At 41.5% G+C, this 71720-nt stretch overlaps 5 protein-coding genes across 8 annotated transcripts in view; 3 read left to right on the top strand and 2 right to left on the bottom strand.

Moving 5' to 3' along the window:
• Positions 1 to 9949, top strand: part of LOC133553686 (hormonally up-regulated neu tumor-associated kinase homolog) — a 38095-nt gene extending 28146 nt beyond the window's left edge. The window contains exons 7-10 of the mRNA XM_061902163.1: positions 91 to 226; positions 7624 to 7801; positions 7876 to 8083; positions 9128 to 9949. Of these exons, the coding sequence (XP_061758147.1) occupies positions 91 to 226; positions 7624 to 7801; positions 7876 to 8083; positions 9128 to 9591 (986 nt within the window). The 3' untranslated portion in view covers positions 9592 to 9949. The remainder of the gene's footprint in view (positions 1 to 90; positions 227 to 7623; positions 7802 to 7875; positions 8084 to 9127) is intronic.
• Positions 9950 to 23829: 13880 nt separating this feature from the next.
• On the bottom strand, positions 23830 to 39666 carry selenoi (selenoprotein I). Its single transcript, XM_061900969.1, has 10 exons — positions 39409 to 39666; positions 33843 to 33911; positions 32121 to 32229; positions 31365 to 31439; positions 31026 to 31288; positions 30816 to 30924; positions 30689 to 30737; positions 25452 to 25632; positions 25188 to 25367; positions 23830 to 25066 (listed from the first exon to the last, which is right to left on the bottom strand). Exons 1-10 carry the CDS (start codon positions 39463 to 39465, stop codon positions 24959 to 24961), a joined length of 1200 nt encoding a protein of 399 aa, XP_061756953.1. The 5' UTR covers positions 39466 to 39666; the 3' UTR covers positions 23830 to 24958.
• Positions 39667 to 42222: 2556 nt separating this feature from the next.
• Positions 42223 to 53708, top strand: agbl5 (AGBL carboxypeptidase 5). Of its 2 annotated transcripts, none has more exons than XM_061900959.1 (15): positions 42223 to 43141; positions 44193 to 44364; positions 44436 to 44602; positions 44676 to 44853; positions 44924 to 45102; positions 45798 to 46302; positions 46395 to 46564; positions 46633 to 46768; positions 46851 to 47065; positions 47139 to 47329; positions 47462 to 47647; positions 51290 to 51426; positions 51501 to 51553; positions 52826 to 52920; positions 53071 to 53708. In XM_061900959.1, the coding sequence occupies exons 1-15, from the start codon at positions 42921 to 42923 to the stop codon at positions 53145 to 53147; spliced, it is 2682 nt and encodes an 893-aa protein (XP_061756943.1). In that variant the 5' UTR covers positions 42223 to 42920; the 3' UTR covers positions 53148 to 53708. The 2 variants fall into 2 exon arrangements, with proteins under 2 accessions (XP_061756943.1, XP_061756942.1); XM_061900958.1 differs by having other exon boundaries at positions 47441 to 47647.
• Positions 53189 to 55219, bottom strand: ost4 (oligosaccharyltransferase complex subunit 4 (non-catalytic)). Of its 3 annotated transcripts, XM_061900967.1 has the most exons (4): positions 55194 to 55219; positions 54884 to 55014; positions 54583 to 54610; positions 53189 to 53859 (listed from the first exon to the last, which is right to left on the bottom strand). In XM_061900967.1, the coding sequence occupies exon 2, from the start codon at positions 55011 to 55013 to the stop codon at positions 54900 to 54902; it is 114 nt and encodes a 37-aa protein (XP_061756951.1). In that variant the 5' UTR covers position 55014; positions 55194 to 55219; the 3' UTR covers positions 53189 to 53859; positions 54583 to 54610; positions 54884 to 54899. The 3 variants fall into 3 exon arrangements, with proteins under 3 accessions (XP_061756951.1, XP_061756952.1, XP_061756950.1); XM_061900966.1 differs by lacking the exon at positions 53189 to 53859 and having other exon boundaries at positions 54502 to 54610; positions 55194 to 55212; XM_061900968.1 differs by lacking the exons at positions 54583 to 54610; positions 55194 to 55219 and having other exon boundaries at positions 53189 to 53887.
• Positions 55220 to 55516: 297 nt separating this feature from the next.
• Positions 55517 to 64113, top strand: lg05h1orf198 (linkage group 05 C1orf198 homolog). Its single transcript, XM_061900960.1, has 6 exons — positions 55517 to 55871; positions 56228 to 56278; positions 57292 to 57417; positions 57539 to 57706; positions 57775 to 58128; positions 63064 to 64113. Exons 1-6 carry the CDS (start codon positions 55566 to 55568, stop codon positions 63118 to 63120), a joined length of 1062 nt encoding a protein of 353 aa, XP_061756944.1. The 5' UTR covers positions 55517 to 55565; the 3' UTR covers positions 63121 to 64113.
• Positions 64114 to 71720: the final 7607 nt, after the last annotated feature.

The following is a 71720-nucleotide window of genomic DNA, read 5'->3' as shown; positions in this document are numbered from 1 at the left end:
ACACCGAACAACGTTCTGGTTATCTCTCTGAAGTCAGCACAAAGTGTCCGCCAATATTCCTATCGTTAAATTACCGCTTCCCCCGCACAGGCGCCGTAACGTTTGTGATGTATCTCCTGGAGCCGGACCCGGAGAAGAGACCCAGCGTCCGAGCGGCCATGCAGAGGAGATGGATCAATGAGGGTTACGCCAAGAGGCCACTACACACACGCTCACACAATAACAGGTAGCCCACACACTAACATATCTTCTTTAGAGCAGAAAGACATGTGCGTCGCATTGAAGGCGTTATGAGTTTCCAGCACGTTTGCCACTTGAGACACTGCTGCCTGCTCTCCGGCCAGGAAATGAAGGCAAATGAAAAGTCTTGTAGTCGTTTTTTGTGTGTCAAAGTGCGACTTGGGAGCCTTTTATCCAGACTCGGGCAATTATTTTGACTCGGGGGGCCAAACTTAGAGAAAAAAATGTGTCTGGGGGCCGGTATATCTGATTTTTAGGAACACTAATACCAAACCTCACAATAATGTCTGGTTGAATGCTAAAAACGTTATGACAGACCGCCTTTAAAAATATTATGGAATTTTTTATTTTTCTATGAAGGATAGAACCCTGAATGTTGACAACACATACACGTCACACCCCCTTTCGATCGACATATTTTACAATGAAGTGAAACGCAACAAAAATGCAACCAATAGTGAAACATGAACGCAACGGGTACAAAATAAAACCACCTAAATTCTGATATATCTGACATTTGCTGAATTTCCCCAGGGATCAATAATTATTGTATATGTCACTAAGCTTTAGAACTTTGTTGTGAAAATCTCCTTCTGCGTCTGTGGAAACTAGAGATGCGCGGATAGGCAATTATATCATCCGCAACAACATCACTAAAGTCGTCATCCACCCGCAATCCACCTGAACCAACATTTCATCAAAGCCACACCCACCCGCCACCCGCCCGTTGTCATATATCTAATATAGACGATGCAATGCATTAGTGAGGTTAAAAAGTGTAACTCCCTCCAAATAGCACAGACACAATGGCTTTCTTGAACTGATTTATTTGAAGGCTTACTTTCCCTTCAAATTCACTGTGAAAACTGTAATAAATAAAGCAGGTTACAAACGTAAAAATGATAACATGCACAGCATGTGGATCAAACATTTTACCAAGTAAAATACCAACAAATGACAAATACCTCGTTGGCCATACTCGGAAGTAGCTTCCTTACATCCGTCGACAGACCAAACGAGACACTTCAAAATAAAAGTATGCCCACATACTCTTTCAAAGAGTGCTGCTCGTTTTTCGTATGTGGGTAACAACATTTAACTATTTATAAATGGTTGATTTCTATAGGCTAGTAAGGTAAAGTGTTGTACCTGACAAGTTTGGGCTACCTTGCTTCTGCAGCCTTCATCAGAGGTGTCACGTGATGTTAGCGTGACGTTGTCTGTGACGTGTTATATGGATTGTACCATCAAGTGTTGTCAGGTACAACACTTTACCTACTAGCCTATATAAATCAACCGTTTATAAAAAACACGTCAGTAGGCTAAATAAACCTCTTCAACATAACATTTAACTATGTATAATGTAGCGGCTGGCTACGGGGTGTTAGCCAATGACTTTGGCTGGGGGGCGGGACTTCTGGGAGAGATAGGGAAGTGACGTTATTGACAGGAAGTGAGAGTTCGAGTTGTCCCTGGAAAAGCGTTAGAGACATGAGAGCTGTTGTGTGGTTGTATTACATCTTGTGCAATAAAGACAAGACAAACGAAGAAGTTTTATGAGCCCACATTCCTGGGATTATTACAATATTTATTTCCGAATTGGTTCAACCGCTACCCGCCCGAAACTATTTAAAATCTATTTTTTCGTCATGTCACCCTCCCAACCCGCGGTTTATCCGCGGACTCCGCGGTTGTGTCCGCAAACCGCGCATCTCTAGTGGAAACGCTTCTCGCTCACACTGCTTGGTGCCTCGTCTGAGCTGCTGTGACGTAGATGACCATAGTAACTAATTAGATTACCATAGTAACTAGTATATCATACATAAGCGCAAATTCCAAGCATTGAAATACTTTGTATAGTTGAAGACTTACGGTCATTAGAAAACATGACTGCACATAATAATGGGAGCTACACTTTCCATCTTAAAGATCTAAAAAAATTATTTGGGAATGTCCGGCGGGCCGGATTGAAAAGCTCAACGGGCCGCATGTGGCCACCGGGCCTTACTTTGCCCAGGTCTTCTTTTATCAGACATTGTGGAAATGCGATCACAATTAAAAAGTGCACCTTTGATTCTCCGAAATTGCATTGACAGATTTGTTTTCCGATCCAAACCAATTACATTTCTCTTATTGACTTGTTTTGCCTGATTGTACTGAGCAGCCAGGACATTTTTTCTTGTATGGTTATCACACTCTTCTTCCTTGGCCTCACTGTGGAATGTGGAACGTTCACACACGCAGGGCCACAGCTAGGATTTAACAAATACCGAAGTAAAAGATTGGTGGTCCAAGAGGAGCTTTGAAAGGCTGACATCATGTGTACCCCAACCATAGTTGCCAACCCTTCAGATTTTCCCGGGAGACTCACGAATATCAGTGCCCCTCCCGAAAATCTCCCGGGGCAACCATTCTCACAAATTTCTCCCGTTTTCCACACGGACAACAATACTGGGGGCATGCCTTAAAGGCACTGCCTTTAGCGTCCTCTCTCACCTGAAAAGGAGACTATTAAATATGTCTCCATTATCCATAGGTTTATCTATAACCCATAAAGTAGGCAGGCACGGAGCTATTTCTCAGCATGTGTTTATTCCAGCCGGCACGTTATAATACACTGACACGCAACATCCGGATTCCCATCACGCACTGCTTCAAAACTACGGCAAGTAGTAAATAAAAAAATACTTGAAAATATACATACCCCCCGCTACTCCCCACCCCCCATCCCCCTAGCTCCTGAATTCGGAGGTCTCAAGGTTGGCAAGTATGACCCCAACACCAAATAAATAATATTACCTTGAGCAACACAATTAATTGAGGTCGAACTATCAGGTGTTATATCATCTAACATCTTTGACAATCAGCAGGATTTTGTAATAGTCCACTTTTTTTTTAATTAATATTCTGAAGTTTAGCGTAGTAAACAATTTTCACATCATAAAAACATCAATTTAAAAACTTTACCATGTCGGGGATTTGAAACCAAGACCTTGTGTATAGCAACACAACTATAAAAGACACCCGTCACAAGAGCTACCGGAAAATCCATGAGAGAAATTTGCTAGCGAGAAGGCCTTGCTAGCTCTGAGGGCACGCCACTGTTTGAACACACTCGCATTTGTTGCCGGAAGTCAGAATTGCGCTACTATGGAAACAAAAATAAATGCGCTGAGGAAAGAAGTTCTGGTGTTGCTTAAAATTACCAAAACATGGTAAATACTGTAATATTTCATATTGTTACGAACGTGTCTGTTGCTACATTATATATAGACTTGCAGTGTGTATACAAAATGTTGAAGGAGGATTTGGAAGTTATTTTAGAGCATATTTGCCAACCTTGAGACCTCCGAATTCGGTAGATGAGGGTTGGGGGGGGTTTGAGGTTGGGGGGCGGGGTTTGGTGGTAGCGGGGGTTGTATATTGTAGCGTCCCGGAAGACTTAGTGCTGCAAGGGGTTTTGGATCTCTGTTCTGTTGTGTTTATGTTGTGCCACGGTGCAGATGTTCTCCCGAAATGTGTTTGTCGTTCTTGTTTGATGTGGGTTCACAGTGTGGCGCATATTTGTAACATTGTTAAAGTTGTTTATACAGCTACCCTCAGTGTGACCTGTATGGCTGTTGGCCAAGTATGCATGCATTCACTTAAGTGTGTAATAAAACCACATGTATTGTGTGACCGGGTTGGCTCGCTGTTTGTACAGAGGAAAAGCGGACATGACAACAGGTTGTAGAGGGCGTAAAAGGCAGTGCCTTTAAGGCAAGCCCCCGATATTGTTGTCCGGGAGAATTTCGGAAGAATGGTTGCCCCCGGAGATTTTCGGGAGGGGCACTGAAATTCGGGAGTCTCCTGGGAAAGTCGGAAGGGTTGGCAAGTATGTTTTAGAGGGATTTGAAGGCTACTGTACAACTGTGACTCCCAATAGTCACATTTTGAAAGTACATTTGCATCATCTTGTCACTTAAAGAAAATACCAAGGACATGACCTCAATGGTAGTTACGGCCACACTCACACGTACTACAGCAGAGCTACACGAGTCAGGACTTTCAGGCTTCACGCAAATTCAACCAATCCCCACCAATTATGAGCGACCTTGCAATTTTATCCAAAAACCACAACTTCCCAAACTCCCGGCATGTTTTGCCCAATGTCGGCGTCATTACTAATATTAGTTGGACTAAATTAAAGGTCTACTGAAAAGAGATTTTCCTATTTAAACGGGGATAGCAGGTCCATTCTATGTGTCATACTTGATCATTTTGCGATATTTTAAGAGAGTAATTTGACACTGAGCGCCTAGTGTGTGCTTTTCCTGCCTTTTAGTGTACTCTTAAGTGTGTATGGTATAAAAGGAGTAAAACATTCATGCAATATTTGTTTTCCCATTTTTGGCTAAATTGTGTGGTTTTTGAGAATATTGTTCCATGGACCACTTAAAAGATTGACATCAAATTTCTGAAATAATTTGTTTCTTTCTTTCAAGGGCAGCACGGCGGCCCAGGGGTTAGTGCATGTGCCTCACAATACGAAGGTCCTGAGTAGTCCTGGGTTCAATCCCGGGCTCGGGATCTTTCTGTGTGCCGTTTGCATGTTCTCCCCGTGACTGCGTGGGTTCCCTCCGGGTACTCCGGCTTCCTCCCACTTCCAAAGACAAGCACCTGGGGATAGGTTGATTGGCAACACTAAATGGTCCCTAGTGTGTGATTGTGAGTGTGAATGTTGTCTGTCTATCTGTGTTGGCCCTGTGATGAGTTGGTGACTTGTCCAGGGTGTACCCTGCCTTCCGCCCAAATGCAGATGAGATAGGCTCCAGCACCCCCCGCGACCTCAAAAGGGACGAGGGGTAGAAAATGGATGGATGGAATTTCTTTCATGTTATTAAAAAAAAAATCCTTTAAAAACATTGCAAATTTTGACACAAGTCTCCGAAAAACCTGCTGTGATTTAGGGCATTTTAAGTGAATACAATTACACCAAAATCCTGGAAGGGGTGACTCGCAAGCATCTGTTATGATGGCATCGAGCAGAAAGCCAAAGAAAAAGTGACACAGCATCATCTTTAAAATGTCACTTATTGTGCAACAGTGACTATTTAATGATGCTAACCAGGGCCGCCCCTTCTTATACGGAGATCTCACAGTAGTAGGACCCCACGACCCAAGAAGAAGTGCTTGTAAAATGTCAATTAATGGATGAGTGTGCGTTTCATGTGACAAGTCACCGCAAATATATTCGTAGCCCCTTTCTGCTCCGTCACTGATAAGAATGTAAATCAATTTTCCATGGTTTTAATCACAGTCCTCCATGGCGCACAGCGTTAATCTAAGGCGGACATACTGCGTTCGTGGGAACTTTGGCTTGTTAAGTTACATTTTAATCATCAATCCAACCATTTTGTACCACTTGTCCCGTTGGGGGTCGCTTGGGGTGCTGGAGCCTATCTCAGCTGCATTAATCATGTTAAAGTTATTTTGCACTAAAAACTTGAATCATTGAAGAATTTGAATTCCATGCATATGTATTAGTCCACAGCATGTTTTAATATACACATTATTATACCTTAATAGGTAGGATTACTTATTCCTTTTCAGACATGTTATAAAACAATGGCAATATGTAAATTATATGATGTATCATACATATTGTGACTGCATACATGTTCTAAATAAATTCAAACCATAGCCATGATATCATTGTTAATTCAATTCAAGTTTGAGTCATATAGCATCTGTAGTTTCCTAATGAAGCCTTCATATGACGCTCCTCTACTTTTTCCTGCCCCCGCCTGCTGCGGCAACAACAACAACAAAAAAACTGACGTAGGATAAAAAGTTTGGCAAAATGAAGCGAGTGTGTTACAGTAAGAAAGAACAATAAAAAGTAAGCGTAAGGTCAAAAAACTAGGTAGCTTGATTCCTCCATACCTGACTGCCATTACCATACACTGTGTCCAAACCATACTTGCCAACCTTCCCAGATATTCCGGGAGACTCTTAAAATTCAGCGCCTCTCCTGAAAACCTCCCGGGACAAATTTTCTCCCGAAATTTAGGCAGAGCTGGAGGCCACGCCCCCTCGAGCTCTATGCGGACCTGAGTGAGGACAGCCTGTTTTCACGTCCGCTTTCCCACAATATAAACAGCGTGCCTGCCCAATGACGTTATAACTGTAGAATGATCGAGGGCGAGTTCTTGGCTTCTTATGTGGTTTTTTGTTAGGCAGTTTCATTAACGTCCTCCCAGCGCGGTAACAACACACAACAACAGTAGTCACGTTTTTGTCTACCATAGAGCAGTTTGTCTGCCGTAAACAGCAATGTTGTGACACTCTTAAACAGGACAATACTGCCATCTACTGTACATGCATATGGTTGAAAAAAAAGTGACAGAGAATACAACAAGGATGGACAATTCAACCCTTAACTCAACAATGAGTAGATGAGTGTTATGTGTGTGTATATGTGTAACTAAATGAACACTGAAATCCAAGTATTTCTTATATATATATATATATATATATATATATATATATATATATATATATACATACATATATATATATATATATATATATATATATATATATATACATACATATATATATATATATATATATATATAGCTAGAATTCACCGAAAGTCAAGTCTTTCATATATATATATATATATACATATATATATATATATATACATGTATGTGTGAAATACTTGACACTTAACCACGCCCCCAACAACGCCCCCCGCCCCAGCCCCGACCACGCCCCCCACCTACCGAAATCGTAGGTCTCAATGTTGACAAGTATGGTCCAAACCTAATTACCACACAGATCTTTCCGCGATACATGCAATTAAACGGTTACATATTCTTCACTGTATTAAAGCTGTAAAAAATAGTGCGTTAGCAAACTATTCACACAAATGTAAGGGTTACAAATAAAGTGCGTCTTATAATTACTCCAAGCATGCAATATATACATTTTCGTATTATCCAAATAAGGCAAATATTCCCCTTTTGGCTGAATAAACATAAAGCACCTGCCATCAAATGTAAATTAACTTAAATAGCATTTAGGCTCCTCCAGTATCAAAATGATTTCACACAAATAAAAAGTGTTGTAATATTGTGTGGGCTCGCAATAACATTCTGTTCAGGGCCCCAAATTCGCCAGGGTCAGCCCTGATGTTAACAGTAATACATGTTCTTACGCCCTCTCGTCCAAAAGTCATCCCTCATACTTAGCTACACATCTTAAAAAGAATGCACTGGCCTGTCAAATGTACATCAGTCACATCCGTACACATTAACTGTCCGACATCAAATCCACACATTGACCAAGTGCCAGCCTGGCAATGTTGCCTCATCTCGCCGCCACCTCCCCTCCCAGGTTGCAGGCGGAGGATCTCGACGCATCTGTGCTGGCGCACATGACTGACACGCTGGGTTACTCGCTTTTGGAAACGACGCACACGCTCACCGCCAACCGACCCTCCGCCATCATGGCCTCCTATCACCTCTTGCTTGCCAAACACAAGAGGAGCCTGGAAGTGGCGAAGATCAACAAGGTGAGTGCACGCATCAGTGAGGATGTGGTTAAAAAAAAAAAAAACATCCCTGTGCTCCTATACACCCTTTTTAGGGTGACAGCTCCAAGCCGCCAATCAGACGTCCAAAGGCTCGCCAAGTGGCGGAAAAGCGGCGTGTAAGGATAAGAGCAGAGCAAGAAGACGATGAGAAATGCCCCCCGTTGTCCTCTCTGCCCCCTCTGATCCCCACCGCCTCCCAGGAAGCCAATGATGAGGACACGGCTGCCATTTTGGACACCAGAGAGACTCTGCTTTTTGACGGTAACACAGAACTAAAGGCCTAATGACAACTTTGGGTTATTGTCAGAGTGTATTGTTGTGTACAGCAGTGTTTAACAACCCCTGTGCCGCGGCGAGATACAGTCTGGTGTGCCGTGGAAGATTATCTAATTTCACTTATTTGGGTTAAATATTTTTGCAAACTAGTAATTAGAGTCTGCAAATGATATGTTGTTGTTGAGTGTCTGTGCTGTCTAGAGCTGGGCAGATTAACCGTGTAATAGTCTTCCATATCAGTAGGTGGCAGCCGCTAGCTAATTGCTTTGTAGATGTCGGAAACAGCGGGAGGCAATGTGCAGGTAAAGAAGTTTTTAATGATTAAACAAAAGGTGAGTGCCCCTAAGAAGGCATTGACGCATAGGAAAGGTTATGCAGAATGAAACTAAAACTGAACTGGCTACAAAGTCAACAAAAACAGAATGCTGGATGACAGCAAAGACTTACTGCGGAGCAAAGACGGCGTCCACACTGTACATCCGAACACGACATGACAATCAACAATGTCCACACAAAGAAGGATTAAAAACAACTGAAATGTTCTTGATTGCTAAAACAAAGTAGATGCGGGAAATATTGCTCAAAGGAAGACATTTAAATGCTACAGGAAAATACCAAAAAAAGAGATAAAGCCACCAAAATAGGAGCGTAAGACAAGAACTAAAACACTACACACAGAAAAACAGCAAAAAAATCAAAAAAGGTCACGGAGTGATGTGACAGGTGGTGGCAGTACATCTACTTTGAGACAAGAGCTATAGTGATGCATGCTTGGTTATGGTTTAAAGTCATATCCAACAATTGCGACAATGACTTTTTACTGTCTACTGAGTTTCATTTTTTTTTAATGATTTCAGCTCGTGGTGTGCCTCTGGATTTTTTCCAATGAAAAATTTGCGCTTTGGCTCAAAAAAGGTTGAAAAACACTGGTGTACGGTGCTTATAACCAGTTTTTAAGGACACATTAGCGTAATGAGGAACTTTTAACAAATATAGAAACAATCTGTTTGTGCCGTCTCGTTTGGCCAGACAAGGAAGACTCTGCCCCTTCACCCGCCGAGCCAACCAGAGACTGCGGCCCATCAAGAGAAATCCGTCGTACGAACGGCGGCGGTGAGCGTACCGCAGTTCAGGGCCTCATCTGGTTGAACACGGTGGAGGAGAGCGCCGCTTCTCCGGAAATGCACAGAGCCCCGCCCACCACGCTGCCCCACCTCCGCCACCAAGCGCTGAAGGAAGGACGAGGCAGGAAGGTAGTATGGGTCTCTGGCGCCACTGGACTCCAGGTGAGCGGCTCCAAAACCCTTCCCTCGCCGAGACACCCTCAGGCGGGGAGGGGCGTGAGGGGGGAGACGGCGGCGGTCGGGTCCAAAAGGAACTCTGTCCAATCACGCTCGACTCTGTGCCGCTGTGCCGCTAACGCCAATCTGCCGCTACTTCCTGCCGCACTGCAGAGGAAGACAGACAGGAAGATGCAAAGCATAAACTATTGACGCTAACGGTCACGTGAATGGGACGAAGACACCTTAAAGGACGCGTAAAAAATGGTTAGCAAACAAACAATAAGTGAGTTTACAGTGGGCTGAAAAATGAAGGTAATGTGCTAATTAGTGCTTTACATTTGAAGTCAGCAGCGGGACAACATTTCTTGAGAGGCGCTAACTGCACGTTTACTGAATCGCAAAAGCACGTTACAGTATCATGACTCACTGGCGCCCCCAGAAACCACCAGCGGTATTACAATGCAACACTTGACATACTGTATATATTTTGTTATACTATAATTATCACCAATTTTTTCAAAAGTTGGGGTGCCAAATGCAATCATATAATGAAAAAAATTGAATACTGTAGCCAAATGTGTATGTGATAACATTATTCTTGTCAATAAAATATATAATTTCTACTTTTTAATCTCCCCAAAAAAATGTTTTCTAATATTCACAAGATAAAAACACATATAAATCTGATGTACTCAGTAGCAAAGAAAATACAAACATTAGGTCATCAAAAATGTGTGTAATTTGTTATTGTTATGTCCAGACTTGGGTGTTTACTTCAGTGCGTGACAGTTTCGGTTACAACTGTAGCCTTCCTCGGACCGAAAATGTCAAGTATGGAAGTAAACACACAGGTCTGGCCACAAGAATACGAATTTCAAAGAAAATACATTTCCTATTTTGCATGACATGTTTCATTGTTGCATGAAAGAACAAACTTCAGGTCTTCATCAGTGTTTAGCTGAGGCAGGGGTAGACAACCCAAACTCCCCTGCACCACTTCCCCGAAGACAGCTGGCACTCCATTCGGCGACAGAAAGTTCTGTGAGTATGGCTTCCTGCGCTTCGTGCACCTTACTCATGGATAGTTTGACTCTGCTAGAGAGCCGTGTCTGCCAGTTAGAGCAGTGTAATTTCGTAACTTTAGATGTTGTGGACATATCTGCTAGTGTTAGCTGTAGCGAGCTAACTAGCCCAGCTTGTAGCAGCCCTAAGCGGCCTATAAGCTACGGTGTACCGGTTGAGACGCATAACAGATTTAGCCCTTTAGCTAGTCCTACACCCCAGTCCACCGAGCACCACACTTTAGTCATAGGGGACTCCATCACCCGAAACATAAAGCTTAGCAAACCAGCCACAATTAAGTGTATTCCCAGGGCCAGAGCACCTGACATTGAAACTAATCTTAGGGAGCTAACTCGCAACAGGCCTAATAAACACATACGACAGGCTAACCGCACCACTAGTTATGCGAACATAGTTATACACGTTGGCTCCAATGACACTAGGATGAGACAGTCAGAGATTACAAAGAGAAACAGCCAGGACTTGTGATCTCGCTAGAAAGATGTTCAGACATCGAGTAATTGTCTCTGGCCCTTTGCCTGCGAGAGGCAATGATGAGAGATATAGCAGATTAGTCTCGCTTAATAAGTGGCTGGATAGCTTCTGTAGACAACAGGGACTAACGTATATAGATAATTGGCCCTCCTTCTGGGGCAAACCTGGCTTGCTGAGGAGAGACGGCCTTCACCCTAACCCGGAAGGCGCTATCATCTTGCCTAGGAACATAGGTTTCTTGTTGAGTCACATTTGACTAACTGCACTAGAGCAAGCCCGGTCACAGGCAATTACAGAGCCTGCTAGTCTGGGTGAGGAGTCAGTTAAATTAGAACTAGCCAGCGCCAGGCTGGATAATCCCTGCACACATAGCAATTTTCTTAGAATAATTCACAACTCACATAATGCTTTTTCTGCTATGACTGTGCCATTGTTGAACATGCGTTCTACTGAGGTGGCAAATTATGATGCGTTCAATTTATCGCAGCACCAAGCAAACAATCTGAAAATACCCGTCATATCAATTCCTAGATATGGTCGTAATTATTTTAAGTGCACTACGCATAATAAACGCAACATTATTAATATTGATACTATGGAATAATATGATCAAAAACTCCTTAAAACAGCCCACTACCTATAATATGGGCTTTTTAAACATAAGATCGTCTCCCTAAACGTTATTAGTTAATGAGGTCATTAGAGACAACAATTTTAACGTCATCGGTCTCAGCGAAACCTGACTTAAACCAGACAAGTTTTTTTGCTCTAAATGAGGCTTGTCCTCCTAACTATATGGATGCGCATATTGCCCGTCCCCTTAAAAGGGGTGGGGGGGTCGCACTAATATACAACGAAAACTTTAACCTTAGTCCTAACATAAATAATAAATATAAATCGTTTGATTTGCTCACTATGAGGTCTGTCACACCGCTGCCACTATACCTGGCTGTTATCTATTGCGACCCAGGGCCCTGTTGGACTTTATCAGTGATTTCTCAGAGTTTGTTGCTGATCTAGTGACGCACGCCGATAATAAAATTATAATGGGGGACTTTAATATCCATATTAATACCCCATCTGACCCACCGTGCGTGGCGCTCCAGACTATAATTTATAGCTGTGATCTTACACAAATAATAAATGAACCCACGCATCGCAACGGTAATACGATAGCCCTAGTGCTTGTCAGGGGTATCACCGTTTCCAAAGTTATGATACTCCCGTATACTAAAGTAATGTCCGATCATTACCTTATAAAATTCGAGGTTTAGACTCATGTTCGGCAAGCTAATAACAATAATAACTGCTATAGCAGCCGCAACATTAATGCTGCCAGAACGACGACTCTAGCTGCCCTATTGGCCTCGGTAATGGCACCATTCCCCAAGTATGTGGGCTCTATTGATAACCTCACTAACAATTTTAACTACGTCCTGCGCGAAACTATTGATAGTATAGCACCACTGAAGTTAAAAAAGGCTCCAAAAAGGCGTGCTTCATGGTTTACAGAAGAAACTAGAGCTCAGAAATTATCATGTAGAAAGCTGGAACGCAAATGGTGCACGACTAAACTTGAGGTGAACCATCAAGCATGGAGTGATAGTTTAATAACTTATAAACGCATGCTTACCTCAGCTAAAGCTAAATATTACTCAAATCTCATCCTCCTTAATAAAAACAATACTACATTTTTGTTTATTACAGTAGCATCGCTAACCCAAAGGTAACGATGGATTCTGATGCGTCATCTATGTTGCTGCTCCTCGATCTTAGCGCTGCTTTCGATACCGTCGATCATAATATTTTATTAGAGCGTATCAAAACACAAATTGGTATGTCAGACTTAGCCCTGTCTTGGTTTAACTCCTATCTTACTGACAGGATGCAGTGTGTCTCCCAAAACAATGTGATCTCAGACTATGTGAAGGTAACGTGTGGAGTTCTCCAGGGTTCGGTCCTTGGCCCTGCACTCTTCAGCATCTACATGCTGCCGCTAGGTGACATCATACGCAAATACGGTGTTAGCTTTCACTGTTATGCTGATGACACCCAACTCTACATGCCCCTAAAGCTGACCAACACGCCGGATTGTAGTCAGCTGGAGGTGTGTCTTAATGAAATTAAACAATGGATGTCCGCCAACTTTTTGCAACTCAACGCCAAAAAAACGGAATTGCTGATTATCGGTTCTGCAAGACATCGACCTCTATTTAATAATACAACTTTAACATTTGACAACCAAACAATTAAACAAGACGACTCGGTAAAGAATCTGGGTATTATCTTCGACCCAACTCTCTCCTTTGAGTCACACATTAAAAGCGTTACTAAAACGGCCTTCTTTCATCTCCGTAATATCGCTAAAATTCGCTCCATTTTGTCCACTAACGACGCTGAGATCATTATCCATGCGTTTGTTACGTCTAGCCTCGATTACTGGAACGTATTATTTTTGGGTCTCTCCATGTCCAGCATTAAACGATTACAGTTGGTACAAAATGTGGCTGCTAGACTTCTGACAAGAACAAGAAAGTTTGATCACATTACGCCTGTACTGGCTCACCTGCACTGGCTTCCTGTGCACTTAAGATGTGACTTTAAGGTTTTACTACTTACGTATAAAATACTACACGGTCTAGCTCCATCCTATCTTGCCAAATGTATTGTACCATATGTCCCAGCAAGAAATCTGCGTTCAAAGGACTTCGGCTTATTAGTGATTCCCAGAGCCCAAAAAAAGTCTGCGGGCTTTAGAGCGTTTTCCATTCAGGCTCCAGTACTCTGGAATGCCCTCCCGGTAAGAGTTTGAGATGTTACCTCAGTAGAAGCATTTACGTCTTATCTCAAAACTTGGTTGTATACTCTAGCCTTTAAATAGACCCCTTTTAGACCAGTTGATCTGCTGTTTCTTTTCTTTTTCTCCTATGTCCCCCACTCCCTTGTGGAGGGGGTCCGGTCGGGTGGCCATGGATGAAGTACTGGCTGTCCAGAGTCGGGACCCAAGATGGACCGCTCGTCCAGAGTCATGACCCAGGATGGACAGCTCGCCTGTGTATCGGTTGGGGACATCTCTGCGCTGCTGATCCGCCTCCACTTTGGATGGGACTCTCGCTACTATATTGGATCCACTTTGGACTTGATTTTCACAGTTACGTTAGATCCACTATGGATTGGACTTTCACAAAATCATGTTAGATCCGCTCGACATCCATTGCATTCGGTCCCCCTCATAGTCATCATTGTCGACGTCCCACTGGGGTGAGTTTTTCCTTGCCCTTATGTCGGCCCTACCGAGGATGTGGTTGTGGTTTGTGCAGCCCTTTGAGGCACTTGTGATTAAGGGCTATATAAATAAACATTGATTGATTGAAACGAGTGAAAGAGCCATATTGGACCGAAACATTTTTTTTAATGATTTCTCTGGAGCCACAAAAAAATCAAAAGCCTTATATAAGTATTATGATGAAGGCAACGCATGATGTAAGTGTCTATATCGTTATATAAGCTTACTATCAAAATGACTTTGTATCGCAGGCTGACTCAAATCTTCATTGATAGAATTGTTGAAATGTAATATTTATTCGACACTTTTTTATAACATAGGAAAACATTAGTAAAACGGAGGCTTCTCTTGGAAATGACTGGCTCAAAATGGCCAAAGGCATAGATGTGTGTGTCCAAGTTAAAGGAAACGTCTTCTAATGGATATTTTTACAATCTCTGCAAGCTGGGTAATGTTTGCTGTGGTCTGGAACAACATGACACACAACTATCAGAAATGCAGCCAATATTACATACAGATAATGTGTCATGAGACATACAAATATAAATCAAATACACAGAGGACATAAGTAAAGGAAATTATATTAGTTCAAATATACTTACAAACAAGGCATAATGATGCAATATGTACATACAACTAGCCTAAATTACGTGTTTGCATCGATAAGCTTGCAGTCATGCAGTGACCAAATATGCCCGATTAGCACGCCAACAACTCAATAACGTCAACAAAGCTCACCTTTCTGCATTCAGGCACAGCATAAAACATTTGGTGGACAAGATGAGACAAAGAAGGAGTGGCATAAATAACGTCTTTCTGTGGCAGCGTAGGAGAAAGTTGTGAATGTAAATACACTGCGGTGAGTTCAAGGACCGCTGAATTTAGGAGGACAAAATGGCGCACGCCAAATACTCTCATCATTGAAGCATGTTAAATATAAATAGTCTAACAATTAGGAAGGTTTGAGTCATGTTTGTCCTACAGAAACCATATTAAAACTAAGATTTATTTCCCCCCACAACTTTTTCCATTTTTGATAAAACTCAAAAGAGCCACTAAGCCGGCGCTATGCAGCTCCAAGGCCGCGGGTTGCTGACTCACGAGCTAAGACTTATTCAAGCAGGATTCAACCTCCATTCCCTACTCACAGGTGCGCCACCACAATTCTTTAGGGCCTCTTTTCTTTTTGAAGCTTGGGCGTTGTGCGGACATTACTGCTGCATTGTTGGCCCTGACCTTCCTACTCCTCATCCTCCTCAATTATTCAGCAGGCCACCAGATACGCTGTGTGAGCGATGTGTCAGGACACACTGACGACAGGTAGATATGAACCCCTCCCCCACACTCCTCTTACATCTCAGTCATACCAAGCACACACTGCTGGCTAAAGAAGGCTATAGAGTACTTATAGAGAATGTGCGTACTGCAAGCGGAAAATCTGTCAATAATGAATGAAGCAGCTAGTCGTGTGTCCGCCACATCACTGCTGAGAAGCACGTTCATGGTCACTATCTGACGCCATGTTCACACATAACTATCATTTTTCTTTAAAGGCCAACTGAAATGAGATTTTCTTATTTAAACGGGGATAGCAAGTCCATTTTATGTGTCATACTTGATCATTTCGCGATATTGCCATATTTTTGCTGAAAGGATTTAGTAGAGAACATCGACGATAAAGTTTGCAGCTTTTGGTGCTGCTAAAAAAGCCTCGCCTTTACCGGAAGTCGCAGACGATGACGTCACAGGGGTGAGGGCTCCTCACGTCCTCACATTGTTTTTAATGGGAGCCTCCAGCAGCAAGAGCTATTCAAACCAAGAAAACGACAATTCCCCCATTAATTTGAGCGAGGGTGAAAGATTTGTGGATGATGATATTGATAGGAAGGACTAGAAAAAAATAAAATAAATACAATTAAATAAAAAGCGACGGCTCCGGGCGGCGGCAGTGTGAGCGTTTCAGATGTAATTAGACACATTTAGTAGGATAATTCTGGAAGATCCCTTATTTGCTTATTGTTTTAATAGTGTTTTAGTGAGTTTGTAAAGACATACCTCGAGGTCGGATGGCTGCGGTGAACACGCAGTGTCTCAGAGAGATGCCGAGGAGCCAAGCTCACAGCTGCCTTTTAAAGAGCTACTGCAGGAGGATGAATAATCCAATGATGTCTCCGGTAAGATATATATCACAATTTTCCCATCCAAAAACATACTGGTTGACGTAGAGAAACATGTTCGCTTGACCGCTCTGTGGTAAAGCTTCACAACAAACAAAGAAACACCGGCTGTGTCTCAGTGCTAAAGACAGCTGCAATTCACCGCTTTCCACCAGCAGCATTGTTCTTTATAGTCTCCATTATTAATTGAACAAATTGCAAAAGATTCAGCAACACAGATGTCCAAATTACTGTGTAATTATGCGATGAAAAGAGACGACTTTTAGCTGTAACTGGTGCTGAGCTAATATTTCCTGACAGTCCGTGACATCACGCATACGCGTCATCATTCCACGACGTTTTCAACAGGATACTTCGCGGGAAATTTAAAATTGCAATTTAGTAAACTAAACCGGCGTATTGGCATGTGTTGCAATGTTAATATTTCATCATTGATATATAAACTATCAGACTGCGTGGTCGGTAGTAGTGGGTTTCAGTAGGCCTTTAATGCATGTCACGTCTCTAAAAATGTTGTAGTGTTTTTAAGACTCAAGCTTTCAAAAAGTCACAAATTTTTGTATCAACAATATTATACAATAAAATTATTTTTATTGCAGTCAAAAATATTACAATAAAGTGTTGTTTTGGGGGGATTTTTTTAAACATTCTACATATATATTTATAAAAATACAAGACTTTTTAATTTTACAAGAATTAATTTGTAAAATTAAGCGGGAAAATTTTAAATATCACAGGAGGGGGAAAAAAACTTACAAGACAAATTTACAAGAAAGTGAATAATTTCTCTTTTTATGAGAAAATATTTTTATTTCGTAAGTCTTTATTTTTAGTAAAAAAAAAAAATGGATTCATACTAGAATTAAGTTATCATTATACAAACCCCAAAACCAGTGAAGTTGGCACGTTGTGTAAATCTTAAATAAAAACAGAATACATTGATTTGCAAATCCTTTTCAACATATATTCAATTGAATAGACTGCAAAGACAAGATATTTAATGTTCAAACTGGAAAACGTTGTTATTTTTTGCAAATATTAGCTCATTTAGAATGTGATGCCTGCAACATGTTTTAAAAAAGCTTGCACAAGTGGCAAAAAAGTTTAGGAATGTTCATCAAACACTTATTTGGAACATCCCAAGGGTGAAGTGGTTAATTGGGAACAGGTGGGTGCCATGATTGGGTATAAAAGCCGCTAACCTGAAATTCTCAGGTATTCACAAACAAGGATGGGGCGAGGGTCACCACTTTGTGAACAAATGCGTGAGCAAATTGTCGAAGAGTTTAAGAACAACATTTCAATGAGCTATTCTAAGGAATTCAGGGATTTCACCATCTACGGTCCATAAAATCATCCAAAGCTTCAGAGAATCTGGAGAAATCACTCCACTTAAGGAATGATATTACAGATCTTTGATCCCTCAGGAATCAAAAACGTACGTTAGTGTGTAAAAGATATCACCACATGGGCTCAGGAACACTTCAGAAAACCACTGTCAGTAACTACAGATGGTCGCTACATCTGTATACAAAGCGAAAGCCATTTATCAACAACACCCAAAACACCGCTATCTTTGCTGGACCCAAGCTCATCTAAGATGGGCTGATGCAAAGTGGAAAAGTGTTCTCTGGTCTGACGATTCAATTGAATATGGGTTGAAAAGGATTTTAAAATCATTGTATTCTCTTTTTATTTACGATTTACACAACGTGCCAACTTCACTGGTTTTGGGTTCTGTACAAGAAATATTATTCCATTCCAAAATAGTTGAATCATTACAAAAATACTATTTTAATTTTCTGAAAAAAAGTCTTAACGATATGATAATACAATTGTAACAATAGAATACTAAAAAATATATATATATATATATATATATATATATATGTAGGTGTGGGGAAAAAAATTGCGCTCTACCACGGTATCGAGCACTATTCTCCGGATAATCCAATCAAGACATATATATATATATATATTATTAGGAGGGGGAAGTGTGTAATACCACGGAAGACTTAGAAATTTCAAAAAAATAAAATAAAAAATATTACAAAAATAAACATAAAGCTGCAGTAAAAAAAAAGTATCCCAGGGAAATGTATGAATTATTTAAAAAATTAAATTTTAGTTTCATACAAATCTTGACAATATGGTTAAAAAACAATAACACAATGAAAACTGCATCTCAAAAGAAATATGTGCTTGAGTTAATAATGACAATAAATTGCAACAATGAGAATAAAGTCGGAATATATGAGGAAAAAAGTATAATGTGTAAAAAAATATTGCAATAATAAAATTGGATTATCAAAAAAAGTTGTCATTTTAAAAGAAAAAAAAGTTCAAGAAGAATTTAAAGTTGAAATTTAGCTGAAATGACGAGATTAAAGTCATCATTTCCAGTGAGTAAATTAGTGATCGTGCAAGCAGGTGCATGTCTTTGGAGGTGGGAGGAAGCCGAAGTACCCGGAGGGAACCCGCGCAGTCACGGGGAGAACATGCAATTCCACACAGAAAGATCCCGAGCCCGGGTTTGAACTAGGACTTATCCAAGGAATTATCCAAATATTTATTGGACACGTAAAAGTTTTACAACATTTACACAAGGGATCTAGATATCTGGTCAGGACACTCCTCACTCTTTTGCCTTCACCTTCATTTGGCCATTCATTTTTTGTGACTTAATATATCTGGTCAGGACACTCACTCTTTTGCCTTCACCTTCATTGGCCATTCCTTTTTGGTGACTTAATATACTCTGGACCTAGACGTTGAGTCCACGACATACATGGCAGACAATGACTAATACAGTCTGCTTTGCCAGTCCAAATGCATTCGCCGTTTTCCGTAGTCTTCCCTTGTCGGCCAGGTAATACAAAGCATACACTACCCTTGTTATCACATCCACGGGAGCCGCATTCTCATTGTCTCTCTTTCGACAAATGGACAAAGTTTTTCCGTCTGAGAAATGCCGTCTGAGAAATGTTGTATCCCAAATAGCTAATATTCATATGTGATTTCCACAAGTGTCTGTACAAGTAGAAGACGGAGAAACACGGGCATGTCTGGTTGACTCGCCTCCGTATTTCCAGTGGTTACCTCCGAGTCACGAAAACGCTTTAATATGAACCTGGCTGTGGCGCATTCTTTCTAACATCACTTCCTGTGTGGGACACTGTCTTTCTGGCATCACTTCCTCTCAAAACTCAGTTTGTAAACGATCAATGAGTCCATACAAAGCTAAGAGCCGGAGATTCAAGAAATAGACGGCACATTTAGCCGTGTGACAAGTTGTCCGAGGAGGGGGGACCTTAAAGGCCTACTGAAACCCACTACTACCCACCACGCAGTCGGACAGTTTATACATCAATGATGAAATATTAACATTGCAACACATGCCAATACGGCTTTTTAGTGTACTAAATTGCAATTTTAAATTTCCCGGGAGTTTCGTCTTCGAAACGTCGTGTAATGATGACGTGTACGCAAGACGTCACAGGTTTTTAGGAAGTATGAGCGCTACGCACACACACAACTAAATGTTGTCTGCTTTAACGGCATAATTATACAGTTTTTTGGACATCTGTGTTGCTGAATCTTTTGCAATTTGTTCAATTAATATTGGAGAAGTCAAAGTAGAAAGATGGAGTTGGGAAGCTTTAGCCTTTAGCCACACAAACACACGGTGATTCCTTGTTTAAAATTCATGGAGGTGAAACTTTACTATGGATCAGAGCGCGGTCAAGAGACATGTCAACCAGCAGGTTTCGGTGAGAAAATTGTGGTTAAAAAGAAAAGCTGAGCTTGTGCCGTCCATAGCTGCCGTCGACTCCCCTGAGACACTGCGCGTCAAGACACCCGTGGGGACACCCTTCCGACTATCAGGTAATGTTAAACTCACTAAAACACTAGCAACACAATAAAACGATAAGGGATTTCCCAGAATTAACCTAGTAAATGTGTCTAAAAACATCGAAATCCGTCCCAATGCAATCGCGTTTTTATTTTTATTAACTTTTTTTATTTTTTTTTAGTCCGTTGCTATCAATATCCTGAAATACAAATCTTTCATCCTCGCTCAAATTAATGGGGAGATTGTCGTTTTCTCGGTCCGAATAGCACTTTTTGTTGGAGGCTCCCATTAAAAACAATGTGAATATCTGCAACTTCCGGTAGAGCCAGGGCATTTCTCTTAGCACCGAAAGTTGCGAACTTTATCGTGGATGTTCTCTACTAAATCCTTTCAGCAAAAATATGGCAATATCGCGAAATGATCAAGTATGACACATAGAATGGACCTGCTATCCCCGTTTAAATAAGAAAATCTCATTTCAGTAGGTCTTTAAACAATCGTTTAGTGTGGCTGAAACGGGGCTTAGGCTAAATAATTATTTGTTTAAGGAGTTATCCGGCTTTGTGTAAAATAGCGTCAGATTTACCACTCCTTCGAGCACCCACTGGCAGAAATGTACATTGCCGCCTATGCCTGACTGCAGGTGTGCTGCTTCTTTAATGAAGTGGATGATGTTACTGCAGAATAATTGCAGCGACCATCACAGTGTCTGCTTTCTAATGGCGGACATCCATAATTGAGGTATGATGGTGGGTATGGGGGGCTATCTTGGCGTGGCTGTGTTAAATCAAAGAGGGTCAGTGGTGCACAAAATGATGTATTTGTGTGCAGCAACCTGAGCCCAGTGTTGTTAGGCACAATCTGATCTGATTAACAGCCACAACAGCTGATTAGCTAAGAGAAGGTCATGACACGTCTTTGACTTCACTCGCTCGCCTTGACCTTGCGACCGCTCACCATTGCCACGCTCTTCTGAGAGTGCTTTTAACATGGCCCAACAACTCATTATAGTTTTTATTGCTAACAACACACATCTAAATATTAAACACTGCAAATGTTTAACAAAAAATATGAAAACATAGTTTGACTAAATCGTTCATGTAATTTAGACATAAGGTGTGCTGACTCAGCAAGCATCAATCAACAGGAGACATAAACGGTGCTTCTACCATGCCCTCTGCTGGTAATATTAGGTAATGCAGTTCCTTTTTTTTTTTTTTTTTTTTTTTTTTTTGTCCTGTCCAGCTACTCAGGCAAATCAGAAAAAAATTCAGAGTCACACCACCAGCAGAAATCATTACAAAATTAAGTTCATCCATCAATCCATCCATTTTCTACTGCTTGTCCCTTTTGGGGTCGCTGGAGCCTATCTCAGCTGCATTCGGGCGGAAGGCGGGTTACACCCTGGACAAGTCGCAACCTCATCGCAGGGCCAACACAGATAGACAACATTCACACACTAGGGCCAATTTAGTGTTGTCAAACAACCTATCCCCAGGTGCATGTCTTTGGAGGTGGAAGGAAGCCGGAGTACCCGGAGGGAACCCACGCAGTCGCGAGGAGAACATGTTGACAGTAAAAAGTCATTGTCACAATTGTTGGATATGACTTTGAACCATAACCAAGCAAATATCACTTTAGCTCTTGTCTCAAAGTAGGTGTACTGTCACGACTTATCACATCACGCCGTGACTTATTTTGAGTTTTTTGCTGTTTTCTTGTGTAGTGTTTTAGTTCTTGTCTTGCGCTCCTATTTTGGTGGCTTTTTCTTTTTTAGGTATTTTCCTGTCGCAGTTTCATGTCCTTCTTTGAGCGATATTTCCTGCATCTACTTTATTTTAGCAATCAAAAATATTTAAGTTGTTTTTATCCTTCTTTGTAGGGACATTGTAGATTGTCATGTCATGTTCGGATGTACAATGCAGACGCCGTCTTTGCTCCACAGTAAGTCTTCGCTGTCGTCCAGCATTCTATTTTTGTTGATTTTGTAGCCAGTTAAGTTTTAGTTTGGTTCTGCATAGCCTTCCCTAAACGTCAATGCCTTTTTTTTAAAGGCACTCACTTTTTAATTTTTGGTTTAAGCATTAGTGTGCCGCGGTACAATGGTTGAAAAATACTGGTATATACACATGCAACACACGTATGTGCTACACATACTGTATACAAATACATACATACATACTGTACATGTTACACACAGTATATATGCATTCATAAGTTACACACACTGTATACACATACACTGTGTTCATACATGCTACAGTACACACACTGTATACATGTATATATAGCAGACCTGGGCTAATTAAGGTCCAGGGGCCACGTGCGGCCCATTAAGCTTTTCAAACCGGCCCGCCGGACGTTTCCCAAATAAGTATTTTAGATCTTTAAGATGGAGACTGTAGCTGCCATTATGATCTACAATGATGTTTTCAAATGACTGCAAGTCTTGAACTATATAAAATTTATTTCAATGGTTAGAATCTGTGCTTTTGCGTGATATACTAGTTACTATGGTCATCTAATTAGTGACAATGGTAATCTAAGTCACAGCAGCTCAGACAAGGCACCAAGCAGTGTGGGTGGGGAGCGTTTCCACAGTGTTTCCAGAGCGGCCAGCCTGAAATGTGGGTGTCAGGGACAGACGCGGAAGGAGATTTTTACAACAAAGTTCTAAATCTTAGTGATGTGTCAGATACATCGGATTGTGGATGTTTTTTCATCTACCTTTCACATTCATATTTCGCTGTGTTTGTTGCATTTTTGTTGCTTGCTTGAACTGAACTCTCGCGTCTGTGTTGGAGCCACTATGGATTGAACTTTCACAGTATCATGTTAGAGCCGCTCAACATCCATTGCTTTCGGTCCCCTAGAGGGGGGGGTTGCCCACATTTGAGGTTCTCTCCAAGGTTTCTCATAGTCAGCATTGTCACTCCCTGCCCACTGGGTGTGAGTTTTCCTTGCCCTTATGTGGGTTCTTCTGAGGATGTCGTAGTCGTAGTGGTTTGTACAGTCCTTTGTGACATTTGTGATTTAGGGCTATATAAATAAACATTGATTGATTGATCGAAGTAATGTCAATTGAGAGGGCGTGTGATGTTCATATGTTGAAAAAAATCAGTGTTTTATTGTTCATAGTTAATATTGTAAATACCACATTCTTTATTTTCATGTACATTCTATCTGTGTTGGCCCTGCAATGAGGTGGCGACTTGTCCAGGGTGTTAACCCGCCTTCTGCCCGATTGTAGCTGAGATAGGCACCAGCGACCCCAAAGGGAATAAGCGGTAGAAATGGATGAATGGATGGATTCCGGGTGTCTTCCAGTAAAATAAATAAATAAATATAAATTCCATTCCTTTTTTTAAGGCGGTCTGTCATAATGTTTTTAGCCTTTTAGACATTGAGATTTTTTACTAGTGTTCCTAAAAATCAGATATACCGGCCCGCAGACGCATTTTTTCTCTAAATTCGGCCCCAAGTCAAAATAATTGCCCAGGTCTGATACATAGTATTTGCACACGCCACACAAATCCAAAGAAAATCCCTGATCTTATATAAAAATGGTGAAAGCATTGCTCGTAGTTATTTATTTCCATAGTTACCACGTTGTGCGCCAATCAACTTTTTCCTATAAATGTCTTTTGCTGCATGTATCAAACACAACCAAGACAAAGGGTCAGGCTCTGACCCACCTTGAGCGCAGAGGTGAGACAAGACACACACTTAAAAGAAAACAAAGATGACTTCTCTCTCTGTACAGTACCAACACTCGCTAGCAACACACACACACACACAATTAGTACACTTGCCTGCACAGCGCCCTCTACTGTTGATGTGCTTTAAACGCATGCAGGCTTCAACAAGCAGACATTGACTTTTTGTCAGTACACATTCTGGTCAGCGGGGTGCGCGCAGTCACTCTCTAACGACAAAATACAGTAAATATTACGTGTTAACATGACAATATTATAAAAAGGTCCAATAAAAAAAAAAAAACATAAGAGGCGAGAGGCGTTTTTTTTTTTTTTTTTTTTTTTTTTAAAAGTCCCGTGCATTGGCTTGTTCTGTCAGAATGAGTCCGCTCCGTCGTACGGCTTTTGGACGCACTCTTCATTAAAACGCTATCGCCTTGGCAACAGAACATGGACTCACAATAAAAAGAAAAGGAAGAACGAATCAGCATGAAGACACGACGCCTCAGAGGGGGAAGGAGGTCAAGTTGAAAAAAGTCCAAGGTCACACTGGTCAGGGTTTGTCACCAAAAAGAGTTGCAGAGAAGAAATGGCAAACATTATCTTTGTCATGTTTGCTTCCTACACAAATACTGTATCCACTAATGACTAAGTACATTTCAGTAAAATGTGTCTTGTTATACATTCTAATATGTTGTGTGTTTTATTAAACATTTCCCTAGGAAACAATGGCTCCCAATTGGCTGAACAACCAGCATTAATCGTCCAATGAGGGAAGCCTGAGCCGCTGAGCTCACCCAATCAAAAAAACAAGAGTTGAGTGGCTTGTGTGTGTGTATGTATGTATGTATGTATGTATGTATGAGTATGTATACAGGAGCAGGTAAAGGTGGTGGTGTGTGTGTGTGTGTGTGTGTGGGGGGGGGGGGGGTCATAGTTCATTCCACATGGTCAGTTTCCATGGTGACAAGAGTGGCGTGTCGCTGAGCAGAGATAAATAGGGAGGAGTCTAAACCTCTGCTTCTTTCAGGCTGATTCGTTCTTCATCCTGTCAGTCACTGCTGGGCTTCTTGAGAGAGAAGGCCAAGATGCCGAAGTGGCCGCTGAGCTGTTGAACCTGCAGATTGATAAGAAATAGGTAAGTCCTTGGCCATAGCCACAATGTATCCCGCCAGACAGCATCTTTTTTTTTTTTGCGACTACTTATTACCGCCAATAATGTAACCGTGCGTTCTTACCACTGATACGCCATAGTGTACGTGCGCTAGTACAACGGTGGCCGTCCACAGGTGCAACAGCAGTGTCTCATTGGACACCAAGCCGGACACGGCGAGGGCCACCACGGCAGCCATGGGCAGCAGCAGCCAGCTGAGCGCTTGACAACGCGTGTTACTCATCTGACACACAATCAGCTTACACTGCAACACAAGCACATTTTACATACAGGTTTTTTTCTCTAACGTTTTATCAAATCCTTAATTGTCGACGTGTAGGACACCCACCGTGACGTTGGCAAAGGCTGTTCCCACCATGAGGTAGAAGACCCTGGGCTGCAAGTCCAGGATGTTTGATGGAGAAAAAAGCACCCATGTGGTTGACAGGATGAAGAGAAGTACAGGGGAGAGGAAGGGCAGCAGGGCTTCGTACAAGCTGCTGTGCTTCAGCGAGTTACTGCGGTGAGCCCTGAACAAACAACACTGGTGCTAAGCTACATGCTAACATAAGCAAAGTCTCACTAGTGCTACAGCTACATGCAAACATAAGTAAAGTCTAACTCGTCGTAGAGCTATATGCTAACAAAGTCTCGTTAAAGCTACATGGTAGCATGAATAAAGTCTAACTAATGCTACAGCTACATGCTAACGTAAAAAAGGCCCACTATTACTTTACCTACATGCTAACATTAACATGCTGACACTAGTGCTACAACTACATTGTTAAAGAGGACCTATGATGAATTTCGTCTTTTCTGATAATTTTGGATACTCGTGTTAATAAGTGCAAAAGCGTCAAATTATATGGTTCATGCATTTTGGCGCGAGCTTGCACGCGGTTTTGGATGAATTTCGTCTTCTCTGACAATTTTGGATACTCGTGTTAAATAGTGCAAAAGCGTCAAATCATATGGTTCATGCATTTTGGCGCAAGCTTGCACGCCGTTTTGGATGCCTCTGGTCGCTGGGTTTTGCAGTCTGGCTGCGTTGTGATGTCACCAGAAGTTGGATGTACTTATTTAGACATTAAGTCAATCTTTCAGCCAGGCTTCAGGCTGTGAGGAAACGGGAAAAAAAAGGTAAGATGAAATAATACTTTCATCTAATCTTGGCATCCACATCATACAGTGACATAAATGTTGGTAAAGTCAGCTTTAGTATCAATTGGTTTACAGGTGTACTTATTATTGTGACCAATAAGCTGGACTGGACTGTTAACACGGACCACCAGTACAAGAAAGGACAGAGCAGGCTGTACTTCCTCAGGAGACTGCACTCCTTCAACATTTGTAGAAAACTCCTGTGGATGTACTACCAGTCTGTGGTTGCCAGTGTTCTGTTCTACATGGTAGTGTGCTGGGGGGGCAGTACATCTAAGAAGGACAGCTCCAGACTTGAGAAACTGATCAGGCGGGCCGGTTCTACAATCGGAATGAAACTGGACTCACTGGTGACGGTGGCAGAGAAGAGGACTGTTGACAAACTAGTGAGCATCCTGGATGATGCCAGTCACCCTCTGCATAGCGTTATCAGTAGCCAGAGGAGCCTGTTCAGTGCTAGACTGCTTCATCCCAAGTGCAGGACTAATAGACTCAAGAACTCCTTTGTCCCACACGCCATTAGACTGTACAACTCCTCTCTGGGACGGGGGGCGGGGGGTACTAGGATGACAGGGGATGCAAAACATTAACAGTGCAATACGTTTACATAACATGGTCACTACTGCCTACTTTGTCTTGTTATATTCTTATTTTACTGTTATATTGTTATTCTCATAGTTTTTATTCTTTTTGTAATATTTCTCTATTTTGTTTCCTTTTAAACCCCCATTATTTACTTTTAACTTTTTTTATTTTTTTTTTTAAATTGATCTCAACTCTGTACACTGCTGCTGGAATTTTAATTTTCCTGAAGGAACTCTCCTGAAGGAATCAATAAAGTACTATCTATCTATCTATCTATCAAATGAATCTATATAATGTTTATGAAGTTGAAAGGTGGAATAACTGAAAATATGTTTTATATTGTAGTGTCTTCAAAATAGCCACCCTTTGCTCTGATTACTTTATCGCACACTTTTGGCATTCTCTCGGAGAGCTTCAAGAGGTAGTCAGCTGAAATGGTTTTCACTTCACAGGTGTCATAGTTTGGTTTTGTTAGTTGTGCTTGAAGCTCATCAAGAGAATGCCAAGAGTGTGCAAAGCAGTAATCACAGCAAAGGGTGGCTATTTTCCGTGCCATGGATGAAGGAAAGAACTCACGGTACGTAACTTTTTCAGTCCAGTCCATAGTCGGAGTACATTGATCCGTTGTGTCCGTCTTTGTGTGTTTTTAATATTTTGTTAACGAGGAGATTTTTTTCAGGAAGCGCAACAACAACTGTTGTGTATTAACTTTCAGAGTGTTACGAACGTTTTGGAGAGTGTGACGTCTTCATAACTTGCCACTCACAGCGTTTTAGTGAGTAATGTGAACGTTATGTCTTTGTTAATGGGTCTCCGGCACATTTGACTCCGTTTTGAGTGAGAAAACGCACGGTTACCAATTTGGAAATAAACATAATGTACAGAAATATCTCATGTAGGTGTCATAATGGATCAATGTAGCAGTACCCAATAAAGCTATATAACTGTATTTAGATTTGAGTGACGCACTAACCCCTCTGCCAACGGTGGAAGAGGGGTTAGTGCGTCTGCCTCACAATACGAAGGTCCTGAGTAGTCAGGGTTCAATCCCGGACTCGGGATATTTCTGTGTGGAGTTTGCATGTACTCCCCGTGAATGCGTGGGTTCCCTCAGAGTAGTTCTGCTTCCTCCCACTTCCAAAGACATGCACCTGGGGATAGGTTGATTGGCAACACTAAATTGGCCCGAGTGTGTGAATGTGAGTGTGAATGTTGTCTGTCTATCTGTGTTGGCCCTGCGATGAGGTGGCGACTTGTCCAGGGTGTACACCGCCTTCCGCCCGATTGTAGCTGAGATAGGCACCAGCGCTCCCCGCGACCCCAAAGAGAATAAGCGGTAGAAAATGAATGGATGGATGGATGGATTGAGTGACGCTTTAGTATAACTAAACGTTTTGAAGGTGCTGGACTATTCCATGCTATTATTTACAGGCAGCCTAAATTAATCATTTATTATTCACAACAGAAACGTGTAAAATATCTGATCCAGTTCTGATCTGATGAGTTACATTTCTGTGTTGTTATTGGTGTATTCTGCAACTCCAATGTCCATTTATTTAATTTAGCTGTTTTTTTTAATGTGGTGGCACATTTGTCTTTTATGTCAGAAATTATTAATAAAATTAACTGGGTATGTATTAAGTTACATGTAAATGATGCTACTATGTACGTTCATAATAAGGTTTCTCTCATTTCAGAAAGAAACAAGTCAGTATTAGAGACTTGGTACAAAGGAAGATGTCCACACCACAGCAAGCAGCTGCATTAACTGATGCTATCCTGAATATGTTAGTAACTGACATGAGGCCACAATCAATGGTGGAGGATGAGGGTTTAGGACAAATGATTCACGTCCTCAACCTTGGTTACACTCTTCCCTCGAGGACCAATTTTACCAAACTGATGGAAAGGAACTACGAGCAGACATTCCATGCAGTGGAGACTGACATAAAAGCCACCCAGAGCAAAAATGCTCTCACTATTGATGTGTGGACAAGTGCAGCCACAGAAGCCTACCTTGGCAATACATGCCACTACATTGGAGACGAATGGAGCATGAAGTCAATCTGCCTTACGACCATGCCACTAGAGGAAAGACATTCAGCATCTAACATTGCCGAGTGGTTGAAATAGGTAGTAGTAAGGTTTGAAATTCCCCTAAGCAAAATTATTGCTACTGTGCATGACAATGGTGCACTTTATAAAAATAAAAACATTTTTGTAACACTTGCCTTGTTTTATTTGGCAAGTGGAAAGGACATGGTGCTAGTATTCTGTTTTTTTAAAAAAAGCATTGGAAAGGATAGAAATGTAGTTCGTCTCTTTTATCCGATTATTAATCGATTAATCGAAGCAATAATCTACAGATTAATCGATTATCAAATTAATCGTTAGTTGCAGCCCTAACATATATATATATATATATATATATGTGAAGCAAAATGTACACACATTTTACACCAAAGCATATCCAACACATTATCGAAACCACCAGGAAGTATTAAAAATGTAGATTAAAATCATCGTAGGTCCTCTTTAACATAAGCAAATGCTTTAGCTAAAGAAAAAGTAAAAGTAGTACAAAGCTACATACTAATCCAAACAAAGGTACACCAAATCTCAAGTGACATAGATGGGATATTTTTTGCCAATCTAGATGCTCTAAAGTGCTTCACATCTGATATTTTCGCATCAGATTTGAGTCACATCAGGAGGTAGTCTGAATTTGATTGGAATCTGATCTTTTCAAAGTGACTACAGTCTAGACGGAAACGTGACCTGATTGCAACTTTTACGTCATCATTGGGCGAGCTATTTCATTTGTGTGCGCAGCACGATCACTTTCCTACTCAGTGGCCTAGTGGCTCGAGTGTCCGCCCTGAGAGCGGTAGGTTGTGAGTTCAAACCAAAGACTATAAAAAGGGGACCATAACCTCTCTGCTTGGCACTCAGCATCAAGGGTTGGAATTGGAGGTTACATCACCAAAAATGATTCCCGAGCGCGGCTACCGCTGCTGCTCATTGCTCCCCTCACGTCCCAGGGGGTGATCAAGTGTGATGGGTCAAAAGCAGAGGATAATTTTCCCACACCTAGTGTGTGTGGGGGGGGGACAATCATTGGTACTTTATGCTATTTTTTTCTTCCTCCTCCTGCAGTTGTTTTCCATCAATTCCCTACGTCGTCCACACAATAGCCATGGCACAAACCCACTTAACACGCTGTTCTGTGGCATCCATGTATTCTCGTGTAGTACAACTTCCTCATTTACAGAATCTGGTGTCGGAATGAGCCGCTTAGTCAAAAAAAGCTACCAGTCATGTTTATGCCGCGTCAAAATATGCTACTGTAAGTTTGCCGATTTAGATATCAGATAGTATATATTACAAAATAATCAATTACTTGTAGGACCACTGACTTCATCGACAAGATGTAGCTCATTTCAACGGATCAACTTCCGGTCAACTTTGTTTGTTTGCACTTTATCGAACTGTGCATCCAAGTGACATATGGTTTATACTTAAATTCGATGAAGATCACATTTTACTTGTAAAGTAAACAGTCAGCTGGAAAATAGGATTGCGAAAAAAAATCTGATTTGGGCCGCTTCAGCCTGCTTTGTAAACAAAGTCAAAGTCACAATACTGCAAACAAAGTCTAATTACTGCAAAGCTACATGCTAAAGTAAAAAAAAGTCACATTAGTACAAAGCTACATTTTAAAGTAACTGTAGTGTTCTAACTAAATGTTTACACAAATAAAATAAAACTAATGGCTGTATGCTAACATAAGTAAAGTCGCACAAATGCCATAAGCCAATTAGCGACAGGTGAAAAACATACCTGAGGACGTTGTAAAGGCTCATGGGTAAGGTCACAGTGAAGGAACAGGCTGAAAAGGAGACAGGAGACTTAAAGAGCTAGTGTGCTACATGTGACATGTGCAGTGTGTTTGACCCTCAAACCTCACCAATGATCATGAAGGTGAAGAGGTCTCTGTACAGGAAGTCGAACAGGACAGGCTGGTACCACGTTTCAACGCCGACCATTGAGGTGACCACATAGACCAGGGAGATGGTCTGGAAGGAGACGGTAAGTGGTGGCAGGCGTGCACAGGATGACTTTGACCGTTACATCGGTGGTGAGTGAGATTGGGTGAGTTAGTGGCGAGCGAGCGTACCACTTGGCTCATGTCGTATCCCCAAGGCAGAAACAAGATGCCCGTGTTGTATTTCTCCCAGTGGGACAGGATAAAGGAGAACAGCACCACCCACAGGATGTAGTAGAGTGTGGTCACGCTCACACCGCTCTCCCCGCGCCCAAATATGGAGTAAACTGTGGCCACGAAGAAGATGCACGCCCAGCTATCCAGCCCGTGGTCAAACAGCTCCCCAAGTGGCGTGGAGGAGTTAGTGCGTCGGGCCTGTTTGCCATCCACGCCGTCTGTGCAACACAAAGAGGCGGCGTCACGTAGGGGGAGGTCACAGAACATGGGAACAGGACGTGTGACGCTCCTCACCAAGTGTGTAGGCCAAGAAGTTGAAGAATCCCGCCGTGACCCAAACCAAGCTAGGCACGTGTTGGTGGCCAAGGGCTGCGACACATTTGAAATATAAATCACACACGTTCTTTGTAATATTGCACATTCCTGACATGTTTGCCAATATTGTGTAAGATTGAATATTTATCATTTTTGTGTTTTACATAAGTGGTCCCCAAACTTCTTGTAGCTGCGGACCGGTCAACGCTTGATCATTTGTCCCGCAGCCCGGTGGGGTGTGGGGTGTGGGGTGTGGGGGGGGGGGGGGGGTTCTTTGTAATGAAAAAGGGAGGTTTTTGGTCATGAAAAATTGAGTTTTTTTGGGTGGGTGCACTAATTGTAAGTGTATCTTGTGTTTTTTATGTTGTTTTAATAAAAAAAAAATATATTTTTTTTTATTAAAAAATAATTAAAATTAATAAAAAATTCTTCTGCGGCCCGGTACCAATCGAGCCACGGCCCGGTGTTTGGGGATCACTGTTTTACATTACATAAGTCTACCAATTGCTTCACTAGAAAAATGACATGTGCCATTACAGCGTCACAGGTGTATAACACTGAGTGTGTGTAGCTTGTCTGAGGTTAGTGATTACCCTGAGCTAGCACATGCAGTTGTAGATGTCAAAGAGTGATAACCGTCTGTTATCTTTGATACCGATCACGTGAACCACTGTTAATGGTGTCACTGGTGTTAGTGGTGTCATTGGTGTTAGTGGTGTCAGTGTTGGAGCGTACCCGAGGCATTGAAGTCAAAGTCATAAAAGGCCAACATGAGGAAGTTTACCACGAGGAACATGAAGCCAGTGAAGGTGATGAGGTTTGGAGCCAACCATGTTGGCAGAAACTGAACAAAGAAACAAGACAGATGACTTTAACCCTCAAATAATAATAAAGTTTAAATAATTATTAAGCTCACTTAGATGATACAACATTGTTAACGGGGAACAGCACTTTTTGGGAATTCTGCCTATCGTTTACAATCATTATGAGAAACATGACGTTGGATGCGACACAAGCGTCTCCTTGTGTCCTTCTCGCCATCTCCGGGCCCTAAATGGCTGTCGAAGTGTACCAGCTTGTCGGAATACTTCCTCAAACTTCTTCTGTCCAGGTGAGATGCATGATTTATGATCTACGATAAACTTCTAGCTAGCAAGGAAGCGAGGAAACACCTATGCAGTCGATCATGTCAAAATTGTACACAGGCTTGTGATCACGGCCCCGCTTTAAAATAATTTGTGGAGCTTATAATAAGAATATCACTAATTCTTTAATAATATTCAGATCACTGAAATGCAAATAGAGTATTGTCGGCAGTTTTTGAATGGTTATTTATTTGACCTTATGGGCAAAATAGAGAAGCTCCGATTGGCTCCGCTGTAGGCAGACTTTTATTTATGTTTATTTAATATTAAGAATTAGGGCTGGGCGATATTGCTTTTTTTAATACCGCAATATTTTTAGGCCATATCGCGATATACGATATATTTCTCAGTATTTTTCCTTAGCCTTGAATGAACGCTGGATACATATAATCACAGCAGTATGGTGATTCTATGTGTCTACATTAAAACATTCTTGTTCATACAGCACTAATATATGCTACTTTTAAACTTTCATGCAGAGAAGGAAATCACAACTAAGTCAATTTACCAAAACTGTATTTATTGAAGTTATTAGTAGGTGACTTTTCAAATGATGCTACATATTAGAAGTAATGCTACTTTTGGTAGCAACGCTTGTGCCCCACACATGACAAATTAAAGTTGTCTATTCAACATATTCCCGCTTCCAGCCGAACCACCACCAGACGATGGACCCTGTGCTGTTTTTTTGGGAATTAATTCTTCCTTCATTTGTTACGAGATTCGCACCTTCTTTCTCTCGCAACAACCCGCTAGCATCACAGCTAACGTTAGCCACGCTGCTACCTCTTTGCTGGGCGAGGGCGTATACGTATGTGACGTATGCCGTGACAGTATGGGACGTATGTAAGAATGTGCGCTTGCTTGTCTGTGAAGAGACACAGGAAAGAGCCAGGAGAACCTGTAGTGTGATGCCCGCAGCTAAAAACAACTGCGAGAGAACGTTTACTCGAATATTACGATAGTCATTTTCTATATCGCAGAGACAAAACCGCGATATATCGCATATATCGCCCAGCCCTATTAAGAATGTATTAACAAAATCCATACATCGTCATGTCTTTCATAATGACAGTGCAGTTCCCCTTTAAGTGGAGAAGATCCCTAAAATATATTACAATTGGTAAATACAGTAAGTCAGATCATGTATACAGTATATAACTGGCAGAATTTAATTTATGTTATGTAGTTGTTTGTGGGGTTTGTGTGTGTCTTGGATAGTTGTAGGATTTATCTTCTGCATGCATTTGTAATCCAGCAGCGTTTATGGGATTGGAGCATTTTCGCTGTCAGACCCCCTTGGGTTTCTCACCTTGACCACAAAGTTCCAGAAAGGGTGCATTATGTAAACAGACAGCGGATTGGAGTCCACGGCGCTGTACTGCAAACACAAAATAAGGTATGTGTGATTGACTGTCATACAACTCCCTCACTCACACAAGCTGCCAACCAACAATAACACAGTGGCGCAACAAGTTACCATTTTACTACTGGGAAAACTTGAAGTGCAATGACACTATGTACATTATGAAAAACAGCAGGAAGGAAGGATGACAAACCAATACACCACCAGCACAGCAGTGCATAATGCGGTCACATGTTTACAAACTGCTGCTTTGTGCACTGAAATATCTTCTGTTTTTTTTCTTTTTTTTTTTTAAAAGAGTCCTTCATTGACTCTTATTAAACACACTTGTTTCTTACTTCTTCCTTTGCCTGCAGGCGTTGTGGGAAATGATCAGTGAGGATATTAAAAAGCAGCAAGCATTGTGAACTACATTAAGACCTTACTGGCCTACCATTGAGCTAATTGGACATACTCTATAGCAGTGGTCCCCAACCACCGGTCCAGGGACCGGTACCAGTCCGTGAAGCATTTGCTACCGGGCCGCAGGGAAACAAATAATTCATAAACATGTACATTAATGAACATATAAAATATAAATGTGACAGATTGTAGCCAAAGGCTGATTTCCATCTGCAGTCTCATTGCACAGAAACAAGCCCGGTGCTCCCACCAATTCAGCGTTATAGTTAGTTGTATTTTTTTTATGCACTTATTTTTGCAGTATTTATCTGGAACAAGTGGAAAGACAGTCCCTGAAAATAATGTCTACATTAACTCGGTCTGTGGAGCCAAAAAAGTTGGGGACCACTGCTCTATAGCACTAGCAAAATACTGCTGGAGGTGCATGAGCAGCAGATGATCTCGGCAAATAGGACTTCCATCCATCCATCCATTTTCTACCGCTTATTCCCTTCGGGGTCGCGGGAGCGCAAAAGCCTATGTCAGCTGCATTCGGGCGGAAGTCGGGGTACACCCTAGACAAGTCATCACCTCATACCAGGGCCAACACAAATAGACAGACACAGTGACGTGCAGTCAGGGTAGGCAGGTGAGGCGGGGCCTCACGTGCCATCATGGAAAGAAAAAAAATGTAAAAATAAAAAATAATTATTAAATTGTTATATGTATCCAGTGGTTATACTATAAAGTTATTTTCCATTTAACTTCACCAGTTTTAGATTTTTTTTTATTCAAAATCGCCTAATTTTCACATTTGCCGTTTAAATACTGAGCAGAGACTTGCGGTGAGTGAGCTGAGCCTCCCCGTCACCATGGATTGTGCAATGACTCGGCTAACTGCTGGCCTGCTGTGCAGTGAGACCGTAGTGCTATATGAATTATATCATACATTTCCATAGTTTAGTTAGCTGAGGTATATAATCTACAGTGTATTTTGTCAACAACTGTATGTGTGTAACGTATTTCTTGTGCTGGGCAATCATAAAACGGCTCCGAAGACGGACTATGTGAGGCACCTGTTCTCCGGCCTCCTCGTGGTAGAGGGCGCTAGTGATCCCAGAGATCATTCTTGCACTACTCGGCTAGGCTTGGGACATCTGAAGCCGGTATGTTTTAAAGTTGTCGTTTGCCTGCATATCGTAAAAACAACCGTCCAACATTTTACAACTAATTGTAAACTTATAGGTGCCGACCATCAGGGCCGAGTTGCTACGAAAGAGTGTGTCGATGTTGGTAAGTGAATTTCTTTGCTAATAGTAGCTACTAACCGTACCCATGTATTCCCTATGGGCGGTTAGCATCGGGTTTTAATCCCTTTTCCTCCAATGTTTCTGATCCGATTGAAATTATATTTATGTCGAGTTTTTATTTTGGGTACTTAAATATTGTGACTGAGTATTGTGGCGTTTTAAGGCCATCTGCATTTTTTATGCTACAGTACAACCTGCCAATAAACTGTACTTTCACTAAAAACTGCCATATCCACAACGCCAACCCGTGTGGCTGTAAGAACAGCGAATGAACGTATGGACTGCGATCAGTCTCATATGGCTCCTATAAACTTGAAGAACTTTTGATATTACTTTTTATGAATTACCTGAACTAATCCAACATTGTTTGTTGAGATTCCTTTCTGCTTTTTTCTTTTGTTTTGAATGGCCATTCCTATTAATGTATGTCTACTAGTTGTTGCACTGCACATGTTTAAATAACACCAGTATCATTTAAAGTATTTAATTGTGTCTGTCCTACTCTCTCCGAGTCGTAATCTAGACTTCTGATTAGCCCAAATATTGAGAACTTCTACTACAGGTGCTGGTCATATTATTAGAATATCATGAAAAAGTTGATTTATTTCATTAATTCCATTTAGAAAGTCAGACTTGTAGAATGTATACATTCATTCCAAACAGACTGATACATGTCAAGTGTTTTTTTGCCAAAAAAGAGATGATTATAGCTGACAACCAATGAAAACCCTAAATTCAACATCTCAGAAAATTAGAATATGGTGAAAAGGTCAGATATTGAAGACACCTGGTGCCACACTCTAATTAGCTAACTAACTCAAAACACCTGGAAAAGCCTTTAAATGGTCTCTCGTTTTGATTCTGTATGACACATAATCATGGGGAAGACTGCTGACTTGACAAGTGTCCAAAAGATGACCATTGATACTTTAAAGAAGGAGGGCAAGACACAAAAGGTCATTGCCAAAGAGGTTGGATGTTCCCAGAGCTCTGTGTCCAAGCACATTAATAGAGAGGCGAAGGGAAAACAAAGATGTGGTAGAAAAAAGTGTACAAGCAAGAGGGATAACCGCGCCCTGGAGAGGATTGTCAAACAAAACCGATTCAAAAATGTGGGGGAGATCCACAAAGAGTGGACTGCAGCTGGAGTCAGTGCTTCAAGAACCATCACGCACCGACGTATTCAAGATATGGGCTTCAGCTGTCGCATTCCTTGTGTAAAGCCACTCTTGAATAAGAGACAACGTCAAAAGCGTCTCGCCTGGGCTCAAAACAAAAAGGACTGGACTGCTGCTGAGTGGTCCAAAGTTATGTTTTCAGATGAAAGTAAATTTTGTATCTCCTTTGGAAATCAAGGTCCCAGAGTCTGGAGGAAGACAGGAGAGGCACAGAATCCACATTGCCTGAAGTCCAGTGTCAAATTTCCACAATCGGTAATGGTCTGGGGTGCCATGTCATCTGATGGTGTTGGTCCACTGTGTTTCCTAAGGTCTAGGGTCAATGCAGCAGTCTACCAGGAAGTTTTAGAACACTTTATGCTGCCTGCCGCGGACCAATTTTATGGAGGTGAAGATTTCATTTTCCAACATGACTTGGCACCTGCACACAGTGCCAAATCTACCAGTACCTGGTTTAAGGACCATGGTATCCCTGTTCTTGATTGGCCTGCAAACTCACCTGACCTTAACCCCATAGAAAACCTATGGGGTATTGTGAAGCGGAAATTGCGAGATGCCAGACCCAACAATGCTGAAGAGCTGAAGGAGTGCAACAGACGGGTCGACTCCATGCCACGCCTTATCGCTGCAGCAATTCAGGCAAAAGGAGCTGCAACTAAGTATTGATTGCCGTATATGTTCATACTTTTCAGTTGGCCCACATTTCTAAAAAATATTATTTGGTACTAGTCGTAACTAATATTCTAATTTTCTGAGATACTGAATTTGGGATTTTCAGTAATTGTCAGTACTAATCATCAAAATTTAAAGAAATAAACATTTCAAATATATCACTGTGTGTAATGAATTGATATAATATGTAATTTTCACGTTCTGAATATAATTACTGAAATAAATCAACTTTTTCATGATATTCTAATAATATGAACAGCACCTGTATACTAGCTAAAGTACCTGCTACATTAAGTTAAAGTACCAATGTTTGTCACACACACACTAGGTGTGGTGAAATTTGTCCTCTGCATTCGACCCATCCCCTTGTTCACCCCCTGGGAGGTGAGGGGAGCAGTGAGCAGTAGCGGCCGGGAATCATTTTTGGTGATTTAACCCCCAATTCCTCCTTGATGCTGAGTGCCCAGCAGGGAAGAATGCTGGTATGAGCTTTTAAACATAACCCGTTAACTGCTGCCAATCAGATCAAATCAAATCAAATCAGGTTCGAATGTATATCAATCTGACTGTGATGAAGTCAGTGCCTCACCAGCCATGAACCTCACCGCACATCACTGGACAGACAACATTCACACCCACATTCACACACTAGGGACAATTTAGTGTTGACAATTAACCTATCCCCAGGTGCATGTCTTTGGAAGTGGGAGGAAGCCTGACTACCCAGAGGGAACATGCAAACTCCACACAGAAAGATCCCAAGCCCGGGATTGAATTTGGGACTACTCAGGACCTTCGTACTGTGAGGCAGACGCACTAACCCCTCTTCCACCGCGACTTACACAAATATATACATGAAAAAACACAAATGGCACTTTTACATTTCTCAACCAGTGCCACTCTTACAGGAAACAAAACAATGTGAAGATTCTAAAATAATTAAAAAAGAATATTGAGTTTCACTGCTGCTGTCAGCACGGAAAACATTACATTTACCAGGTTCCATTAACTGGACATGATATTGTTGTAAGCACAATACCAATGGTGCGCAATTTGCAAAATGCGTAACCGCAATTTGCAAATTTAATGTCAAATCAAATCAAATCAAATGTTTATTGGATTCATCACTATACAGTCATCCACGACAGAACTACTGACTATACTACTAGCACAATTTGGTTTACTATTTATAAAATAAAGTTACCTGGAACTTGAAATAGGCCACCCGGCCTGAATCCACACTTGGTGGTAGTTTAGTCAATAGTTTAGTCGTGGATGTACACTGTATAGTGATGAATCCAATAAACATTTGATTTGATTTGACATTAAATAAGGGTTGGAATTGGGGGTTAAATCACCATAAATGAATCCCGGGCTCGGCACCGCTGCTGCCCACTGCTTCCCTCACCTCCCAGGGGGTGATCAAGGGTCATATGCAGAGAATATTTTCACATCTAGTATGTGTGTGACAATCATTGGTACTTTAACTTTAACTTTAAATTCGGGGGGCATTGCGCACCATTGGCATTGTGCTTACAACAATATTACACTTCCTGGAGACGCCTGCAAAATAAAACTACATACAAACGCATGTTTAGCTAAAAAATGATATATCACTTCCTGGAGACGCCTGAAAAATAAAATGACATACGAACGCATGTTTAGCTAAAAAAATTATGTATTATTTCCTGGAAACGCCAGCAAAATAAAACTACATAAAAACGCATGTTTAGCTAAAAAAAACCTAACGGCGGTCGTTCATGGAAGTAATCATTACATACATTGGTAACTCAGGAGGTAATGACTTTCAATAACGTATTATATAACACAATACGATTTGAAAACATCATAATGTCCGGTATGACGGTAGCTAATGGTGTTTATTTCACAGAGTCGACGTGGAGATAGAGAGACCGCAAACACCTCTATACAGGACATATGCACGGCTAGCTGCGCAGCTAAGTCACACACCTTGTATTTGTCGAAGCCTGCAAGCTGCTCCTGGGTGACATACTCGTACAGAGCCATCGCGGAGCAGTCCGGCGCCCCGACGCGAGAATCAGTGAAAGGTACCAATTGTTCCTTCCCCGGTGAGAAGGTTAAATATTTCGTCACCTACGCGATGTTAAGTTATCATGGAGTCACACCAGTCGACGGCAGACCGAACACCGACTGTGGCCGCTCCTCTGATGCTCCTGCTGCTGACAGAGAGCGCGACATCGGTATGCAGGTCACTAGCGCCACCTATGGCATGGAGGACCACGATCCCAATTCATGTTACCGCACGCTTCTTCTTCTTCTACTTTCTGTTTATCGGGGTTTTGGCAAGCAACCTTCTGGTGTTCATTACCGCCACCTACTGAAATGGAGTGGGAACGAGGTCGAACCTTACTCTATATTATTTTATATTACCCTGTCGTTTTTGAATATGTGGTCGTGTTCTGAGTGCAGTCCTAAAATATAGTCCACTACAAACCTAACCTTCTCTTTCACTAACTTTTTTCCCAGTATTTCCCGTTCTCTATTGTATTTCCTAATTGTGTTAAAACATGTCCTACGTACACTTTCTATCTGATGGAAAAAGTCGCACAGCCCTGTATTATCCATCCATCCATTTTCTACCGCTTATTCCCTTTCGGGGTCGCGGGGTTGATTGACAACACTAAATTGGCCCTAGTGTGTGAATGTGAGTGTGAATGTTGTCTGTCTATCTGTGTTGGCCCTGCGATGAGGTGGCGACTTGTCCAGGGTGTACCCCGCCTTCCGCCCGATTGTAGCTGAGATAGGCGCCAGCGCCCTGTATTATGTTACCCTATAAATTTCAATGAACTATTTCGATATGTATGTCCATAATCTCATTGTAGATATTCTTCCTTCCTATTTCTATTCCCTCCCCTTGTTACATCTACTCTCATCTACATTTACTTTTAGACCTCCACCCCAGATCACACGTCACTCCAACCCACTTCTCCAAAGTGGGCTGGCTCAGGGTGGAGGACAGAGTAAAACATCTTGCACTGAGCCTAGTCTATAAAATCCGCTACACTCCCTGATACCGAAAGTCAAACTACTTCCTTATGACCGCCATAACCACAACACCAGGGGGGGCTCCACAAACCACGTTAAACCACCCAGATTCCGATCTACCAACAGTCTTAACTCATTCTCTTTCTATGCCACATCAATGTGGAATGCACTCCCAACAGGTATAAAAGTAAGTGCATCTCTGTATTCCTTTAAAACTGCTCTAAAATAACACCTCCAGGCAACTTCAACCCTTTGCTAGTACCCTCCTCCATTCACATCCCATCTCCCTGGATTATAAATAACCTAATGTAAATAATCAAATGTACTTCTAATGTATATACTTGATCTTATGCTATCTGAACTCACTATGTTCTCTGCTGGCTGTACATATCCTACTAAGTAAGACCTACACTGTTTCAATGTCCATTTCTCTGTTGATGCAATTGTTGATGACTGAAGTGCTGATATCAACCAAAGCTCTTCATCCCACCCTCCGGAGTGTAAATAATGTAAATAATTCGATGTATATACTATGATGATTAACTTGTGTGATGACTGTATTATGCTGATAGTATATATTTGTACCATGAATTGATTAACGTGGACCCCGACTTAAACAAGTTGAAAAACTTATTTGGGTGTTACCATTTAGTGGTCAATTGTCCGGAATATGTACTGAACTGTGCAATCTACTAATACAAGTATCAATCAATCAATCAATCAAAAAAACTATTTCGATATGTATGTCCATAATCTCATTCTAGTAATAATATCCTTCCTTCCTATTTGTAATCCCTCCCCTTGTTACATCTACTCTCATCTGGACCTTGTAATACTCCCTACCTTTTGTTTACTTATTCCAATTATCTTGCCAATTTGTATTGTGTTCTATCTTAAGTATGTTCTTCCCTTCTTCTCTACTGTGCTTTATCTCCATGTTTACTTCTGTTTCCCCACAACTCTTACATGTGCAGGGACCCAACCGCCACCTCTGGTCACATCCACTTTTTTTCCAATGTTTTTCTTATTTATCTATTTGTATATTTATTTTTGACAAAAAAGAGACAAATAATGTCAAAATAAATGCAATTTCCTTTAAAAAAAAAGCCTAATAATCACAGAAAGAGTAGTTTCCCACCCAAAAAGTCTTAAATAATATACAAAAAGATGTGAGCCTTTTGAATTCAAGGTGCATTTCATTATTTGACTAAAATGCCAATTATATGACATAATGAAAAATGTATATAGTATCGCTAGACTAGACATAATTTCACCCAAAAAAGCTTTGACATTCCAAGACGCAATTTTAACTGAAAAAACAATTATATTCATATTTTAAGAACGGTAAATACAATTGAATTGAAAATCCACCGCCTCAGTGTTCATATAAAAATAGTTGAAATTGATTTCAGTCTCCATGAATTGTAATTATGTTCGATGAACTATGCAAATTAATGCTGATAGGGGGGCGGAGTTGTCTCATAAAGCATCACCTTGTTGCTACGGTAACTAGCATGCCCTGCTGTACGTGCAGGGTTGCGCACGACAGAAGGACGTTTTTTGACATGTAGCGTTTATAAATCATATGCGTACGACACCACATCACGCCAAGCGGTGTAAATGTAGGCTTCTTGTCAGGAGACGTCTCTCCACTCTGTTTCCGGATAGGACGAAGGTAAATTTAACATTTAAAATGCGTTCGAAAGCCAGTACCCCTTTGACTAGTTGTGCGTCCGAACGCCAGAGCGCAGAGTCGTGCTTTTTACAGGATGTCCGTGAACGCAGCAGGAGGCGCGACCAAGTGAAGAGTTAAAACAAGGACGACGACAACAAACACAAGAATTTCGATTGGTAGAGATTGACGGCACAGCCGTGAAAACGCACAATTGGTCGTCGAATTTAGGAATGATTTGCTCTTCAACCCAGCAGCGAAGCGACGAGGACAGGACGTATATTGTTGTCCCTTTTCCGAGCAGCGACCGCTAGCTGTACGGCTGTAAACAGTGACGTCATGTAAACTTGAACAAGCCATCATCGCAGCAAGCATCGATGTAGATTATTTTGATTATTAATTTCCAAACCGAGCCTCCAGTCCGGTGAATGTGACAAAGAAGCGGATGTCTGCGCCTGTTTCCTGGGTCAGCTGTTTGTACTGCCATTGTTGTTTCCTGTGGGCCAACAATTTGAACATGATCGATCACGCACGTTGCAATTATATATGTGTGATGATTGACAGCTCTGAAAATGCATTGATGTGAATGTACGTTTGGTTGTTTGTCATTGTGTCTCAGTGGGTCGATGTTGTATGTGTTCTGCAGCTGAGTGTTCAGGTTTGCTGTGACCTCTGACCTCTACTCATGCCGTTGTGTTCATGTAGGGTCTATGAGACGCCACAGCGAAACGCTGAGTAAGCGCCTCTGAAGGCTGGGTGGGGGTGGCAAAGAGGAATCATTGCCATGGAGGTTCGCTTCGGCAGCATTATCTTCAGCTCCAAGTTTGACTCGGGCAACCTGGCCCGTGTGGAGAGGGTGACCAAGACCACCCCCAGCCCCACTCCTGATGCCACCACCGCGGCTGCCCCTGGGGGGCCTGCGTCAGCGTCAAACATCCCGGACTTTGAGTTCAACGTTTGGACACAGCCGGACTGTGGTGGCACAGAACACGAGAACGGCAACAGGTGATGAACACTATTTGATTCTTTTGTACGACACACGGCCATACTGAAAGTAAACACATGTAATTTAGTAAAAAAAAAACCGGAATCTTACACCTAAACCTTGCATATTTAATCACTGAGCTACAGTATACAGACTCTTTGTAAAACATGGTTGGTTTCATTATGAGTTTGTTTGGTGGTCCAAATGGAGGTGGGTTAGGATCGGTGTTGGGTATTTTTTTAGGTCAGGGGTAACCCCAGTCCCAAATCCCAGCTCATTGTTTCTTATACAATATTTCCAACTACTGTATATTACTAACTAACTGGTGTCTTTAACCAGAGAGCTAAACAGCAATGTCTCTATTAAACTGAATTATTCCATATTTGTGTGATGTTTGGTGAGTCAATACCAACCCAGTCTTAAACACCCCCTATCATAAACTGTAGCCCAAACATATTTCTCACACGACTTCCTACTATATTGGGATTATCCAATAGTAATATCAGGGTGTAAAATATTAATAGTATTTTACAAGAATAAAACCGTCATTTTATATAGACAAGTCATTTCATAATGGAAAAACATCTTTTGAGTGGGAACAAGCATCAATTTTTAAAGAAATGTTGTACTGGTCAGCATAAAAATACAGAGCCCCTACAGGGACATGGAGGGGAAAAATGTTTTACGAGATCTCGCAAAAGGTTTTTTTCCTATGTCAGTGAACCGGAAGTAAAACAGACAGCGATGGTGAACCGGAAGTGAAACAGACAAAGCGATGGAGGAGCCTACCCGTCATCCGTGGGAGAAGTTTATTGATTTCTATTTTAGTATTGACCTAACATATAAACACATCAAATCATATTATGGTCCCACAACAGAGCACAGATGATGGGTAGGCTCCCGCATCCATCGCTGTGTCTGTTTCACTTCCGGTTCACTGACATATGAAAAAAAAACCTTTTGCGAGATCTTGCAAAAAGTATTGCGAAATCTCGCAAAACATCCATGTCCCTTTAGGGGCTCCGTAAAAAATAAGAGCAAATTAGCTAAAAAAAAAAAATTATGTTTCAGGTCCTGGTTTCACTTCAGCATTCAAGGTGTTGCACCTCTCAAGCTGCTGAAGATCAACGTGATGAACATGAACAATCAGAGGAAGCTCTACAGTCAAGGCATGGCTCCCCTGGTACGCACTTTACCTGGTAAGAACAGGTGGGAGAGGGTCCGCGACAGACCGACCACTGAGGTATGCAAACGTTCAATGGCTCCACCAATACTTTGACCTGCACTGTGCTCTAACAACTTTTTGCTTCTCAGATTGTCCGTAACCAGTTCATGTTGTCCTTCGTGCACCGGCTGCCGGATGTGCGAGGAGCCACCACTTTCTTCTCCTTCTGCTTCCCGTTCTCATACACAGAGTGCCAGGAGATGCTGCAGCATTTGGATACAAGCTACCAGAACACCGCTGAGCTCTGCCCCAGTAGGTAAGATGACCGCAGCGCAGTGGTTTGGTTGTTAGTCGCCCTCGTCGCCCTGATCACTGGCTATCACCCTCAGCCCCGCCGACAACGTGTACTACCATAGAGAGTTGCTGTGCCGCTCCCTGGATGGCAACAGGGTGGACCTGCTCACTGTGACCAACTGCAGCGGGATGCAGGACGAGCGAGAGCCTCGTCTGCCTCAGCTGTTCCCAGACAACGACTGCCCGCGGCCTCATCGCTTTTCTGACAAAAAAGTAAATTTTCACACATTTTCCTACAGTCTCAGCCAAAGAGAGCACTATATGTGACACGGCGCCTTTGCAGGTGTTCTTCCTGAGCAGTCGCGTGCACCCGGGTGAGACCCCCGCCTCGTTTGTCTTCAACGGCTTCCTCAGCTTCATCCTACGGAAAGACGATCCACGAGCCCACGCGTTGCGTAACATGTTTGTCTTCAAACTCATCCCCATGCTCAACCCCGACGGTGTCGTGAGAGGACACTACAGGTCAGTCTGGAATCCTAATCTTACCAAAAAGTTCCCGTATTTTGTTAAAAGGGTGCATTTTAATTTTTATTTCACAAGAATAAAAAAATACATTTATACAACAAGTTGAGTTAAATTACACAGAAATAGGTAATTTCACCAAGAAAGTCATAATATTACAGAAAAATTTGCATGTTTAGAATTTTACGACAAAGCCATACTTCATACAGTTTTAGTTTTTATGAAAAGTATATTGTTTTACCTGGAAAAAAAACAGTACTATCAAAAGATAGCTCCAAACACACATCAGCTCGAAACAAAATTTAAAAAATTTGAGTTTACACCCCACAAAAATGTATACTAGTTATTTTAGATTTTTTTTTTTTAGATATCAGACAATTTTAATTTTACACTAACTTCAATTTTACAGGTATACAATTATGCAATTTAATAGGAGAAAAGATTGTCATAAAAAATGACAAAAGTGATCATTCTAAAAATAATTAAAAAAAAATACTTCTTGTTTTTTATATTTTTTTCTTAAATGTTATTGTTTCAAATTATTTAAGAGATTATACAGGTTTTTATAAAAGTAAAAAAGTAAATTTAGTTAGGCGGACACAGACACTATTTGAGGTACAGCATCTATTAGAGCAGAGACCACTGTTCGCATAAAATGTTTAAGTGTATGCACATTTTTTGCTCCTAATGTGTAGGACGGACTCTCGGGGTGTGAACCTGAATAGACAGTACTTGAATCCCAGCCCTGAGCTGCACCCGTCAATCTACGCCGCCAAAACGCTGCTGCTGTACTATCACGTACACAACCGTGTGTCCAGCACACAGTCCAGCACCCCCCCTGGCCAGGCCCCGCCCATCCACAGCGAGGTTGCGGCCCAGTCCCAAACTCCTCCTCCTCTCACCGCCCTAGAAGTCAACCTGAACCAGCGCAACACAGAGAAGGACGCGAATGCGGCTGAGCCTGAGGTTGCCATGGCAACGGAGGAAAACAGTTGGCCGGCCAGCTCGTCCGGCTCTTCTGAGACGGTCGCCGCTCCACCACCAGAACGACCGGCGCCACTGCAGCCACAGGACAATGAGGAGCAGGAATTTATTCCACCGGAGCAGGGGGGCGTGGCCTACTATGTGGACTTGCATGGCCACGCCTCCAAGCGGGGCTGCTTCATGTATGGAAACAATCTTCCTGATGAGAGTCAGCAGGTGAAGCCATGTTTGTATGCAGTAGCGCTGTTACCAATAGGGGCGGTTCTTCCCAAGGAGGAAGTGAAACGTTATGCTTCCTGTGCGTCTAGGTGGAGAACATGTTGTACCCGAAGCTGATTGCCATCAATTCGCCGCATTTTGACTTTGTTGGTTGCAACTTTTCGGAGAAAAACATGTACGCACGGGACAAACGTGACGGTCAGTCAAAGGAAGGTAGCGGGCGGGTGGCCGTCCACAAAGCCATCGGACTTCTTCACAGGTGAGAGGCAGTCACTGGACACAAGATCATCATTAAATCGCTCATTATGTTTTCTTGCTCGCCACTAGCTACACCTTGGAGTGCAACTACAACACAGGGAAGGCTCTGACCGCCATCCCAGCAGCTTGCCATGACAACGGGAGGGCCACGCCCCCGCCCACGCCCACATTCCCTCCCAAATACACGCCAGAAATATTCGAACAGGTCAGAAAAGTTTTTTTCATTTTCTTGAAGTTTCCATGCATTGAGGCGGGTGAGAGGTCTGAAAACTGGTCGATGGTACCAGGTTGGACGCGCCGTGGCAATCTCGGCATTGGACATGGCCGAGTGCAACCCGTGGCCGCGTCTGGTTCTGTCTGAGCACAGCTGCCTCGGGAACCTGCGGGCGTGGGTCCTAAGGCATGTTCGCAGCACCAATGTCCAGACCGCCAACCCACCTTCGCAACCGGCGCCAAAGACCAACCCCAACAGTAAAGTGTCTCCGCCAAAGACCTTCAACAAGTGAGTTGACCCCAAAAAAACTATGCGTGCGTTATAGCACATTTTTCACTTCTGTGTTGGTGATGGCGGTCAGCGGTCTGAGCGCCTCGACACCTGAGGGTACCTTCAGTCGCGTTCGCTGCAACAGCCAGAGCAGCAGCAGCCTGACGCCCTCCCCGAAGACGCACAACTCGCCCAGCTTTACTTTCAGGTGCCCCCCACCTAGGGCGAACACTCAGAACCACAGCATGCATGGCAGCCACAAGTCCCACGGGTCTGTGCGGGGTGAGTTGCTGTTTTGTCTCTTCCTGTTGCGTGAATAACCCTACAAGCATGGCCTGGCCTGCTCTAGCATGACCACGCCACCCTTAAATATGAGTTCTGCATGTTTCTTAGCAGGTGTATCTATTTCCGTAGATGCTAAACCTCCAGAAAAGCGACGCCCGCCTCACCAACGTCCTGTCCTGCGTTCCCCAAGCAACAGTCACACACCTACCCTCGCTCATCCTCCACCTTCTTCACCCCATTCCTCCACCTTGTCTTCGTCGTCGTCGGCGTGCGTAGCGAGCTCCTGTCCTCTCCCGGCCTCAATCAGTATGGCAGGTGTGTACTCCCTCCAGCCCACCAGCCTGTCCGCCCTCCTCCCCTCCTTACAGGCACTCCCTCGCTCCAGTCTGCTCTCCAGGTTTAGCCCACGGCTCATCCAGGGGGCACCACTGCCTGCTGCTGATGCCCATGCTGGGGAGAAGCAGGACTGACCTGACTTGGGGTTGTTTTAGTTTTATCGGGAACCAATGCACTGGTGTGTGCGTGCGTGTGTACTTGAATCCAAGTGATCCATTAATTCTGCTAACTTCAGTAGATCACCGCTATTCGTAGGGGGTACTTTCCAAGACCACCCGCAAAGGTCGAATTGATGCACCCTTACCTCTTTTAATACTCTAACCACAAGAATATGACTTTCACACTTATTTAACCACAACAATGTGACTTTCACACTTATTAAACACATTTTAAATTCAGCAAATAGTGATGTACTTACAAAACATGCGGTTATGCAATATCACATCTTGAGCATCTTCCTGCTGATAAACTTTGAGGGAATTGACTTGTCAGACAGCATCCTCTGCTGGATACATTGCTGGTCCTCCAATAAACACACAAGGTTGGTCTTTTGTTGTTTAGTCAAGTCAGTTACCAAATGTAAACATGTTAGGCTATAGACTACTATAAGCGAGCAGCTACACGACAGCCAAGAACACAATAGCACACAGGCGAGACATACAGTAGGTGTCCTTAACTGAATACTATTGCAGTCCAAAACAGTTAACAAGTATCAAGTTATTACAGGTGGAGAAATTCATTCTCAGATGCATCACGATTAGAATGTGGGTGATTCATAAATCGATAGAAAAAGGTCTAAAAATCAATTTACATATGTTAAATAAAGCAATACAGACAGTTTTAAAATGCAGCATTGATGCTTGTGTTTTCTTAGTGTTCATTGTAGGTTTGGGTTTAACCATGGGAGAAACATTAGCTCACATTCTTTTAAAGTTTGTGGGGTTAATGCGGACACACACGGAGGAGAGAATAAGCTATGCTAGCCGTGGCGCTAAACTAGTTTGTTTAAATGTGAAGTAGGGAAATAAGAAAATAATAAATGCTTTGTACACCTCAACAGTAGGCTATTAGGAACCGTGTTACAATAGAGTAACCAGCGAAGAAGAGGAAATTAGCAGATGGATTATTAAGTCAGAAGAGACAATAATATATCCACACATAATGGCAACACGTCTGACAGCCACAGATGTGAAAGAGCACAGACACAACACACGTCTTTAAGCTGCATGTTTATGGCAACTGGGGCCAAAGTGTCTGAACAGGTTTTGGTTTTAGAAGGCATACAAATTAAATCAAGGATGTCTGTTTGCCAAGTGGGGTCTTTTATTTATTTTTTCACTTAGCAGGCTACTACAGTTCTCGCGTATCTAGTCTTCCATACATATACATTCATGCGCGCAGCTGTGCACTAACATCCAAAAACAGAAAATTACGCATTGCTTGCATACGTCAGGAGCCGTGTAGACAAATTATTTATAATAATTAAATGTAAAACATTGAGGATATATAATATGATATATTAACAGTATAATACTATACAATTTAATAATTATATATGTATAAATAAGTGGATGCATAATCAAATCAAAGCCCCTGTATCGCAATCATATTGTGAGGGGTCCTAAGATTCCCACCTTTCTTCCTTACACAAGTCTCCAAAACAGAAGCGTACTAAAAAGTATCCTGTAACAAATGTGTCCGCATCATTACATTTTTTGCATCATGACAGCTTAAGTCCATTTCATGTGGTCAATAATAAGTTATATTTTTATACCTACCATTGTTCACAATACGAAGTTCCTGCAGTCCTGGGTTCAAATCCAGGCTCGGGATCTTTCTGTGTGGAGTTTGCTTGTTCTCCCCGTGAATGCGTGGGTTCCCTCCGGGTACTCCGGCTTCCTCCCACTTCCAAAGACAAGCACCTGGGGATAGGTTGATTGGCAACACTAAATTGGCCCTAGTGTGTGAATGTGAGTGTGAATGTTGTCTGTCTATCTGTGTTGGCCCTGCGATGAGATGGCGACTTGTCCAGGGTGTACCCCGCCTTCCGCCCGATTGTAGCTGAGATAGGCGCCAGCGCCCCCCCGCGACCCCAAAAGGGAATAAGCGGTAGAAAATGGATGGATGGATGTTCTTTGAGTAATTTCACTTTATCCAACCATTTCTAACATTCCACACTACAAAATAATAGGTGTATAATTCTTGTTAATATTTTGTCGGATAATATATTTGTCTCGGCCAACAAAGGCTCTGATATAGTTGTATCGGTATCCCCCTAGATCTATTATTGTAGTAGGACAATAACCATGGATGGATGGATGGATGGATGGACTTAGCAGCTAACTAGCACACGGCAATAAGTACAAGCTTTTATGACGAAGCAGCTGTTGTCTTTTAAATGCTGGATTGAAATTACCGTAGACTAGTCAGTTTAATAGGCGCACGTGCATAATGATTTTAAAAATCTGCCTTTACAAAAGATAATATAATTATCAGTTTTGATTGACACTGTCAGGTGTTCAATTTTAATAGAATGTGGGCTTCACGGTGGCAGAGGGGTTAGTGCGTCTGCCTCACAGTACAAAGGCCCTGCAGTCCTGGGTTCAATACCAGGCTCGGGATCTTTCTGTGGAGTTTGCCTGTTCTCCCCGTGAATGCGTGGGTTCCCTCCGGGTACTCCGGCTTCCTCCCACCTCCAAAGACATGCACCTGGGGATAAGATGATCGGCAACACTAAATTGGCCCTAGTGTGTGAATGTGAGTGTGAATGTTGTCTGTCTATCTGTGTTGGCCCTGCGATGAGGTGGCGACTTGTCCAGGGTGTACCCCGCCTTCCGCCCGATGGTAGCTGAGATAGGCGCCAGCGCCCCCCGCGTCCCCAAAAGGGAATAAGCGGTAGAAAATGGATGGATGGATGTATACAGTATTAATAGAGTTCAGCAGGTTCATTGTGCCTCCATTTCCTGAATGTTTAAAATACATGTAACACCAATATCAGGAATTGTTTTGAAGCTTTGTCATTTCAGTGGTTTTGGTTCCAATGTAGTCAACATACACTATGATTTCAAAAAAGTTGGCTAAAGAAATTGGTTTCAATAACTGGTTCATTTGTATATTTTCTCTGGTTTCAATGTGATTTTTTTAGCTTGTGGTCCTTACAAGATGCATCTCAGAGTTGTGATGATGTTATTGTTTCAGAACCGCAGATTTCATTTGCACTGTTGTTAGTCGAGTAATGTTTTAACGTCGCCTCAATGTCGTGTTGTAATTGGTGGTTTCACTTGGGTGTCTACCGTTGAATGTGTGTTTTGTATTTGGATTAAAATGCTATTTTTTTGCAAACAGACTCCGGAGCTACCACGGTCTGGCTTTTTTAAACGCTGGATAACAAGCATGAAAAGGACACTACATTTAAAAAAAAAAAAAAACACTTCAAAAAGTGTTTTCTCACTGAATTTTGATAGCTAGTATCAAATGGGAGCAGACATCGAATGACAGTTGTGCCTTTTTCCTGATGCTCTTAAATAAAGACTAATGTGTTTGTGAAACATTTGTTGCCTCTTGTAGTCTTTCCTTTATCACCCATCCTTGCTTTGTATGTTCCACTTGTGTGCTTCGCAGGCCTGCGCTGTCCAGACTTTAAGGCAGGCGCCCCCGCTACTGCCGCCTGGGCCAAAACACCTTTTGCTGCACGCCCCAGCGGAGGGGCACGAGGAGGACGAAATTCTAACCCCAACCCGAGCCATCGTGCCATGGGGGTCTGCTTCCTTCGCCAACTATGCACTGTCTTGTTTGTAGTGAGTTCTTACTGATTTTTCCCCATCTATTACAGACCACTAAAGACTGGGGGCCCGAGCACATCCTGGCCTCTGTCACATTGACAAAGTGAGTCCAAGATTTTATCTCATAATCAGCTTTTTAATACAAATTGTTTACTAATTAATGCAATGTCTCCCAAACACTCATTTACTTGTAGCATACCACTTCTTAGCACGCCTCATATGCACTGATCTGCCAGAGAATAAAGGTAGCAGGTAGTACATGTTTCCAACAGACTTTGTCCCTATATTTGGGGAGTATATACACCCCTCTAGATGTCTTAAAAAAAATAAATAAAAGACTCGCGGAACATGGAGAATTTTTCTGGTCCTATTAGAATCTTTTGGAAACTAACATAAAAGCACATATCACTCTTATGAGCAGAATGTCCTTCCCATCTCTAAGCACTCACAGCCTTGTTGTGACAAAAACTAGTGCTGTCAATTAATGGATGTATTTTTTTTATTTGCGATTGATCATACTTTTGATTAATCGTGATTATTTGCATTAATTGCTGGCATAATTTGAACTAACTTTAAAAAAGCCAAAACTTACACAAAGGCAATTTAGTTGTCAGAATGTCATACATATTTTGTTTTTTATTTTAGTTCAGAGGTCCCCAAACTACGGCCCGCGGGCCAGATCCAGCCCACCAGCGTTCGAGATCTGGCCCGCGGGAAGTCCCAAGTTAAAAATGTGTTTTTATTTTTTTAAATCTGTCCTTTCTAATCAATTTTCTACCGCTTGTTGCTTGTTACTTTCAGAGTCTCCTAGCCGCTCAAGCAAATCACATTGTCTAAAAATGCATTTTCCAATCGATGACGTGATATAATATATATATATATATATATATATATATATATATATATATATATATAAAAAAACAGCCCGGCCCCCGGCCAGATTATTCCTAACCCAGTGCGGCCCCCGGGTCAAAAAGTTTGGGGACCCCTGTTTTAGTTGAATGCACATAATTTGTTTGCTAAAAAATGTCTAACATTTATTTATTTTAAATCCTGCCGCTGTGTATTTTAAAGCAAAATTTTCCATCGGGCACACAAGCCCCCTCACTCATATTTGCACTGGTGTATGCATTGACCGAATGCATTGACACTGTACAACAACCCACGCCACCTTTCAGGTAACTATATGCAGTCAAGGTGAAGAGCATTTGCAGTCCAAATTGTGATTTATCCGCATTTGTACACGAGCAATGCAATATTTTTGTGATTTATCACGAGTTAACTCGTTATTTTTGACAGCACTACTTGATATAGTTTGTACATCTTTGTACGCACGTGTAGTCACTCAATACACAATAATGTGTCGCCTTTTAAGGTGTGAGCTGCAGCCACGCGTGGGCAAGGTCTCCAATCGTAAGGCAGGGTCATCTGAAAGCCACAACAAGACTCGCTCAAATGTAATCCTCCAAGGTATAGTTTCATTTTATTATACATTAGGTTACAAGCCAATAGTTTAACGTGATTGCTGGCAAAAAATGTATCGTACTGTGCCTTTTAACTCCCACAATTCCTCTGCATAAATTTGGTTTGAAATTATTTGTTTTGAAAAAAAATACTCAGATGATGAAGAGCGAGCTAAGCCACAGGCCTGCAAAGCCCCCATGAGGACCACAGCAAACACCCATGTTGTGAAATAGCAACCCTGTGACGTCTTCAATTGGGTATACCTGTGCAAATCAACGATATGTATGAGAGACACTTTTTTTTTTTTTTTAAACATTTCAACATTAAATTGTGCTAAAGAAGTACCCAGGGGATTAAAGTAGAGTACATTATTTGTATTCAATAAATGTGCTTCAGGTATGCACTTCTTGTTGCTAGAGGCTTAAGTGCCTTCACTAAAGAGAACATAAGCAAGCAGCAAGACAATACTATCTTGTTGTTGCGGTTGTTTTCTGTTCGACTGCTTCACCTCCCAAAATACTAAACTGACACCCTCATATCAACATCACCCCGCCTCCATTCTATTTTATTCTGACTGATGAGCACCATAGCACCTTGTCCACCTCACTTATGTATCTTATTCTCCAGGTTGTGTCTTTTGTTGCCAATATGTTTGCTATGAATTTAAAGTCACTTTTTGTCTTGTGACTAAATGTGAAGATGTTTCATGGTTGAGTACAAACACGACTGTAAGTATAATTGCCCTGTGGACCATAAGTGTTTAATATTCCATAAAAATATTTTGTAAAGGCCAACTTTGGGTCGTCATTTTTGATGTTGTGTATGGTCTTGTATGGCACGCGTACACAAATCACTGTCACAATAGCACATGTTTGTATATTTTAATTAGAAAACAAACTACTGCACAATCTTTGGGAAATCATTTTAAGGAGAGGGAATGTATTCCTATCGTGGATGGTGGTGATTCCAACATCTGTGGAGGAGGAAAAACACCATATAAACCTTATTTCCCTTGAATTGCCGCAGGGCATATAGTATGCGCCTGCCTTGAATTACTGCCGGGTCAAACTCGCTTCCCAGAATAATTAGCGCATGCTTAGTATTACCGCCTGGTGAAACTCGTGACGTCACGAGTGACACTTTCCCTGTCATCATTTTCAAAATGGAGGAGGCTGATTTCAATACCGGTAATTTGAAATCGCATAAAGGGAAGAAGATTAAGAGCTATTCAGTAGAATTTAAGGTCCAAGCTTACATCACACTCAAATTTTTACTGCATACCTTTGGTAAGTGCCGGAGTGAGAAGAGGTTTTAAAATAATTAACGCATGCATTTGGTAAGCGCAGGAGTGAGAAGAGGTTTTAAATTAATTAGCGCCCCAGCGGCAATTCAAGGACATACGGTATATATCGTATAATTGCCCTGTAGACCATAAGTGTTTAATATTCCATAAAAGTATTTTGTAAAGGCAAACTTTGGGTCATTATTTGTAATGTTTTGTATAGTCTTCTATGGCAGCACTGTAACTCATACACACATCACTTGTCAAAATAGCGCGCGTTTGCATATTTTATTTAGAAAAGAAAATTCTGCACAATTTGCATATTTTATTTAGAAAAGAAACTACTGCACAATCTTTAGGAAATCATTTTAAGGAGAGGGAATGTATTTTCCTGGGTGGTGGTGATTCCAACATCTGTGGAGGAGGAGAAACACCATTGATTCGATTAGATTTTGAAACTGAATAGGATTGTTTTTACTGATTGGGCCACAAATATGACAAATAGTTCAATGCACCACCAGTACGGATTTTTAAAAAGAACATTTGGATTAAAGTAGACATTCATAAGATATTTGAAATGGTTGATTTTATGTTCAATGCCAAACAGGTTTTCTCTCTAATGAGCTTTCCTTGCACTTACACTCATTGAACAACAAAAACGTGGATTATTCATGTGGCTGCTCTCACCTCGCCATGTCCTGGACTAGTCCTGCTTTTTGGGGTTGTTAACGGCCACGTAGTGGTACAAGACAACCAGCAGAAACAGCGACACGCCGAGCATGTTTGCAAAGATGGCCAGCTGTACGTCTGTCACCATTCTGTAAGGCACGGGCACACATACGATATTACATTTATGTTCAGTTAATGTGTCAAACGTAAGAAAACTTAATGGGCGACAGTTAGCTAACGTAAAAGTAAGTAAACATCACGAGCAAGCATAAAAACCTCGACCAAACTATAATATTGCAGTTATTTAGTTTATTGTGGGGTTACTTACGTTATCTGCTTTTTTTAATCAATGTGGCTGAAATTGACGTTTTACCAGCTCACAGACAGCTTGAGTCTTTTCCGGTTTAACAGGAAAGACACGTCACGTTCCCGATGCCAAATGTTGCGTTCTCTTACACTCGTAAATCGGAATTACTACCCACGGACACGGACGATTTAAGAAAATGTAGGTTAACAGTGAGCAAATCTTAAAACATTAATACTAGCTATCGACACTGTTAAAATGGTTAGATTTTAAAATTCCACCGCTACGAATTACAACTTGACACAAATACAATACCAACCGACAAGGTCATTGAATCTCACACGCCCCGCCTTGTCATCGCCTTCCCACAACATAAACATCTGGAAGCAATCCAAAATGGCCGCCACGACCATGGCGGGGCTCGAAGCCCACACTATGGAGGACAGAAAATTCCAGTACTTTTCGTCCATCAACTCCATGGCCAGTAAGATAATGCAGGAGAGGGAGAAAATCAAAAGCAAGCACGGTTCGATGTGGGACAAAATGTCGCCCCAGGAACAAGACAGCGCCATTGACAACAGTATCATGGACCCCAACATCCAGAGCCGATATGCGATGCACAGAGTACACCGAGAAGAGGTGGTCTGTTACCCCAAACTGCTCATACAGACAGGCCAGAAAATTGTCCATTTTGGGGAAGAGGTGGGTTTAACGGTCTGACATCGTAAGCTAAATGTTTTATAGTTTGGTGACAACAACTTGCTAGCTGTGTTGCTGACATAGCCACGTTCCCAGAACGTCCATCCATCTTTTTTTTTACCGCTTGTCCCTTTCGGGGTCACGTGGGGACTAGAGCCTATACCAGCTGCACGCTATATGAAGGCATGGTACACCCTGGACAAGTCGCATTTTATCGCAGGCCAACGTACCAATGAAAATATGCAAACTAGCTTCCCTTTAACTTCTTGATTAACACATTGTTTACTTATCAGTAGTCAGAACTTGATTTATTAAATGCTATTGTAAAATATTAAGTGTTCCCGTGCATGTGTCTTCAGGATATTACATGGCAGGATGAACATTCGGCTCCTTTCTCATGGGAAACCAAGGTAAACATTAATCATATACACTGGGGCAAAAAAGTATTTAGTCAGCCACCGATTGTGCAAGTTCTCCCACTTCAAATGATGACAGAGGTCTGTAATTTTCATCATAGGTACACTTCAACTGTGAGAGACAGAATGTGAAAATAAAATCCAGGAATTCACATTGTAGGAATTTTAAATAATTTATTTGTAAATTATGGTGAAAAATAGTATTTGGTCAACCATTGAAAGCTTCCACTGATAGAAGGAGGTTTTGGCTCAAAATCTCACGATACATGGCCCCATTCATTCTTTCCTTAACAAGGATCAATCATCCTGTCCCCTTAGCAGAAAAACAGCCCCAAAGCATGATGTTTCCACCCCCATGCTTCACAGTAGGTATGGTGTTCTTGGGATGCAACTCAGTCTTCTTCTTCCTCCAAACATGACGAGTAGAGTTTATACTAAAAAGTTCTATTTTGGTTCCATCTGACCACATGACATTCTCCCAATCCTCTGTTGTTGCATCCATGTATCCATTTTAGTATAAACTCAACTCGTCGTGTTTGGAGGAAGAAGAATACTGAGTTGCATCCCAAGAACAACATACCTACTGTGAAGCATGGGGGTGGAAACATCATGCTTTGGGGCTGTTTTTCTGCTAAGGGGACAGGGGGATTGATCCGTGTTAAGGAAAGAATGAATGGGGCCATGTATCGTGAGGTTTTGAGCCAAAACCTCCTTCCATCAGTGAGAGCTTTGAATGGTTGACCAAATACTTATTTTCCACCATAATTTACAAATACATTCTTTAAAATTCCCAGATTTTTTTTTTCACATTCTGTCTCTCACAGTTGAAGTTTACCTATGATGAAAATTACAGACTTCTGTCATCATTTTAAGTGGGAGAACTTGCGCAATCGGTGGCTGACTAAATACTTTTTTGCCCCACTGTATGTGACTTCAGGATACATTAGCCTCTTTTTCGTTGCATGCTCTAATAGAAAGTTTCCCGTCTTCACTTTTTTTTCTTTTAGAGCCAGTTGGAATTCAGCTTGACATCAGGCACTGGTGACCAGGCCGTGTCAGTATCCCAGGGGGACCTGAAAATGGCAAAAAACCTGCACTCCAGCCAGATCGGCAAGTGTACTGCCGGAACAAAGGTAGTGATTGTCGTATTCTTCACTGTATGACCTTAGACATCATACTGTAATGTAAACAAAGCGGGAGTAATTGTGTCTTTTGAGCAATTAAAAGTATTATCTTATCATTGTGTCTGTCTAGGTGTCGGTCAGTGAGAACAGGAGGCCTGAGGAGGAGTCTGCTTTCTGGAAGATCAGCGCTGAGAGGTCCAGGCTGGAGGGGGAGCAAGCTGACTTCCAGTCGCTTACCCCCAGTCAGATCAAATCCTTGGAAAAAGGAGAGAAGCCACTGCCCTCGTATCTGCGCCAGGTGGGTCTTCTGTCACGATCACATGTATTTTATTTCACTTGGCTTAACTTCAATGTGTTTGTCAACAGGAAACGTGTTTCCCCGCCAAAGAGCAGGAGGCGATGGCTGACCCCCACCCTCCAGCTCCATCCAGGGCTACCAAACAGAGAGCACCCAAGCCCCCAGCGCCGCACCCTCCTGTATCAGCCCCTGCAGTTGTGAGCGCAACACCAGCGTCCATCTCCATCTCTCCGAGCCCCGCCCCTCCGGTCAGCGTCTTGTCGTCAGTAGCAGGCTGGGAGCGATCTCAGAGCACACTGCCGGTCGTCGGCTACACCGTGGACGAGGTGTACCCCTCCAACATCCTTTCCAAGTCCCCCACTCTCTCCAGCAGCGTCGAGAAGGAGAAAGAGCCCTCGCCCGGCAGTCCCGCCTTTTCCCAGGTAGTTAACATCTTAACACTCACATGCACACACCCAAATATCTCAAAATAAAGTGCAGAATGTTAATTCTTACAGAGAAATACAAACTTAAAAGATATAAATGTTATTGACGCGCTAATTTCAAATTACCTCGCTACAGCAAAAAACAAAACATGACCCAGGACTCATTTAAGTTCCTGAGCGTAAGCTTGGGCTGTTAAAAAGTTATAAGGGGAACGGCACTTTTGTGGGAATTTTGCCTATCATCGATAATCGTTATGAGGCACAAGAAGACAAAAGTTTTTGATTTGTTTTATTGCATTCTAACATGAAAAAATCAGCTCGTTCTTGGTGGCTAGCAAGGCAGCTAATGAATTTTCCCTCTAAATCACTTTAAAAATGCATTCAAAAACCGACAATACTTAATTTACGCTCCGTAACCTGTAGAATAAACACATTTTAGCAAGATTATTTTGTAGTGTAGTAACACATCGGTGTGCTACGGTATTATCCGTAAAAGCTAAATATTTTAATAGCGCTTTTATACCTTCAAGGTACTATAAATCGCTTTGACACTATTTGCACATCCACACACTGATGGCGGGAGCTGCCATGCAAGGCCCTAACCACGACCCATCGGAAGCAAGGGTGAAGTTGCTGGCTCAAGGACACAACGGACCGGAGTAGGATAGCAGAAGCCAGGGATCAAACCAGGAACCCTCAAGTTGCCGGTACGTCCGGTTTATTAACCGAGCCACGCCATTCCCTATGTTAGGAGATAAGCTAGCTTCTACTCAGCACTAAATGCGTTTGAGTTTGTAATGCTCAACACTGCGATTGGACACCAATCTGTACTTGCTGAAAAACAAACAATCATGATCAATATTAGTATTAGCCGTAGTACATGTTTTGTTTTTACACGGATGGCCAGACAGCATATAAGATGTGTTCTTGTCTAATAATGATTGAGAATGCTGGGCAACATTCCAAAAAAAGTACAGTTACGATTTAAAGTTGCTAAAAAAAAATTTGGTTAAAAAAAGGCCCCACCGGAAAATTAAATCTATTCTATAGTTTCTATTAGGTCACATCATTTGTGAAAGGAAGTGAACGAAGTGGTGGGCCATTATCAGAGAATGCAAAGGACCTAGCTCCTACCACTAAAAGCAGATACGAGAAAAAAATGCAAACCATGTAACAGTATCTTTCCCTATACATTATCGAAAGATTTGTCGAGGGATTCCAAAGATTATGTCTGTTGCGTTCCCAGATATATCAAACTATTTTGCTCCAAAGGCCATCTTAAGCAACAAAACAGATGAAAACTTGGGAACGCATGGAGGTCTACAACTTCTTAGTGTGTGGCTGGGTGAAGGAAATTGACTCTACCAGATAAAATATGCATAGTTTTTGTTCGGGTAAGGTTGGACTTCATGATTTAACTCCACATCTACCGCCATGTTTGTTGTTGTTGTTGTAGGCGTCGTTTACGAGTACAAGTTTTCCCAGTCTTTATCAAAATACAACTGTAGATGTCAACATGTATGTGCTGAAATATTTATTTATGACTGCTGCTTTTGGTAACAGCTTAAGTCTTTTAGGTTTTGCTCACAATTGATTACTTTCATTTAGACATGTCGAGCTGGTGCTTTACGATTCACTCGTAGCAAAAATGCATTTTAAAAACTCCGAAACAAGATCAAATACAAATAATATCAAGATAACACTTAAATGAGAAGTACTAAACTTTAAAAGTGGTTAAAAAAGAACCTTTAACGAAGTGCTCACTGCAAACTTGTGCGTTTTTCAACTCGATCTGCTCTCTTGAACTGGAGTGTGTGCCACTTTTCTCATCGTCTTTCGTCAAATCTGGCACTCTTTCACCCTCCTTGATCGCCTCTCGAGGAAACCTGAAGAAAGCTTTAAGCTGTCAGTGATTTGAATGGTTCCGACAGCCTAAAACAACGCAAGCGTGGGGCATTTTTCTTCAAGAAAGACAAAATGCCGTCCAGAACAGTATATGACAGACGCTCGCTAACCCGCCACTTCGAGCTTTCCGTAGTTAATGAGCCAGACATGTGAATACAACCAATAGCAACCGGTTCAGGCAGAAAACTGCTACTATTTGAGCCTTTTGATTAACTGCATCTGCTGCTGGTCACTATAATGAATGACATCACAGCCTCTATTGTTCATATTAAAATACAATACAGTGGAACTTGGTTGTTGAACAGGGTTTGTAAATAGAAATGTTCGTACAAACCCCGTTTCCATATGAGTTGGGAAATTGTGTTAGATGTAAGTATAAACGGAATACATTGCAAATCCTTTTCAACCCATATTCAGTTGAATGCACTACAACGACAAGATATTTGATGTTCAAACTCATAAACTTTTTTTTTTTTTTTGCAAATAATTAACTTAGAATTTCATGGCTGCAACACGTGCCAAAGTAGTTGGAAAGGGCATGTTCACCACTGTGTTACATCGCAGCACTCAAACGTTTGGGAACTGAGGAAACTAATTGTTGAAGCTTTGAAAGTGGAATTCTTTACCATTCTTGCTTGATGTACAGCTTAAGTTGTTCAACAGTCTGGGGTCTTGTTGTCGTATTTTACGCTTCATAATACGCTACACATTTTCGATGGGAAACATGTCTGTACTGCAGGCGGGCCAAAAAAGTACCCACACTCTTTTACTACGAAGCCACGCTGTTGTAACACGTGGCTTGGCATTGTTTTGCTTAAATAAGCAGGGGCGTCCATGATAACATTGCTTGGATGACAACATATGTTCCTCCAAAACCTGTATGGACCATTCAGCATTAATGGTGCCTTCACAGATGTGTAAGTTACCCATGCCTTGGGCACTAATCTACCCTCATACCATCACAGATGCTGGCTTTTGAACTTTGCGCCTATAACAATCCGGATGGTTATTTTCCTCTTTGTTCCGGAGGACACCACGTCCACAGTTTCCAAATATAATTTGAAATGTGGACTCGTCAGACCACAGAACACTTTTTCACTTTCCATCACTCCATCTTAGATGAGCTCAGGCCCAGCGAAGCTGGCGGCGTTACTTTGTGTTGTTGACAAATGGCATTCGCTTTGCATAGTAGAGTTTTAACATGCATTTACAGATGTAGCGACCAACTTTAGTTACTGACAGTGGTTTTCTGAAGTGTTCCTGAGCTCCTGAGCCCATGTGGTGATATCCTTTACACACTGCTGTCGGTTTTTGATGCAGTACCGCCTGAGGGATCAAAAGTCAGTAATATCATCGATTATGTGCAGTGATTTCTCCAGATTCTCTGAACCTTTTGATAATTTTACGGACCGTAGATGGTAAAATCCATATATTCCTTGCAATAGCTTGTTGAAAAATGTTCTAAAACTTTTCGAGAATTTGCTTACAAATTGGTGACCCTCGCCCCATCCGTGTTTGTGAATTACTTAGCATTTCATGGAAGCTGCTTTTATACCCAATCATGGCACCCACCTGTTCCCAATTAGCCTGCACACCTGCGGGATGTTCCAAATAGGTGTTTGATGAGCATTCCTCAACTTTATCAGTATTTATTGCCACCTTTCCCAACTTCTTTGTCATGTGTTGCTGGCACCAAATTCTAAAGTTAATGATTAGTTGCAAAAAATATAAAGTTTATGAGTTTGTCTTTGTAGCATATTCAACTGAATATGGGTTGAAAATGATTTGCAAATCATTTTATTCCGTTTATATTTACATCTAACACAATTTCCCAACTCATATGGAAACGGGGTTTGTATATGGAAGCTAATTTAACCATGAGAAACAATGTAAATATCAAAAAAATAGTAAAAGTTTGTACATTTTAACACGATAAAAAGTGCAATATTTATAAACAAACACAACAAGGGATGATGGATCTTTATTAACAACGCAAAAACAATGACAAGTTGCTGTCCTTTATATGCGCTGCTCTGACAACACGCGCACGCTAAAGAGTCCCTTTGTTGCCCTTACAAACGATCAGAACTCACAAAAATCCTCAACTTTTTTTGCTACAATAGTAAACATATACCAACATAAAATCCACTTTTCCTTGTTGTCGGCAAATGTGCAGCTTACTAGAGTGGGCAGACACGGGAAGAATAGAGGGGTGCTTGTGAGTTTGTGTGTCTGCAAAGAGGTGGCGGCTTGTCCAGGGTGTACACCGCCTTCCATCCGTTTGTAGCTGAGATAGGCACCAGTGCCCCCCGCGACCCAAAGGGAATAAGCTGTAGAAAATGGATGGATGGATGGATTGTGTCTTCCTCTGTGGTATAAGTAGGCTTTGACATCTTTATCCAGAAAGGTCCAGTCTTATCACAATTAAAATTTGTTGTAGAACAAAGCCTGCTTTGTCAATTTATATTCAATTCCGTACTTGCGAGCACTATAAATGTACTTTTTGCAAAAAAAAAATTAAAACTCCACAGCGATTCCCTCCTTTTCATGCTGGTCTGTTGTCTTTTGGGGACTCTTGAGTTAACAAAATAGACAACTAGTCTAAAAACAAAAAAATATGGAAGAAGCACACATGCCTAAGTACTGACAAGTGACGAGTAGTGTACTGTACTGCCCAGCAAGTGACTTGGAGGGCTCTTCCTCCTTAAATTGACAAATTGAATGAATGAATGAAGTGTTTGTACACAGAGACATGATTTACAAACAGAAGCATATTTGGCTCGATGTAATGGTTCGTAAATGTGAAAGTTCACAAAAAGTGAGGTTTGTAAATCAAGATTCCACTGTACTTGAATGTTTAACATTTTCTGCTAATAATTGCTTTACATGACATTTCTGCTTTTTCAATTCAATATGTTACAGTATGATCATGGCTGCATTATATTGATATCAACTGTATTCATGTTTGTCATTAACTTAGTGTTTAGTTGAGGTGTTTCATTCTGCTCCCTGGTGTCCTCCCTGCAGTTCAACTCCAGCAACAACATGATGAAGACTGGGTTCGACTTCCTGGACAACTGGTAAGCAGCAGCTGAGAAGGGCCGCTGCGTAAAGGATGCCATCACCATCATCGCCACCACTTCGCTGCTCCACATTGAGACATCTGCAGTGGCTCGTAGATTGTAAGCCTACCCTCGTTAGCTTTGAATCCTTCTTGCCAAACCCTTCTTGCTTCTCATCTTCATGTAATTCCTTTCCCTTTGTTAGCGCTCAATCCCAAATAGCTGGATAGGCAATCACAAATTGCCAAAATGTTCTTTCAATAATAGGAGAACTTCTTGGCACTTCTGTAGTAAAATAATAAACAAGCTCGCACACAATCCCAACAGCAGCGATAGTTTCTATTTTATTGGAAATAATTACTGCCAACTAGCCTGTTGTTGCTTGCTCGTCTGTCGCTACAATATCACTACACAATAAATACAAGTGGGGTTTTTTATCGTATTTGGTTACATTAGAGAGTGAACATATTCAACAGCTCAGTGCAGAAACTACATTCACAATATAAGCATATTGTTGGATAAATACATCTTTCCAACAAAAGTCAGCATTGTTAGCTGTGTAATGGCAAAATCATGACTTTTTAAAGTTTTTCCTCGCAATTTTTAAACAACTGGTAGCATCAAAAACATTTAATAATAACCGCATAAACAACCAGCCGGCTTACATTGCTAATTCCAGTCCTTTTTGTGTTACATTATATCCTAAGATGTGTTTTATTAATCGGGTGCTTTGTGTAGCCTGCCACTTGTTAAGAAATTGGTCAAATGGTACCAAACATACACAAGTCATTATGGCATGTGTTTATCTGCCTCTTTTTGTATGTTTTTAATTTATCATTTACCACCAGATGTGTTAATGGCTTTTTTAGGCAGTTAATGCATCAAAATTGCCACTAGATAACTATTTTATTGAAGTTTATATATGATATAGAGATTATTCAGCTAGTTTACAAGTGTGCCCATGTTGTACCCCATTTTGAAGTCACACAGTACAATAAAATTAAGAAAAGTCCAAGCTGTTTGGATATTTGTCTTATTTTATTGTGTTAGAAAGTCATTGTATCGTTAAAACAGTAAGTGCAAATTTTATGGAACACCGCTTTACATTTGTTTGAATTTGCCCCTTGTGAGAAGGAGCGGCTTCCATGCAAATAGGTCATAAATCATGTACCTGGTGTGGACTGAGGCGCTTCTGTCTGCCTCCCTCCAACACCTCCAGAACCCTCAATGGCCGCCTTGTGGTCACTCTTGAAAATGGGAAAACTGCCTGTAAATATTCCCTTTGGAATCTGATGGCAAACGGTGCAAACTGGCAGGTTTAAATTGGCCCAGTGTTATGATCATTCCAAACCAGCAGAGAGCAGCATGCAATACAGTCCAGGAAGCTTCGGATTTCACAATTGTTCCTCATATAAAATCATGTGTGTGTGTGGGGGGGTACACAAGTGGAAAAAAAAACCGTTAAGCAACATTAATGTTACTAGGGATGTAATTAAGGTTACTCGGGATGTCCCAGTTAACATTTTTGGCCTTTGATCCCGATCTGATTTTTTGGCATCCTGTCTGATTTTGAGTCCCTATCCAATACTTTGTTGATAGAGAACCGAAGTGTTATTTTTTTTTTTTTATTGTTCTTGTCCAGCTACTCAAGCAATTCATATTGATGATGTAGTTACCCATATTTGCTGTACAGATGTACTTTACAAAAGAAGTATGAAATACTTCTTGTTGCCTTATTTGTATCAGACTTTATTAAATGGATTTATATTATTGTTTGGGGCAGCCGGACCGGAGCAGGATATAATAATTACCTCTTTTATCAACAATACAATTGTTTCAAATGCAACAATACATATATGTAATAACTTAAATTACAAAATAAATCAGATAAATGGAGGGAAAGAAAGAAGTGAACTATTTTAACCTTGTAGATTGTTATAGTTACAATAGGTTAAGCTTTTTCAGTGTGCTGTTTTTTTATCCAGTTTCCCCTAGGGGAACGTTAATATGTTTGCTGACACGCGATTATGTGCATGACTATGTATGCATATGTGCTTGTATAAGACCAGTATGTATATATGTGTTTGTACAGTGAATGTGCACGTGGGTGTATGTACTGTATTTGTGTATGTATGTGGGAGCGTAGGTACCTATGTATGTGGGTAAGTACCAATGTGTGCGCGTATGTACGTATTAATGAATAATGATATAGAGCAGGGGTCGGGAACCTTTTTGGCTGAGAGAGCCATACAAGCCAGATATTTTAAAAAGTATTTCCGTGAGAGCCGTATAATATTTTTTTTAAGACTGAATACAACAATGAGTGCATTTTTAAGTAAGACCAACATTTTTAGAGTAAAATAAGTACCTTATTCTTTTTAATAAAATTGTTATTCTGAAGCTATACAACAATAAATAAAATACTTCTTACCATTAATGCGACTTGTTGAACTGGTGCGGTACAAACCGGATGGATGGATTTAAATGCATGAGAATGTTTTATATTTTTAACGTTACTTTTGACACTGTGATTACCAGCGGAATTATTCATTACTTACCATGATTTATCTGAGAGCCAGGTGCAGTCATCAAAAGAGCCACATCTGGCTCTAGAGCCATAGGTTCCCTACCCCTGATATAGAGGGTACTTTATTGATTCCTTCAGGAGAGTTCCCTCAGGAAAAAAGAGATGGATTTAGTACCACCACCATGTATATTGCTTGTTAAACCTGACAAAGTCAAACTTCAAATGAATCCATAGTAACAACCGGTTCTACAACTAAAAGGGTGTGTTCCCAATTAAGTAATTTTCCAAGAGAGAAGTACAACGAGGTGCTCAACCTCAGACGGGTAAAAGAATGGCACCAAAGATGATACCATGAATTGATTAACATGGAGCCGGACTTAAGCAAGTTGAAAAACTTATTCGGGTGTTACCATTTAGTGGTCAATTGTACGGAAGATGTACTGTACTGTGCAATCTACTAATAAAAGTTTCAATCAATCAATCTGAATTTCGCTGATGATCTACCAATGAACTATTCCTCACAAAAATCCCAGGTGGGATACTTGTCACAGCCAGGAAAGAAGCGGTTGACTTTTGAGGAATAGTGATAGCATCAAAGTCACATGTACATGCAGCATATGCCCCTGAGCTAAGGACAACAGATTGGTTCACCATGGATGTACAGTGTACAGTATGCAATCGGATTACTTGGGAAGATATTCTATGCAGATTTAAAAGAGGGTGGCTGAATCAAAGACATTAGCCAAAAAGTATAGGAAAGGCCTCAGCAATCCTGTCAAATAATTAGTACCACCACCATATATACAGTATGCTAAGAGGAAAGACAGACATATGAGTTCTTATAAAACCGGTTGGACTCACCAGTCTGGTGCGAAGTCCAGAAACCTCAAGTGCATACAGTAACAACCAGTTACCGAAAAGATTGCATTGGTGATTTATCAATGAACTTTCATAAAACTACTGTATTTATTAGTACCACATTATATTTTATAGTTTTTGAACAATATTTCTTATCTAGTGTTTTTTCTTTCATGTTACATGTTAAAATGAGGCTGTTTGGGGGTGGCCAGGTACCAATGAAATTGTTTTAAATAAAGTTAGTGTGAGAGATTGATTGGAGATACAAGTGTTAAAAGTTAAAAGCTTTGTCACACAACCAATTAATATCCTAAGTTGAGTTACTACTGTATTCCGGTTAGGTTTTTTGTGTGAGTGAGTAACACCACATCATCTCATAAGTCATTATTTCCACTGTCTGTTTACAGCTCCGCTTCCTCCTACTCCTTTTTGAACATGTTGAAAAGAGAAACTGAAAATTGTGAGGTATCATGTTGTGTGCTTGCATGTTCGAAATGAACTCAAACTCAACTCAACAATTATTAGGTAGGCAGAAAAAATTGAACCAGACCTAAATACAGTGATGGTCGCCAGTGGAGCCCCGCCCCCCTTCTGGAAACACTGGTGGATTCTTATGGCAATTTTAACAGGCATACCTCCTTTTCAAAGACATAAACCCCACGTCTGTTCTTGTACACAACACAGTGCACATTAAGAAGCATTTAAAGCTAAAAATAAACTGTGTGGAAAAAAAGAATCAACTTTGCATCTATGTGAGGTCAAAGGACGGAATAGCTAAGAAATTGTACTTGGATTTCTGCTACAGTCAACAGCTGAAAGCCTTAATCCTTGTCCTTTGAAGGACTTGATGGAATCCAGTTAGCTTCTATGAGCCAGTTAAAGTCAGCTAGCTTTAACTTTCCAGCCAAGTACTTTTAGTCAATTAATTTCAGCTGGACAGTTAGCTTTAGTTTAGCTATCCAGATAACTTCCATGAGACAGTTAAAAGTGGCTCTTTGCAACTTGCTCAAAGTTACATTTTTCAAAGCAGAAAACACACACTATTGGCAAAAGTATTTGGCCACCTATCCGAATGATAGAATCAGATTAATCAGATGACAGAGTCTTGTGTGTATGAACTTGACTGGCCTACACAGAGTCCTGACCTGAACCCGACAGAACACCTTTGGGTTGAATTAGAGCGGAGACTAAGAGCCAGGCCTTCTCCACCAACATCAGTGCGTGACCTCACCAATGTGCCTTTGGAAGAATGTTCGAGAATTCCTATAAACACACTTCGGAACCTTGTGGACAGCCTTCCCAGAAGAGTTGAAGCTGTAATAGCTGCAAAAGGTGGACCGACATTATATTGAACCCAATGGGTTAAGAATGGGATGGCACTTTAAATTCATATGTGAGTCAAGGCAGGTGGCCAAATACTTTTGGCAATACATCAATCAATCAATCAATTTTTATTTATATAGCCCCAAATCACAAATGTCTCAAAGGACTGCACAAATCATTACGACTACAACATCCTCGGAAGAACCCACAAAAGGGCAAGGAAAACTCACACCCAGTGGGCAGGGAGAATTCACATCCAGTGGGACGCCAGTGACAATGCTGACTATGAGAAACCTTGGAGAGGACCTCAGATGTGGGCAACCCCCCCCTCTCTAGGGGACCGAAAGCAATGGATGTCGAGCGGGTCTAACATGATACTGTGAAAGTTCAAACCATAGTGGCTCCAACACAGCCGCGAGAGTTCAGTTCAAAGCGGATCCAAGACAGCAGCGAGAGTCCCGTCCACAGGAGACCATCTCAAGCGGAGGCGGATCAGCAGCGTAGAGATGTCCCCAATCGATACAGGCGAGCGGTCCATCCTGGGTCCCGACGAGCGGTCCATCCTGGGTCTCGACTCTGGACAGCCAGTACTTCATCCATGGTCATCGGACCGGACCCCCTCCACAAGGGAGGGGGGGACATAGGAGAAAGAAAAGAAGCGGCAGATCGACTGGTCTAAAAAAGAGGTCTATTTAAAGGCTAGAGTATACAGATGAGTTTTAAGGTGAGACTTAAATGCTTCTACTGAGGTAGCATCTCGAACTGTTACCGGGAGGGCATTCCAGAGTACTGGAGCCCGAACGGAAAACGCTCTATAGCCCGCATACTTTTTTGGGGCTCTAGGAATCACTAATAAGCCGGAGTCTTTTGAACGCAGATTTCTTGCCGGGACATATGATACAATACAATCGGCAAGATAGACTGGATCTAGACCGTGTAGTATTTTATACGTAATTAGTAAAACCTTAAAGTCACATCTTAAGTGCACAGGAAGCCAGTGCAGGTGAGCCAGTACAGGCGTAATGTGATCAAACTTACTTGTTCTTGTCAAAAGTCTAGCAGCCGCATTTTGTACCAACTGTAATCTTTTAATGCTAGACATGGGGAGACCCGAAAATAATACGTTACCGTAATTGAGACGAGACGTAACAAACGCATGGATAATGATCTCGGCGTCTTTAGTGGACAAAATGGAGCGAATTTTAGCGATATTACGGAGATGAAAGAAGGCCGTTTTAGTAACGCTTTTAATGTGTGACTCAAAGGAGAGAGTTGGGTCGAAGATAATACCCTGATTTTTTACCGAGTCACCTTGTTTTATTATTTGGTTGTCAAATGTTAAAGTTGTATTATTAAATAGAGGTCGGTGTCTAGCAGGACCGATAATCAGCATTTCCGTTTTTTTGGCGTTAAGTTGCAAAAAGTTAGCGGACATCCATTGTTTAATTTCATTAAGACACGCTTCCAACTGACTACAGTCCGGCGTGTTGGTCAGCTTTAGGGGCATGTAGTGTATAACAAAAACACCACCGGCTAGCTCATGTTACCATTAATGGTTTAAGAGTACATATTTATTTTAAAATTGTCTATATTTTTCCCAATTAATTGGTTTGTGTAATAAAATGTTTTACTTGCCCACACAAAATGATTGGTGTTCATAGCGGTCACTCATCTTGTCTCGTCCACATGTATGCACAAGGAGCATACGTGTGGACGCACACATACAGACGCAGTCCAAAAGAAGCGACAAACAATTTGCAGTCATGTTGTTGTTATGATTGCATTAGCTATGATTGAATGTATATTCTAAATATGCAAATCGCTATCATTAGTTTTAACATCCCCCAGAGCTAATGCGCTTGCACGTGTTACGTACGTTTGTCATTACGTCGTAGACGTCATAAGAGGGCGGGATATACTGTGGACAATACATTGGAACATTTGTACATTCTGGACATGTGTGTAAATGCTGCAGATGTCAGCTAACCAGTTAGCTTTAGTTTCCCAACTGTTGACTTCATCTAGCACAGTGTGGTGTCCAAAGGTTTCCCAGCAAGGGCCGTGTAATGGAAAAAAAAAAAAATGCCTAGGGCATGTTTTTTCCCCCCCCCTACCGTTTTGTTAAACATGCTACATCCAAATGTAGGTCAATATTTAAATAATTAAATGAATACAATCAAAACTTTGTCTGGCGTCTATACTGTAATGATCCGATAAAAGTGTTTTATTACTTTTTTTAAAACTGATTTTGTTTTTGTGGCCCAATAAATTAATGAATAAATGAGTTATACTTGTATAGCCTACTCAGTGGCCTAGTGCAGTGGTTCTCAAATGGGGGTACGTGTACCCCTTGGGGTACTTGAAGGTATGCCAAGGGGTATGTGTGATTTTTTTTTTTAAATATTCTAAAATTAGCAACAATTCAAAAATCCTTTATAAATATTTTTATTGAATAATACTTCAACAAAATATGAATGTAAGTTCATAAACTGTGAAAAGAAATACAACAATGCAATATTCAGTGTTGACAGCTAGATTTTTTGTGGACATGTTCCATAAATATTGATGTTAAAGATTTCTTTTTTTGTGAAAAAATGCTTAGAATTAAGTTCATGAATCCAGATGGATCTCTATTACAATCCCAAAGAGGGCACTTTAAGTTGATGATTACTTCTATGTGTAGAAATATTTATTTATAAATGAATCACTTGTTTATTTTTCAAAAAGTTTTTAGTTATTTGTGTACCTTATTTTCCAAATAGTTCAAGAAAGACCACTACAAATGAGCAATATTTTGCACTGTTATACAATTTAATAAATCAGAAACTGATGACATAGTGCTGTATTTTACTTCTTTATCTCTTTTTTTTTTTTTCAACCAAAAATGCTTTGCTCTGATTAGGGGGTACTTGAATTAAAAACATGTTCACAGGGGGTACATCACTGAAAAAAGGTTGAGAACCACTGGCTTAACGGTTAGAGTGTCCGCCCTGAGATCGGTAGGTCGTGAGTTCAAATTCCGGCCGAGTCATAACAAAGACTATAAAATTAGGACCTGTTACCTCCCTGCTTGGCACTCAGCATTAAGGGTTGGAATTGGGGGTTAAATCACCATAAATTATTCCCGGGCGTGGCTCCGCTGCTGCCCACTGCTCCCCTCACCTCCCAGTAGGTGATCAAGGGTGATGGGTCAAATGCAGAGAATATTTCACCACATCTAGTATGTGTGTGACAATCATTGGTACTTTTCTTTTAGCGCTTTTCTACCTTCAAGGTACTCAAAGTGCTTTGACACTATTTCACCCATTCACACACACTGATGGCGGGAGTTGCCATGCAAGGCCCTAACCACGACAACCAATCGGGAGCAAGGGTGAAGTTTCTTGCTCAATGACACAACGGACATGACAAGGTTGGTAGAAGGTGGGGATAGAACCAGGAACCGTTGGGTTGCTAGCACGGCCACTCCCCCAACTACGCAACGTCGTCCCCACATAATTGATCACATAATTTATTCAGAAAAGAAAAAAATGAGCTGTGGGCCACATGCATGCACCCAGGCCACTCCTTGGACACCACGTAACTGGCCAGTGAGGTTTGACATGGCGTTTAACTTCAGTGAGCCTCGAGCCTGTCAATGTCAGCTAGCATGTTAGCTTCCATGAACCGGATAACATCAGCTATCCAGTTAGTTTTGATTAAAGGGTTAATGCAGGGCTGTCAGACATGCGGCCCGAGAGCCGGATCAGGCCCACGGACAGGTTTAATCCGGCCCTCAGGATTAGTTTGCTAGTATAAAAATGTACCTGAAATGTTGTCTATCTGTGTTGGCCCTGCGATGAGGTGGCGACTTGTCCAGGGTGTACGCCGCCTTCCGCCCGAATTCAGCTGAGATAGGCTCCAGCACCCCCCGC

The sequence above is a fragment of the Nerophis ophidion genome, linkage group LG05, assembly GCF_033978795.1.
Source record: "Nerophis ophidion isolate RoL-2023_Sa linkage group LG05, RoL_Noph_v1.0, whole genome shotgun sequence".
Classification (NCBI taxonomy): domain Eukaryota; kingdom Metazoa; phylum Chordata; class Actinopteri; order Syngnathiformes; family Syngnathidae; genus Nerophis; species Nerophis ophidion.
This window is presented reverse-complemented; position numbering and strand designations above follow the sequence as displayed.

What these genes read in the sequence shown, in the direction of transcription:
- agbl5 (XM_061900958.1), top strand. Translation starts at nt 42,921, where the DNA reads ATGGAGGTTCGCTTCGGCAGCATTATCTTCAGCTCCAAGTTTGACTCG. An exon ending in ATCGCTTTTCTGACAAAAAA is followed by an intron (nt 44,854 to 44,923) that starts GTAAATTTTCAC and finishes GCGCCTTTGCAG; the next exon opens with GTGTTCTTCCTGAGCAGTCG. An exon ending in GCCTCTGTCACATTGACAAA is followed by an intron (nt 51,554 to 52,825) that starts GTGAGTCCAAGA and finishes TCGCCTTTTAAG; the next exon opens with GTGTGAGCTGCAGCCACGCG.
- ost4 (XM_061900967.1), bottom strand. Translation starts at nt 55,013, where the DNA reads ATGGTGACAGACGTACAGCTGGCCATCTTTGCAAACATGCTCGGCGTG.
- lg05h1orf198 (XM_061900960.1), top strand. Translation starts at nt 55,566, where the DNA reads ATGGCCGCCACGACCATGGCGGGGCTCGAAGCCCACACTATGGAGGAC. An exon ending in AGTGTACTGCCGGAACAAAG is followed by an intron (nt 57,418 to 57,538) that starts GTAGTGATTGTC and finishes GTGTCTGTCTAG; the next exon opens with GTGTCGGTCAGTGAGAACAG. An exon ending in TGCCCTCGTATCTGCGCCAG is followed by an intron (nt 57,707 to 57,774) that starts GTGGGTCTTCTG and finishes GTTTGTCAACAG; the next exon opens with GAAACGTGTTTCCCCGCCAA.